The 72,089-nt window shown below is 34.4% G+C and overlaps 1 long non-coding RNA gene across 1 annotated transcript; it reads left to right on the top strand.

The window, feature by feature from the left end:
• The first annotated feature begins 22,350 nt into the window (after nt 1-22,350).
• LOC116420537 lies at nt 22,351-60,165 on the top strand. The gene is made up of 3 exons (XR_004230886.1): nt 22,351-22,500; nt 56,256-56,469; nt 59,889-60,165. It is a non-coding gene; the product is annotated as an uncharacterized LOC116420537 (long non-coding RNA).
• The last annotated feature ends 11,924 nt before the right edge of the window (nt 60,166-72,089 follow it).

The raw sequence follows: 72,089 nt of genomic DNA, 5'->3' as shown, positions 1-72,089 counted from the left end.
GGTCGCCACCAACCTGGTTTAGCCCATCTGCTGAGGCAATTTATCAGAGCATGACCTCTGGATATTCTATAGTTTCTTGGAGTTACAGGTGAAAAGTGGGTGGCAGAAGGACACCAAAGGTAAATAAGCAGTCCTAGAAAGCGCTCGACAAGCCCTCACACCAGAGGTGCTAGTCCTTCCTGAAGAGTTGGGGTGGGTAGGGTACATCTGCTAAATAAATGTACTACTGATAGTCACTTGCCATCATAGAAAAGTTCAGAAATTTCTGAGACATTTGCCTTTTTGGAAAAGAAAAAAGGAATAATACCCTCAATTGCTATCTTAATCACTTTTTAAAAAATATACAGTATGAAGAGATGTTGCTCTTCTTCTCTCAATGTGTTCTCTACTCTTCTTTTCTGTACACTCTCCTTGTAGTTCACTCAGATTCCAAAGCATGGATATTTCTTTGCCTCCGGAGATTATTGCAAAAGCTCTGAACTGAAGAAATCTATGCAGGTTTGGGTTATTCTTTCCCCTTCTAGAGGAGGGAATACATGAGAATTATATTAACTATTCTGCTTTTGACAGAGAACTCCAGCAAATACATTTGTGAATAGCAAATGCATAACTAATCAAAATCCCTCATGACTATGATATTACTTTTCTGTGCCAGGTTTGTAATTAATTTCTTCTTTTGGTCTAGATGGTCTGTAGTACGTTCTCAGGAGAATATAATTTTTGTTTGTTGCTCTTTTGATCTTTACTAGGTGCCATAGTGGATAGAATGCTGGATCTAGAGTCAGAAAGACTCATCTTCCTAAGTTCAAAGCTGGACTTAGACACTTAATAGCTGTGTGACCCTGGAAAAGTCACTTAACTCTATTTGCCTACTCTATCTGTAAAATGAGCTGGAGAAGGAAATGGAAAATGATGTTAGTATCTTTGCCAAGAAAACCCCAAATAGGGTCATGCAAAGTCAAATACAACTGAACAACAGAGTTGTTCAAGTCTCTGTATATTTACCTACCCCTATCAAAGAGGCAGTTTGTTAACAATAGTAGTTGGCTAGTCTAGATTATCTGGAAGCTTTCAAAGAAGATGTGAACTAATGCTGGAAAATGATGCATCAAACCTGTGTGAGGTCAGTTATTTGAGATGATACAATATAGAAGTAGATACTAAATCAAGGTCAAAGACAATAGGTGAGATCCCTCTTACAAGGTTGACTTCTAGAGATAAGGCTTGCTATCAAATGCTTTCTCTTAATAAGGTATTCCTGGATTTTCTGCTTAGATCTGTTATTTCTACTGGTTAGAGGGCCTGTGAAGTTGAATGTTCCAGGCAGCCCTAGGAGATTTCTCTTTTAAAAGAGGTAAAGAGAGCTGGGGCTACTCTGCATTTCCCTTCCACCCTTGCAGCTGGTCATTTCTCTCTCTTTCCCTCTCATTATCTATCTCTATTACTCTTATTATCTAGTGCTGTCTCTATTGTCTATCATTATCATCTACCTCTATGTATACTTTTATACCAAACCACCTCTACACATATACACAACAGTGCTCTTGCACATATATGCAAACATATGTGTATGTATTTTTTTGGGGAAAATCTAGTCTAGTGCAAATCCTATAAATTGTCTTTGTAAAATTGGTCTTGCATAAAATATTACTTAAATGCATACCTTTATTAATTAATTTTTTTTCTGGAGCAATTGGGGTTAAGTGATTTGCCCAGGGTCATACAGCTAGGAAGTGTTAGGTGTCTGAGGCCAGATTTAAACTCAGTTCCTCCTGACTTCAGGGCTGATGCTCTATCCATTGCATCACCTAGCTGCCCCATTGCCTAACTTTATTAATAGAAATTTAAAACACTATAATTCATCAACGAGTTACAGTTATTGATAGGTATTTTATTTCTACTATACATCTAGCTATATTGAAAATCTTTGGGGAAAAAAATCCATCTCCAAGTAGAAAAGGAGCAATGAGGAAAGTTCCTTTTTTTTTTTTTTAAGGGGACTAACTGATGCCCTTCTGTGATGCCCTTTTTTTCTTTTTTTGCAAGAAAGCCTATGGCAACTGACTTTTGGGATCATTGGTTGCATTCCTTTTCACTGAGTTCACTGAGACAAAAACAGAAATAAATAGAATAAGAAACACAGAGACATTTTCTGGAGCCTGAGAGCAAGATTGTAGTACATAATGCCAAAAATTGAAAATTGATATTTTTGATATTTAGATATCTGTGTACATCTGGATATTTGTGAACATCTGGATTTTAGATGGTGGAATCTTTGAGCTTTCATCCAGATGTTTGGCATCATGTAGACATAGCCTTATTCCCCCACTTTTTGAAGGTTCAAAAGAGAGATGAATTGTAGTGGCCAGGCCTTGAATCCTGAAGGAGTTAAATAACCAAATACCATGTAAAAAAGTAATTTTTGTATTTCCTCTAAAAATAGAGGGGGCAGAAAAGCACACTGCAGATGGAGAAGAGAGGGATCTGTTGGCTACAGCTTCAAGGAGCAGTTTATTCACTTTTCAAGATGGCTTTACAAGTCAATCTGCACAAAAATGTCAGTTTTTCCATTCCAAGTCGTGCTGGGAAGAGGGCACATTTTCACCTTTCACTAAGAAGAAAGGAGGTGGAGAGCTTCTGACTGGGCTCTGAAGGTAGTGAGGATTTGTTCATATTCAAAGACAAATTACATTAGATGAAAACTACCTTTTATTTTTCAATCTCTTCATTTTGGTGTGCTTTTGAAAAGAGAGAAAAAGATTCTGGAGGGAGTACTCCAAAAAGATTTAGAGAACTAACTAGTTGGTATTCTCAAACCTCCTGATTCTGTGTTATTTTTTATTCCTGTTTCTTGGTCTACAGAGAAATTGAAGACAGAAAGGAAGAGGCTAATATTTTAGTCTCCTAGGCCATTTTTTCACAAGCTTCTGGGTAAAAAAAATATACTTTTCCTTCTTTGAAATCTGTAGGACAAAATAAAGAAGTTAATTTGTTAAAAAGTAGCTACAAAACATTTTTCCTGTGTATTGCCACTTGAGGAGTGGGTCAATGTCTGTCCCTTTGATTTAGGACCCCTAAGAGTAATTCTGATGCTCAAAGCCTATCCTTTTTTTTTTTTTTTTTAATAACTTTCTATTGACAGAACCCATGTGTGGGCAATTCTTTTTTACAACATTATCCCTTGCACTCACTTCTATTCCGACTTTTCCCCTCCCTCCCTTCACCCCTTCCCCCAGATGGCAAGCAGTCCTATACAAGTTAAATAGGTTACAGTATATCCTAGACACAATATATGTGTGTGCAGAACCGAACAGTTCTCTTGTTGCACAGATTGGATTCAGAAGGTAAAAATTACCTGGGAAGGGAAACAAAAATGCAAACAGTTTACATTCATTTCCCAGTGTTCTTTCTTTGGGTGTAGCTGCTTCTGTCCATCCTTGATCAATTGATTGGGTTAGATCTCTTTGTCGAAGAAATCCACTTCCATCAGAATACATCCTCATACAGTAACGTTCAAACCCTATCCTTTAAAGAAATTTCAACCCAGTTAGACCCACTTACCTGATGACCATTTTTCTTTTCTGGAAGGGTTTATTATATTAGAGATAACTTAAAAATTACAAGTGTCTGCTAGGCAGTCATGAGGCTGATTGATGACTTTACCAGAAGTCTATTTCATAGACTACAAAATACTCAGGTTTTTTTTTTTTCTTACTCAATTTCATCATGGCAGAAAAGGGGACTCTTGCTTTAAGCCATAAATAGCAGTTGAATCCTCAGTCTCCTCATGAGGCTTAGAGAAGATAATGACAACTTCTGTCCTCTCCTTAGCAAGATCCAGAAGAAATTGATCTGCTCCTATAAGATATGATAACTGAAAATATCTAGATATACTAATTGCTAGAAGATCTTTCTCTCTCGGGGTTCCATTGAAGAAATTGGCTTTCTAGATGGTAAACCACAGAGGGATGGATGTTTGGGTTCTTTAACAAAAAAAGAAAAACACTCAATCCTCCCACCCCCATTTCAACTGTTTGGATTTCAAGATAAAAGAAGTAAAACCATTTAAAGAAGGGAAAGAATGAGGAAGGGATTGGTTGGCAAAAGTTTAAAGAAGTCAATTATTCAGTTACCATGTGAGCTCTGTAATGGAGTCTGCCCTCATTTAGATGAAGCAAAGGGGGAAGAGAATAAAGAGGATTGGCAAACATCAGTTAGTAGTTGTTGTTTAATGTCACTTCAAGTTTTGGATGAGGATCTAAAAAAAAAGTCTCAATTTTCACATGGATGAAGAGGAGGGAGAGAGATAATATCTTTTCACAAAAACACTGTAAAAGATGCCCTCTATGGAAGACCAGAAAGGAAGAAATTAGCATTGGAAGAGTTGACATAAGCAACAAATTTTCACACTATGCTTGCCAGAAAACCTTTTATCTGAGGGAAAGAAAACAGTTCTATATTTTTACTTTAAGCTCCACTAATTTTTTTGGTCTATGAGTAGATGCCATAGTTTTTTTGTTTTGTTTTGTTTTGTTTTGTTTTATCTAGAGGACAGCATAGCCCTCAAACAGCATTAGACAAAAGATATAAATGAGTTTTGGAAGAGGAAAAATATTGCACTATAATATTATTTTAACAGCAAATTACTGGTTTAGAAGTAGGAACCTCAGAAATCATCTTATCCAACCCATTCATTATAAAGATTCATCTTTATAATGAGTTCACTCAGGCATAGGGGCATAAAAGTGACGACTAAAGTACAGTAATTAGTGGAGCTGGAATTTGAACCTATGTTTTTTGACTCTAATTCCAATACCCTTCCACAGGACTACACTGTCTCTAACAATCTAAGCAAGATGTATTTGTAAAGGAGACAATAATTTGCCTTTTTATGATGAAAAGGGAATCTTGGTATTTTAAGCTAGAAGAGGCCTTAGAAAAACCTTCTAGTCTAACCATCTCCTTTACATATGAGGAAAATAAAACCTAGAAATGGGAAGAGCCCTGTCCAAAGTCATACAGTTAACAAATGGACTCAAAATCAAATATCCTGTCTCAAAGTACAATACTCTTTCTCTACAATCTTCATGCTGCTCACTTCAAATAATATACTTAAATTTTTTTTATTGATATCTTTTGTTCATACATCAATATATTTCCCAATGTTATCTCCCTCTATTTTCAGAGAGCCAGCCAACCCTTAGGAGAATAAAAAAATCTTCAGTAAAACCAACCAATATTTCAAAAAAGTATGACAATACGTGAAGTGTTATACAGACACACCTCTACAAAGGTACAAGAGAAGATTCCTTTCTGTATCTTATTTTAGAAACCAATCTAGAATATCACAATTTTGTAGCACTGTTTCAATTGTTTTATTCTTACTGAATTTTCCATTTACATTTTAATAGTCATTGTATATATAGTTTTCCTGGTTCTTCTTACTTCACTTTGAATCTATATACGTAAGTCTTCTGTGTTTCTTTTTACTTCCCATGCTTTCCATATGTTCATCAAATATATCACTTCTTACAGCACAGAAAATTATATTACATTTATGTATCACAGTCTATTTAGCCATTCCCCAATTGATGGCTATCTACTTTGTTTCCAGTTCTTTGTTACTACAAAGTAGTTACTGACATAAATATTTCAGTACATATGGGGTCTTTCTGTTTGAAAGTGAAAGTCTTGAAATGGAATCTCTGGGTCAAAGTATATGGACATTTTATTCATTTTTGTTTTGGATGTAATAGCTGGAACAATTTATAACTTTTCCACCTGTAGTGCATTAGTGTGCCTATCTTTCATATTCATCCAGGAACATTTTTTGAAATATTTTTCTATTCTACATTGTGGTACATATTGAGACAACTGAAAGAAAAGAAAGCAAAATTATATTTGATTGATACAATTGTGCTTCGTATTTAAGTCAGCTTAAATACTGAATCAAGTGATAGGAGCTTATTTGTCATCTACTATGGCCCATTTGACTGTGACATTTGAACATGATTTTCTTTACTTCAAATAACTGTGATTTCATCAATATGGGCATTCTCTCCATTGATAGGGATTACAATTCTTTCTATGATGCCTTAGCAGATGTTTTTCATGAATGAATAATAAACCTTATTGGTAAGTTTCAATTAAATATAAGGAATTGCTTTTCAACAATTAGAATAATTAACAAATAGCTAAAAATAATACATAAGCAAGTAAAACACAATTTCTCAAGTGCTTACTCTATGCCAAGCATTGTACTAAGTAGTGGGGATAGAAATACAAGAAAGTAAGAGAATCCTAGTCATCCTGAAACATAAATTCTAATGGGAGAACTACATGGGGATTCAAGAGAAGAGATATGCACATGGTAGCACATTCTGGAAATATTTGAGAAGTAAATGCCCCAATTCGGGTAAGGTAGAGTGAAAGCTCACCTATCAAGTCCAGGGTGATCATAAGGTCAACCCAAGATTCTGGAGGAGGGAGATGGAAAGGTTAAGGATGAGTTGTTACACTTAACAAAAACCCCATTATTTGGCAACTAATTTTTGATAAGGAGCTCTTTATTTTTAAGCTTAACATACTTTTTATGTTTAAAACATATATTTTTTAAACATTTTTAACATGTATTGCTAACATTTAAAAAACATATTTAACATATATTGTATTACTTGCCATATAGGGGAGGAGGTGAGAAAAGGAGGAAAAGTTTGGGACACAAGGTTTTGCAAGGGTCAAGGGTGCAAATTATCCATGCACATGTTTTGAAAGTGAAAAGCTTCAATAAAAAATAAAATAAAAAGTAAGTCAATTTCTTATATATGGACTACTCACTCTGTTTCTGTTTGCTTTTGACACCACTGACTTACAACATTCTTGACAGATGATTATCCAGACATTGATACTTCTAGTGACAGAGAACTCTTTACTTTGCAAGCCAGCTCATTCCACATTTAATTATTCTACTTAATTAATTCTAATGGAAAGTAATTTCTTGTGATTCCTTTTGTACAATTATTCCTTTTAACCAATTACTTATTATTCCTTTTGTGCAATCATTTTTAAGCAATTTCTTATTATTTCTTTTATGCAATTATTCCTTTTAAGCAATTCTTTATTATTCTGTTTGTGACATTCTAGAGAAATGAAAGAGGATCAATGTATATGATTCCCTCCAGAGTAGCACAAAATACATTTATTCCATATAAAATCTTTCAAATAGTTGAAGCAAAGTATCCTGTCTTTTCTCCTGTTTAAACATTTCTCACATGAAACAATTTCTAGATCCATTTGGTTACCCTCCTCTGGACCAATTTCCAATTGTTGATGCCCTTGCAAATATTAGTGGACTGATGTCTTAGGAAGTCCCAAGGGACTTAAGGTCTAGGAAACCAAGAGAAAAATCAAAGGTAATACAAGTGTAAAATTTTTTTAAAAGTAGGAATTTGCACTTGAGCAAATTGATCAAAGTTAGAGATTCTTAGAGGTGAAGGTGATAATGTGTATTCTAGGTGAGGAAGGTGATCTGTGCAAAGGCAAAGAGGTGGGAAATGGCATTTCATATATAGGATATAGTTGATAGGCCAGTTTAATTGAAATGTAAGATATTTAGATGACGGTGTTCAGGGGCATGCCCTGTGCAATAAGCATGAAAACAATCCTGAAACTAAATAGTGAAGTATTTTACATGCCAAAATGAGAAATTTGCATTTTATTTTAGGAGTGATCATGAGCCACTGGAATAACTTGAACAAAGAAATAACATGATTGGATATGGGTTTTTTGGAACAAGATGGTTAAGTGGAGAATAGACTGAAAGGGCAGAGTGGAGTTGAGGCAGAGATATCAATTAGGAAATTATTAAAATAGTCCATGAAAGAGATGACAAGGGCATGAACTAAAGTTATGAATATGTGTTAGAAAAAAGTGATAGATAAGAGACAGAAGAATCATTTTGTGGAGACTTTGGAAATTGACTGGGTATAGGGTTGAGGGAGAGGAAAGAGTTGAGAATGACTTTGAATCTGTGATGTTAGTTTCTAGAAGAATACAGGTGTCCTACAATAGTAGTGTTCAAATAGAGAAGTTAGGAAGAGGAAACTATTTGGACAGAAAAATGATGAACTTTTTCAAATATGGTGAATTTGAGATGCCTATGAGACATCCAATTGAAAATATCCAATTGGTAGTTGGCAATATGGAACTGGTGTTCAAGAGAGAGAACAGAACTCTCTCATTGTCTTTCTTCATCTCTCCCTGTCTCTCTGTATGCCTCTGTCTCTGTTTCTGTCTTTCTGTCTCTCTGTCTCTCTGTCTCTCTGTCTCTCTCTCTCTCTCTCTCTCTGTGTCTGTGTATGTGTGTGTATGGAAATCTTTTATATAGAGATGATAAATGAAGCCATGTGATCCAATGACCTCAGAAAGAGAGAGGGAGAAAAAGAGAGTATAGAAAGAAAAAAACAGAAGAGGCAATATTTCAATCATGGCAAATGAGAAGGTAGCACTATTTTGCTGAGACTTAAACCTAAAGAGATCACCAAAAAAAGGGTATACATTATAATGCCGGAGAAACTGAGTCAAGATAGAGATTAGAGAGTATTTAATAATTGATTTAAAACGGAGAGACCACATAGGTCCATGGTTTGGTCCCAGGGCTAATGAGACTATCGTCTCCAAGAATCCAGCAAACAATGTGAGTTCTCAATGACCTATATACACATGGCTCAGACTCAGGGTGTAGATTGAGGCAGGGGCATAGTCCAGGTGCTGAGAGTGGGAACAGGACTCTGATAGGGTGGGGTGAGCCACCAGAGATGGAAGGGAAGCATCTTGATAAGACAGTATCTGATATTCTGATAACTTGGGATGGGGAGAGGCATTCTAAAACATAAGATAATTATATAACATAACATAATTCTAAAACTTAAGATCTTTTATCCTTATCAAATATTCTAATAAAGAGGGAGGGGAGGTTTTGCAGGACTCAGCTTTGAGCTAATAATTATAAACGGAAACAGGGCAATTAGAGAAACTGAGGCAGGACTGGATCAGGATAATTAGGGAAACTGAGTTGAGACAATAAAAGAGAACTGTAGCATAACATTCCACACACTCTTCTGAATATTCAAATCATTGAATTACCTTTCTCTAGAAGGTCTTAGCACCATAATTTTGATCAACCCGATGTAAAACAAATAAACCAAACTAAAACTAGAAAAATTTATGGCAAGGACAAGTCTCTCCCTGATAACACCAGAGTTATTAGCATAAAAACAGCATTCCTCATTTAGGGAGACACACAGGCCTCCCTGATGCAGAAATAGCAGGTCCTCTGCAGTTTAGGAGCATTTCAGCCGGAGAATCCAGTTTGAGTTGGACAGTTCACTGTGAGTTAGGTATGTGGCCATTTGTGCATTAACTCAGCCTCTGCTTATACAGGGAGTAGCAATGCTCAAGACAGTCCTGCTGCCCATCCTAAGAGGGGCACCCCACGTCTGTCAGGGACTCCAAAAGAGGGAAAAATTGGGGCCTGGAGTAATTCCACCTTTCCCCTCTCGATAGAACAGGAGCTGCCACTGGGAAACAGATTTCTAAGCAAATTATGCAATTAGACCAAGGCAGGCAACCCCGAACTATTAGAGGCCTGATATCAAAATGCTAAAATACTAATTAAGGGACTGGGGTAACAGGAGTGGAGAAATAGATCAGAGAGACTGACAGTCCCAGGACAAGTATCTGATTTCTGGTTGTTTCTAAAAAATATTCCCCAAAACTGAGTCTGCCAGGGCAATTCCAGCAGAATAAGAGATTTCAAAGTTAAAACATAACTAGCAAATCATAGTGCAATAAATTTTAAGTAAGGAGTAAAAATGAAAAGGACAGTTGAAATAATTTCCAATTCAATCTGAACTAATGAAATAGGGGGCAGGGCAGAAGTGCCTAAGAAAAATACATCAGTTTTTTTCCCAATTTCCTGACCAGTTTCAACCAATTTCCTTCCTCCCCACCTTTTTTTTTAATCAAATGATGATTCCACATATAAATCCCAAGAGTGAATCAAAATTCCTATACATAACAGACTAATACAGTAAGTTTCCTAAAAATCCCTCAAACATACAGCAATAGTTAAACAGTTTTAACAAATCTTAAACACAGTAATAGATGACCCAATCAAGGTTCCCAAATTCCCCATATCAGTCCATCAGAGGTAAGGGACGAAAACTGCTTCAGGCTGGGCACTGGCAGGAGAGTCTCAGTCCATGCAGAGGATACATGTGGTGTGGCCTGGCATGCTGACAATCAAAGCTGATCTAGATCCTAGAAGCAAGTCAATACCAGTAATTTGACCAAAATCTAGGACAAAAAAGCACAAATCTTGAAATAAAGGTTAGAGCAGACTGATACAAAATGTAAAGAGGCCAGTATGAATTGGCCAGCAGCTTCCCAATAGATAAAATTGCAGTTAGGCTTTTATCCTTTCATTAGTTAGAAACATTAAAAAAAACCCCTGAATATCCAGATAAAATATCCAGTAACAGATAGATGATCAGACTAGATACTTATTTGCCCAAGTATTTAGGATATAATCATTACATATAACCAAGTTGGAAACAGCGAGGTATAACATATAACCAGATTGGAAATAGCAAGATATGACATAATTAAATTGCATTAACAGTTTCTATTGACCATTACTCTGATCATAGAAATTAGTTACAGGAGGAAAAATGCAGGGACACAACCATAACACAAGCAGTTAAAATGCAACTTTCAGCAAAATAGGATAAAATAGCTTTAATTCATTTTTATTCCAGTTAATTGTCCCACTAACTGTGTAGCTTTAAAACTCCCAAATAGTATTAATTATAAGCCCAAGGAATTTTACTTCTAATAACAAATTCTATTAATCAAGTCTCAGATAAATCCTGAACAGATATTTACCATAACCTTATATTTATAATAGTAAGAATTTGTCTCAGTAAGTTCAACTCTCATATCTAAGTAGATGTTTCCATAAGTGAACATTATACATACAAATCAGTTTGCTTTTAAAAATACCTAATACATAGACAAATATTCCAAAATACATACTGTCCAGAACAGAAACATTTTCAAAAGGACAAAAAACTATTATTTTCAGAGGCTCTTCAAATGACCTCAGGATGACCAAATACAATCAATTAAAACTTAGAATATCCTATACATAATATCCTAATATCACATAAAAGAATCCAAGAGATTCTTAAAAATATTAAACTTTTAGAAATACCACAACCTCATATTGATAACAGTAATAACTTTGTTTCAGTAAGTTCACAAGTTATCTTTCATATTTAACAGAAACAATTTCAAAAGGACAAGGAAAAACTATTACTTTCAGAAGCTCTTTAAATGATGGGCATAACCTCAGGATACAATCAATCAAACTTATACAGAATACTTAATTCTACAGAAAAGAATCTGAAAGATTCTTAAAAATATCCTTTAAATTTTTAGAAATAGTCCTAGCAAATTATAGATCAATCAATTAACTTAAAATTGGGTCTATCTCTTGAAATCTTTTGCCAAAGCCAAGCCTCTACAGAAAGAGGCTGGAGCACACTTAGTGGGGGAAGAATTCCATGTGGCCGCCTTTCCCCTCCCACTCCACCTTCAAAGAGGCAGAGGGGAGGGAAGGAGAACTAACCTTCACCCCAGGCTAACTAGGTGCTCCATAGCTGAAGTAGCAGAGAGCAGTGCGGGGCAGGGGGAGGAAGGGGGAGAGTTTAATCTTCACCTTTGAAGACAAAAGATCCCTACTCCACCCAACCTTTCTTCTAGTAGGCTCTGAAAACCTGCTTCAAGGAAAAACAATCTACCTTTTGGTTCCTTTTACTCACAAATTAATACAACAGGTTAAAAAATTTAAAATCACAAGCAAATTTTAACCAATTCCCAAATTTCTTAATTTAGTAGAGCTCTGAACCAAACAAGTCACAAACAAGTGACAGACAAATAAGTCATATAGAACACATGGACATGACTGCGTAGAAAAAAAACATATAACACACAGACCAGGGGCTATATGGAAATCTTAGAATAGCCCTGAGGGAAGTTGTCAGTTCCAGAGTCTTCCCTCCCAGAATCCAAATGGAGCATTTTTTTGTTTGTTTGTTTGTTTTAAGACAGATGGTGTCTTAAAAAAAAAAAAAAAAAAAAAAGACACCCAGATTTATAGTCTGGAATGCCCAGAATTGTGTCAACTGGCACACAGAACCAGATGTGTCTTAGACTCCAGGTAGTGCCCCCTGCGTCCAGAGGACCCTACTCCCAGAATTTATTCCTGTCAGCATTTCATTATTTTGGGAATCTAGATGCTAGCACAAACAGACAGAACACAACAGGTCTTAAGACATCCAGACTTACTCTCCAGTAGCTGAAATGGAGTGTCCATTGTTGGGCACAATTATGACTGGAAACTGCCCTTTCCTGGAGGCTCTAGAAAAAAGCCCAGATTCCTAGCCACCCTGAGACCCAAGGTGGAGACCCAAAAGTCTCTTATCTCTGATCCTGCTCATTTTCTAACATCTTGGTGGGAAGCCTCCAAAATGTAATGCTGGAGAAACTGAGGCAAGATAGAGATTAGAGAGTATTTAATAATTTATTAAATGGGTGAGATTTACTGGGACCAAATGGATCCATGGTTTGGTCCCAGGCCTGAATGAGATTATTGTCTCCAAGAATCCAGCCAACAATTTGAGTTCTCAATGACATGTATACACATGGCTCAGACTCAGGAGATAGATTTGAGGCAGGGATGGAGTCCAGGTGTTGAGAGCGGGAATGGGACTCTGACAGGGCAGGGTGAGCCTCTGGAGATGGGGAGAGGCATCTTGATATTCTAAAACATAAGATTTTTTTTATCCTTATCAAATATTCTGATAAAGAGGGAGGGGAGGTTTTGCAGGATTCAGCTTTGAGCTGATAATTATAAAATGAAGCAGAACACTTAGAGAAATTGAGGCAGGACTGGATCAGGATAATTAGGGAAACTGAGTCAGGACAATAAAAGAGAACTGTGGCGTAACACATATAATAGCTTCATGTTGTTTGATTTGAGCATTTCAGCTCAATTAGAATCAAGACAGTAGTATATATGAATAGTTTTACAAATGGGCATAAAGATTCTGTTTACAAACAACATTTTTATTGTTTGCATCAAGTCCTGAGATGATGTAGAATCTCCTGAAAGATAAGTAATTACTCAAATGAATTTGACTTATCCATATACACAGGAAATCCTTAATTTTGGGAAGACATGGATTCTAAAAGAAGGCTGTACAAGGGCAGTTTGCATTTTACATTATTGGAGGGAACTTCCAAATTTATGATATTATGGATTCAGTTGAGTATTTAAGATCTAAATGAATAAATTACCAAGGACTTAACCTATATGGGAAAGAAGTGCAGGATGCTTCACAATACAGGGTAATGCCAATATTATATTTCAGTTTTAGGGAAAACAACAAAGCAACAACAACAACAACAACAGTCCTGTGTTAGAAAGCTTGGGTTTAAGTTTCTGCCTCTTTACTAGCTGTAGAAAAATCAGTTTCTCAGACACTTTCCTCCTGTGAAAAATGAGGATAATAATTATTTTATCTCTTTATGACTTAGACTCCCAATTTACTCCCATCATAGAAACCTTTCTCATAACAACAGAAAAAATAGTTGTGCAAAACCAACCAACATAGCAATTCTACCTGGCAGCTGCAACATTCTATATTCCCATCCCCAATCTTTTTGCTGAGAAGAGGGAAGTGTGTTTTTATCAGTTGCTTTCTAGAATCAAGACTAGTCAATGCAGGAATAATAATTCTTGAAGTACTCATCCTGTGGGGCTGTTTTGAGGAAAGCACTTTGTTAATTCTAGAGTGTTAAAGAAATGAACTTTTTTTTTTGTTGTTTTGTTTTGTTTTGTTTTGCTCCTTGGACTCAATTTTGGGCTTGGAGCCCCCAGGGCAGCATACCAAAGGACTGAGCTGAGAAGAGAAAAAGCAAGACTTTTATCTTAAACACTGTCCACCAGTAGTTGAGGTCCAGAATTAGGCACAGCATTCACCAGCACATATTTGGAAGAAGTTGATTTGCTATACAAACTGACTTGGCCTTTTTGACCATCATAGTTATTAGCTCTATACTAATCAAACAGATTAAGCAGTGACCTGACTCAATTATTAAAATGGCCTCAAATGCCAAATCACCAGCACCGTGGTCCATTTATTTTTATCCTATTCCCATCCAGAGAACAGCAAAGGACCTGAACCCAAAGGAAAAACAATAAACATTTTAAAAGACCTGAACCAGAGGACTAATTTCTTTTTAATTTTCAGTATTGCCTATTACAAAGAGTTTTGGAAAAGTTATTTTCCTGATAGCATTTGAAAATGCAGGGGAAAAAAGAAATGTTTGCAGTTTCATAATTTAGAAAACATAGCACAAAGGCAATATTTCTGCTGCCTCTCCGCAATAGGAGAAACATGGACAAATTATGGACTTTAGAGAGAAGTGACCAATAGGTTCAAATGTATGATGCATTTTTGCTAATGATATAGGAAGAGGAGTCTATAAGGACTAGGAAAAGGGAGTTCTAGTCCCAGTTATGATACTCAGTTTTCTGTGAACCTCTGTTTCCTAATCTGTGAAATGGGAGAAGCAATCCCCTTCTTCCCTAGTTCACAAGGATGTTGTGATGTTCAGTTCTGAAAGTGCCTTCAAATCTGCAAGGTGTTTTGCAAATGCAAGGGATCATTCATTTCCCAACTGTTCTGCAATAGGAGCTACAAAAGCAACCTCAACAGAGCTTGTTTAGGAAGGGAAAAAAATTGTGGGCTAACTCCAACTGGCAGGATTTCTTCACAATTTGGAAGGGCTTTTTGTAAGAGCCTGGAAAACAGGCCTGTTTTGATTTCACTTAGAATGAAAAGAAAGCTGTTGGCAGAAGTCTTAAGAAAGTGATTATTTAGGTTCCCCAAAGGCTTTTGTAGTGGGAGTAGACAACTTTTCTACTCTCATTTAGGAGGAAGGAATATTAGCTTAATCCTCCAGGAGTTGATTTGGTACCTTTGGTGAGGTTTGCAAAGTCTGTGAAAAGAAACTCACCAACTTTTGGGCCCCCACTGAGTCTGAAAAGGAAATAAGCAGGAGGTGATTGGCTGTCATGCCTGAAGGAGTCCTTTATCCAGACTTGTAGGAAGAGTTAGAGAAAGAAGGAACCACTTTGAAAAATTTTTCTTCTTTAGAAGTTGAAAGAAAATCCAGAGGAGGTGTCAAGGTAGAGACCATTGGACTGACTAGTCCATTTTCTCATCAAAGGTTTTAGGAAGCCAGACCTGACACCCATCACAATTCAGCTAAGCAGAAAAGAAACAATGGTTGTTTTAGCTTTTGACAGCACTTTCTGATAATCTCTTGAAAAACAAAACAAAACAGGGGAAAAAGTCTCTGTCTTTTCCTTTACACCCCCCAGTTCACATCCCCAAACCACCCACACACCCTTCCTGCTGGAGGAAGGTACAAAGGTAATATATTCATGTTTCTTTTATGCTTTTTTTTTTTTTTAAACAAAGGGCAACTTTTCAGCTGCTGGTTAAAATGAGTGAGGGAGAGAAAAAGAAAGCTACTGGCGTTTAATCCTAAAGGAGCTGACTTATTATCCTAATGAGCTTTTCAAGAGAGCTTAGAAAGAAGCCGTCTCCCACCCCTTCCCCCTTTTCCTTGGAGGAGAGGAAGAAAGAAGGGCAACACTAAAGACTGACATTTTAAAAAGCTAATTATGGCACATCTTAAAAGGCTTTTGGGATGAGGGAAAAGAGCAGCATTCTAGGCTCATTCAGCAAGAAGCTGTTGGCTAAAGCTTGAAGGAGTCTATTATTCAGGGTTCCATAAGCCTTCACGAGAGGGGACTCTTCAAAGGAAGATATTTCTGTGTGCTCTCAAGGAGAGGAACAAGATGGGAACTTCAGGGAGATAAGGCTGAAAGCAGTGGATTAGCTAGTTCTCAGAAATTTTGGCAAGGTGGCAGACATATGGAGACACTTCTGCCCTTACCCAGATTGGCAAGAAGAGAAAATCATCATCTAAAAAGCTTTTTGACCACTGGCATTACAATTGTTGATTCTACTTTAAAATCTGGGATCCTAGTGCAAAAGATGTTATCAGAAAGAAATCCCTTGTTAATTATTAAATAAACAATATAATATAGCTGAGTCAGAATAACAGTTCTATTATTGACTATGTGTGTGATCTTGGGAACAGTATTTTACCCCATTTGGACCTCAGTTTTCTCATTTGTAAAATGCATGTTTTGGACTGGATTGGATGGCCTTTAAGGGCCATTTCAGCTCTAAATCTATAAATTTGTGATATCCTTATGTTATGGTGGAGAAGATCAGGAAATCCCTGATCAATTAATTTCATCTCCTTCCTTCCTTCTAGGAGTCCTCAAACTATGGCCCGCAGGCCAGATGCAGCAGCTGAAGATGATTATCCCCCTCACCCAGGGCTATGAAGTTTCTTTATTTAAAGGCCCACAAAACAAAGTTTTTGTTTTTACTATAGTCTGGTCCTCTAACAGTCTGAGGGACAGTGAATTGGCCCCCTATTTTAAAAAGTTTAAGGACCCCTGGTTAGTCAAACTGAAGAAATTACAGAAAGTAACAGAGACAGTGAAGTTTCAATATCTTAAAGGGAGTATAGAGAAAGCTTTGTACTTTGCTACCCTTTTATTAGATATTAAGTGTTCAAACTTATTTGAAATTTGATGGAATTAGTAGGCCAAAGAGTCTTTCATGGCTCTTTAAAAAGTAGTATATACTCTTGAGAGAGCCAGGAGAGCTCAAGTCAACGAGCATTTATTAAGTGCCTCCTATATTTGAGGAATTGTGCTGGAAAAAGTTAAAAGATAGTCAGTTAAGAAAGAGGAAGAATCCAATCCTTGAGGAATATTTCAGAATGGGTGGGAGTAAGAGTTCTTTCTTTTCTCTCTCTTTTACAGACACCCCCCCCACACACCCCCACAAACAATTGGCCAAGACATCTTGCAATTCACCCAGTAGAAGATATCACATAAGGGAATAGTATCAACCAGTAAAGGCATGAAAGCAAAGGAGTTTTGTGAGGCTAATGAGAATTAAGCTTGGCCATCTCCAGGAATTGAGCTTCTAAGAGAAAAAGACCAGGAACCCTAGCTGAGAGACTTGTTCATCAGATGCTCTGCTCAAAGTAACCAGCATTTTGAAGACAATAAGAAATGAAAGGACATTGGGGTTCTTCAGTGCCAAACTTGTGAGTTGCTTAGACCACATATATTGTCCCTCATTTTTCTATTACTAAGCATATTCCCATTCTTCCCACAGATGCTGTATGTAGAGGAAGAGGGTGCTCCTAAACTACAGATAGACTTGTATTACATTGGATAGAGCATTGGACCTGGACTTGGGAACACTTGAGTTCAACTTCCTAGCTATGTGACTCTGGGAAAGTTACTTACCTTGTCTGCCTCAGTTTCCTCAAGTATAAAATGGGGGAAATGAGAGGACCTACCTCACTAGATTGTTATGAGGATAAAATGAAATAATATTAAATAAAGCATTTGGCACAGTGTTTGGCACATAGGAAATATGAGTTTAATAATTTTGTGTTTATATTGTTCTTATGGTACTATCTCATTTTGAGCTAATAACCTTCTTGTTGTCTTTTATTCTTGAAGAGGACTAAAATGATATCACTATTGATATGTTGAGTTGAGTTACAGTTTGTCCCACTGTGACTGATTATCACAATATGATCTCAGAATGTTCTGCCACAGAGAGGACTTAAATAATCCACATGAACATTTGGGGTGGCTTCTCTAATTTTGGGCTTTTTTTTAAAGGGCTAATTCAATTTTTGCTTACAGAGCATAGTGCTTCCTCTGATGAGGGCATGTCACCCTGGGCAGTCCTGTGCAAGTGCTTCCCATGTCATACAATAGATTCTGAAGTTCTTTAAAGATTCCTTGTATTGCTTTTTCTGATCACCTTGTGAGAATTTGCCTTGTGTGAGTTCTCCATAACATAATGTTTTTGGCAAGCATACATTTAGCATTTGGACAATGTGGCCAGCCCTATGGAGTTGTGCTCTCTGCAGTAAGTAGAGTTTGAATGCCTGGCAGTTTAGCTGAACACTCAGTGTCTAGTAGCTTATCTTGCCAGATGATTTTTAGAATCTTTCTGAGACGATTCAAATGGAAGTGATTTGGTTTCCTGGCATGACACCGATATACTGTCCAGGTTTCACATTTTAAAAATTAAATTAGGATCAGGATCAGGAATTACTGTTTAAAATTTGGAAATAGAAGGGATCTTAGTTTAATACACTTATTTTTACAGAAGAGGCAATAGAGATCCAGAGAGTCAAAATGACTTATCTAAGTTTTACAGTTATATAGTGGCATAATTGGGCTTTCAGGTAGTAGATTTGGTGTTCTTTCCCCTGTACTACACTGCCTGACTAATGACTATTGTTTGTGGGGATAGTGACATGGAGAAGTATTTGAACTTATATGTGGATAGAGGGCTGCTCTTGCATTCAGGAAAGTCCAGTTTTAAATTCTTTCTATGACAGATGTTAACTGTCCATGAATGTCATAGCTTCTCTGTCGTCCCTGGATCATAGATTCATAAATTTAGAACTGAAAAAGACTTCAGAAATCATCTAGTCTAATGTTTATATATAAGGAAACTGAGTTTAAATGGTAAGAACAAAATTATACCCATGTCTTGTAAGATTGTTAAAAATTAGTGAACAATTTATATAGGTGGTAGAAGTTTTCATGCTGGGAGATCTCTATACTTATGAAATCATAAATTTAGCAGTCATTCACTTATGTCCCTTCTCCAAAAGATAGATTTGTATATCTTTGGACTTACTAATGATTGTGTTCCTGAAAACAGATTAAGTTTTCTTATTTTCCTCCAATATAAATCTAAGGAGAGAAATTTGTGTGAGGATGAAAGAAGGTACCTCATTATTTTCCATCAAGGATAACCTTTACAGGGGATCCACACATAAGATAGATCATGTTGAGGACTGTTGGGAGAAAGGCAGTAGTCCCTAGAAGAACTCATCCTCTCAAGGTATAATTAGTTTGTGTTTATTTTCCTATTCTGAACAATCTCCTAGTAATATTCATTAGGAGGTTTTGATAGGCAGACATTTTTGTTATGTTGCTAAAATCAATAAAGACCTTTAAACTATCTCTAGGAAGCAAGGTAAGCATGGGAATTTTCTCATACCCAGCTTTGGTATGTTTTGGATGCTGCTTGTCCTTGTTATCCCAATTAACTAGTCTAACCATGGTTTCCTTTGTCTTTGAGGGTTATCTTTCTCTGAAACTCTGAAATGTGTCTCTGTGCTCTCATCTCTTCTGTTGGAAGCATCCTGCAAGGAAGAAATATGGACTAATGCCTGAGACTGTCACTAATCAATTCCCTGTGCTGCCCCAACTAGGAGAACCATCTATCTGTCTCTGTGGGCTTCAATTTCTTTTACTTATAATATTAGAGTGACAAATTTGATGATCTCTAAGCAACTTCCAGTCTTCATAGTCTATATATTCTAGAACAGGGTTTCTTACATTTCTTTTTCACTTGTGACCACTTTTCATTTGAGAAATTTTTATGAAACCTCGAGCACATAAGTACATAAAAGAATTATACAAACCAAACATTTACTAATAATAAATCATAATTTTTCTTCCCCACATTCAGTTATGTGTCCCTCATATGGGGTTGTGAAGCCATTAAAAAAAACTTCATTCTGGACCAAATATTTTAGGTACTGGGTGGTTCTACTGTTACTAGCCACTATTCTACCTGGATTCCTGATGTCCATGAGAAGGCAGTTGTCCAACTTCTTTCTGATTCTGTTACCCCTAAAAGAAGTATATAATCACTTCTTTAAATTTTTAAAAAGGGATTTTACTAATTATAGCTACAAGGAAACCACCAGTAGGTATGGATCATGTTGTGATGGGAGTCTTAGCCTCCATTTCCCATGCCTTGGCCCTAGGAGGACATTGAGAATTTGGGAAAGACAGAGTATCTCCAAAAGGAATACTCTATCCAAGATACTTCAAGGCCAATCTCCTTATTTATAGATAAGGAAATTGAGGGTCAAAAAAAGATATTGATTTAGGGTTACATAGGTGGCAGATCTAGGAGTCAAATCCAAACTAAGCCTTTTTTTGCTTACAACACACTGATTCCCACTGTCTTTGGCACTCTCTCTCTCTCTCTCTCTCTGTCTTATCATCCTTCCTTCCTTCCTTCCTTCCTTCCTTCCTTCCTTCCTTCCTTTTCTTTCTTTCTTTCTTTCTTTCTTTCTTTCTTTCTTTCTTTCTTTCTTTCTTTCTTTCTTTCTTTCTCTCTCCTTTTCTTTCTTTCTTCTTTTTTATCAACTCCATAAGTAAAAAAATATGGGAAAATAGGGCTATATAATAGTTAATAAAAATATATAGAATTTGGAACTAAATGAAAGCTTTGAGATCATGTGGTTTAGCCTCTCAGATTTACACAGGAAGAAGCTGAGATCCAGATCCTTTATTTATTTATTTAGATTTTTTTTTAACTAAGTAAAAGAGGAGATTCTTTGCATCAAATGCTACCCACCCTTAATCATTGAATGGGTGTGACCTCAGTCAATTGAGATCTCTTAAGTTAACTTAAAAAGGCCAAGGTCTCCCATTTCATTCAGGTCCATCTCTATATCTTGTCACTGGATTCAGATGGCTCTGGAAGGGAAAGTTAGACAGGTGACCTTGTACAGTCTTCCCTCACTTAAATACAATTTATTTACATATCATGGCATCACTTCCCTGATGTCATGGTTCTCTTCTAGAATGAAGGACAAACCATAACTTGATCAAAGTCAAACAACTGGAATCAGGGCTCTTTCTTCTGAGACCTTTCCACTTTAGCCAGCTGCTTTCTGTGATCATTATCATCAGCAAGAAACATTTATGACCAGTTCCTGCTCTGTTGAGAATTTTGTACTAGGTACTGGACTATTAGAAAGCTATAGAACAGTATTTCTCAGATACAACTAGGGCGAGTTACATTCTCTTGAAAAGACTATTCTGCCCTGTCAGGATTTCTTTAGCACCCTGGTGACTCAGGGATTGGTGAAGGAACTATGAAGGGGCATTTGGGGCAGATGGGAGAAGCAGAATGCAGGGGTAAGGAGGGGGAAAGGGAGAAGCTAAATTTTAAAAATGTTTTATTTTAAGAAGTAAAGACTTTTAGTCTTTATTGGATTTGAGGACCATTAAAAATGGTCAGAGTCTTCCATAAGCTGTAAGCTGAAATATTGATATATTAGGAATCATTCTTGCTTTGTTGGAGTTTATAATTTAATTGAAAGAATGTATGTGTGTGTGCATGTGCGTGTCTGTGTATGTGTGTGTGTGTATGTTTACTAAACTAAACCAAACCAAAGTAGCTTATGCTAAAGGCCAAATGAGTAATAATATAAGAGTTCAAATGAGGTAGTAAGCACTGAGGCCTAGGACAGCTGGAAAAGTTTTGTCAGCTTCGGGAGGTTATATGGTAGAAGTATTAAATGAAGGAGGGTTAGGACATAGATAAGAGCAGAGGAAGAAGAAGGAAGTACTGCTTGGGAGTATTCTATAAGCAAAATTGTGAAGTAGACATTGTTAGATTGCTTACAGGAAATAATGAATGAATAGATCTACTTGTCTGGATTCTTTTAGAATAATAGAGAAGATATGGTTGGAAATTTAGTTATGAGCCACGCAATAGACAGTTTCAAATGCTTAAGAACTCTAGACTTTATCTTTTAGGTAGACCTCCTAACTTCTGAGGCAACCTCAAGGCTATCATATTACTTTTATTTGTAACACCCTTCAGTGAAAGCATTAATACAATGCATGTTCAGTGTTGATGGACATCAGAGTCTATGGCTTTGCTTTCTTTTTCCTCCCCTTATTCACTTAGTTTTGAATGGTAAAATCCCCAAGCCAAGAAAGACAGTTTATTTTAATAGAGACAGACAGTCTTTAACTTACTATATGGATGAATTGTTTTCCTAAAGTTATTTGTAAATCAGTTTGAAACTCAGATCATATTTTTCCCACAGAAACAAAGTTAAACATGGTGGTTAGATTCCCATACCAACCCACAAAAGCCTATTTAATCCATAATGTAGCTGAATTTGAGTTCTGTAGTAGGAATTCTATAGACTATAACCACCATATCTAATGGTGTTTCCATGGAAAAATTAATTCTATGTTCCAACTTAGATCTTTAGGCAGTAGGGGCAGGGCCTCCCTCTCCCTTCCCCCCTTTCTCCTTCTCCCCATCTCTTACATTGGCCAAAACAGACTGAGTAGAATTCCAGAGGATTTAGGGAATGGTACCTAGGTATGGGTGAAGAATCTCTGGGTGGAAAGGATGAATGGTAAGTATGGATCTTGGAAACAGGGTTTAGGTTTGGTGAAGAGCTGTTCAGTGGCAGATAACTGGGAAGAATTTGGGTCTCCAGTAATGGTGGCAACTATGGGATTAGTGCAGTGGCAGGGAAGAAAGGAATGAAGGGAGACAGGCAGTGAAAACTGTTAGTCATGCTTCTCCAGAAGTGGTTTCTTCTTTATGGAAACTGTTCTAAAAAAGGGAAGAGGGAATATTCATAAATATTGTTGACAATTTGGAATTGTCTATAATTCTTTTTTGGCATAAGAGGAAGGATTCCTCTTTGTCCTGGATAAATCAGACTAGGTCTATCCCATCTTTCCTCCCAATGCATTCTCCCAATTATTTGGAGACCGGATTTTACTACTTTCTTATGTTGAGAGCTATATTTTTTTAATCAAGCCTCAGCTCACTCTCTGTGATAATCTGGATCCTGAATTTGTAGAAGTAGACAGATGAAGATATTACTTATCAACTCAACAAATCTCCTTGACTGTCCACAGACTACCTGCCAGTGATTGGAAATGAATCATAGTCTGGTAGGGGTCTTATGGTGCTCACCTCTATTATTACAATATCTTTAATTTCCTTGACATTATTTAGAGTCATCTGATTGCCTCCTCTTGAGGTCCCATTCCATCAGCTTGCCATCCTTCCTTGATTTAGTTCCATTTCTCACTTTCACATGGGCCATTCATATGGTTCTTATTTTCTAGGACCTCAGAAGACCCTAGCTATGGCCATTTTGGTTAAAGAGAAGAGGGAGGAAATAAAGAAGCATTTATTAAGCTCGGAGTGCATCAGGCACTGAGGCATGTTCTGGAGATAAAAATATAAGTGAAAAAGTCCCTGTTTTTGAAGAGCTTACATTGTAACAAGGGTAAATGCCACTCAAATAAAAACTGAAATATTGAATGAAGATACCCAGGGTTAGGGACACAATTTTGAAGTCCAAAAGCTACAAAGTCAGGAAGGGCATGAAAGTGAATTTAGATATCTCTTTAAAATAAGGGGAGGAACTCACCACTGGAGGAAGGTGAGCAGTTTAGTAGCTGCCATAGAGAATGAATTGGAGTGAGGATAGTCTTTCAGGGATATCAGCCACACTCCTTGAATAGTCTAGGTGAGAGGTGATGAAAGCCTTCATTAGGGTTCAGGACCTGTGAGTGGAAAGAAGGGGAAAGAGATGAGAGAAATTATGAAAGCAGAAATGACATATTTTGGCAACAGATTGGCTGTGTTTGGATGAGGAATCAAAGATGATTTTGATGTTGCATGCCTAGGTGACTTGGAGGATAGTGGTATCTCAATCATAATAGGGAAAATTTGAAGTGAGAATGATTTGGTAATAAAGCTAATGAGTTTAGTATTAGATATATTGAGTTTGACATGTCTATAAAATACCTAATTTAAGATGTCTATTAGTCAATTGGTGATATGATACTGGAAGACAGCAAAGAGATTAGGTCTGGATAAATAGATTTAAGAATCATCTGAAGAGAGATGGATTTCATTCTGAATCTCACAATTAAGTACTTAGGAAATGCTTATAATAGATTGGTTCACTGATGGTATCTTGAGAGCCAAAAGATTGCCATCACCCTTGGATTATCAAATTATCAAATAGATGGAATTCATAGTCTTGTGACCTCAACTCCCTTTTCTATGAATCTTTTCTTCCCTGGTGATGTCCACCCTATAAATTCTTATTTTTCTGTTCCCTCTCTTTCCATAAATTTCCTTTTTAACGCCTACTTTTGAAAAAAGATCATCTGATGAGATTAAGGAAAATAGGAGCAAGACTCAAGATGGTAGATCTAGATCCAGAAGGAACCTTAAAGGTCACTTAATCCAATATGCCTGTTTTTGTAAATGATGAAATTGAGGTTGAGAGTTTGAAGAGCTTGTAAAAGGACATACAATGAATGGAAGAGACCAAATTCAAACCCAGGTCATATGACTCAAAATCCAGCCTTTTTCCTTAACATCCCTCTGACTTAAGTCTTATTTTTCAGATATCCAGGAGTATGTAATTGATTGTATATTGACATACAATTTGGTATGTGATGACCAAAATGCAGAGCCTTAGCCTGAATTTCAAAAGGCAAGAGTTATCTCTAAGAAATTTTTTTTTCTGGGAAAGGAAATTATCAACAATTTAAAATAAAAGTGAATTGTAAAAGAATATTGTATAATATACTATTATTATTATTTAATACTTATAATATGCCTTTGGCATAGGCAACACTGCTTGGAGATTCTGCCAAAGCAAAGAAAAAATAACTGCCTTGAAGAGCTCAAGGTAATGGAATCATTATTTTATGTAAGAATAACATTTTAGAACAAAGAAGAGTCATATTGGATTTATTACCAACTGAGATGCATTTAGGTTCCAGAATTGAGAGGTAGTAGGGGCTACTAGTAAACCTTAATTAGCAGGGTGTTCAATTCCTGAAGGAGGAGAGAAAATCCTATCATCAAGAGCAGAAAAAAGACATAGGGAAAGGGATCCTCTTTCCCCACTTCATTCCACTGATTTAAATGAAATTGATATGTATCAAACTAACATATCAAGTGATATCTGGTGAATTTTGTGTGTTAGTCCTCCAGTTAAAATAAAAGCAAAGAAGAAGATTATATACTGTATTAAAATTCAGACGCCCATTCTTCTTCCTTTAACTTAATTATACAATGTCTCTTTTATACCTCTCTAATACCAACTACTTTTCAATGTCCTCTGAAATTACTATGTCCTTTTATCTTTACCTTGATTTCACTCCGAAGTGATTTAGTGAGCAAATACAAATAAGGAACTAGTTTGTATTCAGTGATATATTGTATATTTGAAGTAAAATCTTTTATGATTAGCCATTATTATCTGTGAAGTAATCTTTTTCTATATTCCTTGTTTTTCAAGATTATTTAAGATGAATTGCTTTAACATTTTCAAATATTTTTTACAGATTTTCTATATCTGGCCATTCTCATCTGAGCCATCAGCCCAGTGATTTTTACAAGGACATGAGCAAATAATTTTTTTCTAGAAGAGAAAAAAGCACTATATATAAGAGTTAGTCAGAGGCAAATTTTAATGTAGTGGAAAGATGAATTGAGAGGATGGATGGAAACAATGAAATATTAAAAAGAAGAAGTCAGATTTTGCTATTGGAGAATAAGGATGTCATTGAAAGCTCTAACTTAAAGGATATTTTGAACTAAGGGGAAGTATGACCCAATATCATGAGGTCTTCCTCATGTTAAACTGATAGTTTTTTTTTTAATTACAACATTGACATGAAACAAATAGAAAAGAAGGATAGGAGTTTAATTGTTGCCAGTTCGTAGGTTATAAAAGCTCTTGTGGAATTTTATCTTCATATTTGGGGTCTTACAGCAAACCTCAAGGAAGCAGCATGGTACTTGAGAAGTAATGCTTGATTTGGACTTAAAACCATGGTTCTGGCCCTCCCACATAAGTCTCAAATAGTTCATCTATAAAAGAAAGTCAGGTTACAAGTCTTTTTTCAGCTCTAAATTTCATCATCCTGTGATTCTTGACTCTTTTAAAAAAATGTCTATTTTTCATTCTGAATTTAACAAACAACATCCCCAAAGAATATTTCTATACAAAAAATAGAATGGAAATGGATTATGTATAAAATAATAAATCTCTATTTATCCAAATCCTTTTAGACAAAAGATTTTTAAAAATTAACGTTACTTTCAAAATAGACTTTCCTTTAGAATTTCCTTCTGTTTTTTTTATGCACTTTATACAAAAATTCTCCAATGACCTTTTTCTCTCCTTTCCTCTCCCCTCCCCTCCCTTCTCACCTCTCTTGTCCCTTCTTCTCCACTCTTTTCCCCTCTTTTCCTCCCCTCTCTCCTCTCATCTTTTCTTCTTTGGTCTCCTTTTTTCTTTTGCTCTCTTCTCTTCTCCTCTCATCTCTTTTGCTTTTCTCTTCCCTCCTCTTGTATATTATCCTGTCCCATCCTCTCCTTTACTCTTCTGTTCTCTTTTCTGCTCTGCTATCTTCTTCTCTGTCTCCTTTCTCCTCCCTTCTCTTCCTCTCTCCTTCTTTTTTCTTCCTTTTCCTTCCTTTCCCTTCCTTTTCTTTTTGTTTCTTTGACAATCTCAATACTAACAACTACTTATTTCTCAAATAAGAAGGGAAATCACTGTAAAAAATAAGCACAGACATGCAAACAATCCACACCACTTGCTATGTACAAATATGGATGTCTAATTTTGCCCTTTGAATCCCTTTGTAAGGACGTGTTGAGTAGCATGCTTCCTCATTGGTTTCTGGAGTTGTAAATTGGTCATTATATTGATCAACAAAGTTCTTTGCAACAATGTTGTCACCAAAACAATGTTTTTTCCACTGGTTCTGATGACACTTCCTTTCCTTTTTCAATGAGTTCAGGACTTAGTTTACAGTATTTTCTCCTGCCCCTAAGACACTTCAACATACATATTAATATTCCCTCAAACACCCTATCCTCCCAGTTCCTGAATTCACTTATTTCCCATGACCTACTTCTCACCCCTACCTAAGTTAAACATACAAAAATGTTCATATGCTTGATCTTTTACAAATTCCTTATTTACGCACTATCCCAAATACCACAAGTTTCTTCCAAACCTTTTCATCCCTATCCAAATTTTCTACGGCTTCTCTCTCTTCCTCCCCTTGCCAAAAATTTAAAGAACAAAAACAAAAAAAACCCCAAAATCTTGGCTGATATTTTACTGAAAAAATTGAGGCCATTCGCTAAGAGCCCTTCTTTATCTTATATCACCTAAATGGTTTCTGCCATGATCTCTTTTTTCATCTTAGTTTACGAGATGAAGTGATATTTTTCCTTCTAAGGCTAATCTCTCCACATGTATAGGTGATCTGATTTCATCCTATCTTCTCAGAAATTTTCCTCCTTTATCAATCCCACTCTCTCACCTATCTTCAGTCTTTTTCTGTCAACTGTTACTTTTCTACTATCTACAAACATATCCATATTTCTCTTATCCACAAACACCTTCACTTAATCCATCTATCTTTTCTATTATCCCACATGTCTCCTGTCTTTTATAGCTAAAGTTCTTGAGAAGGCCATTTATAATAGGTACCTCTGCTTCCTCTCTTCTTAACTCTCTGTGGTCTGGTTTCCGAATTCATCATTTGACCCAAACTACTTTTCCCAAAGTTACCAATTATCTCTTAAATGTCAAATTCAATAGTCTTTTCTCAGTTTTCATCATAATCTCTCCATGGCCTTTGATACTGTTGATCACCTTTTTCTCCATGATTCTCTCTTCTTTCTGTGTTATTTTAACCTTTCATTCATTTTGGGTTGTTCTCTTCTCTATCACAAATTATATAACCAAAGTCTCAAGGTTTATATCATTTCTACTCTAGCATTTCTCTCCATCAAGGAGAATCAGGTACAGGACAGAAGTTCCTTTTGCTAGTTTCTCTAATTTCAAAAATTATAATTACCATTAAGATAAGAAAGATAGTTCTAACAAATATCTAGATCATTGAAGTGTCTGTGTTGGGCTTATGATTTGTTTCTTGAATTCATTATTTATTTCTTCTTTCTGACCAGGTAGTATCTCATAAGATCTGATGACATTATAGCTTTTGTTTTTGCCTCCTTTGATCTTTGTTTACATGGGCTCCATATTGCTTTCTATATTGCCCTCCCTCCCATTTTTCATTCCTGAATTTCATCAAATGAGTACCTTTTAAAAATATTTTTTATTGATTTTTTTACCTCATCTACATTTTTCATTGTATCTCCCTTTTTTCTTTTTGAAAAAAAAAAAGTTCACTATAACAATTCTTTAAAAAAAAAAAAAAAAGGAAAAATAGTTGGCTCAAACTAATCAACATATTGAAAAAATATATTATCATATATATTGTTCCATACCTATAATGTCCTATCTCCGCAAAGAGAGGCACTGCTTTATTTTATCTCTTCTTTGGGACAATATTTTGTTATAATTTCATAACATTTAATTTTAAATGCTTTTTTGTCTTTTTTTCCTATTTACAAAGTAGTAGTAATTATATAAATTATTTTCTCGTTCTGATTACTTCACTTTGCTTCAGTTCATGCAATGTTTTCATGCTTTTCCGCATTCATCACATTCATTATTTCTTACAGCAGAATTACATCCAGAGACCATATTTTATTTAGCAATTCTACAATTGATCTTAATTACTTTGTTTTTGGTTCTTTTTTCATTACAAAAGTGCTAATATAGGTGTATATGATACCCTTCCTTTTGTCATTGACCTTGTTAGCATATATCTTTATCAATGGGATTTTTGGGTCAAATAATATGGAAATTTTAGTCAATTTTTTTTTTGTGCAAAATTCCAAATTGCTTTCCAAAATGGTTGAATTCATTCATAGTCCTGCTAATTGTATATAAATGTGACTCTCTTTTCACAGTCTAACTTTTATTGTTCCTATCTTTTATCATTGTTGCCAATTTGCTGAGTAGAAAGTAAGACTTAAGATTTGTTTTAATATGTATTTCTCTTATTGTTATTTGGAACTTTTATGAAATTATTAATTGTTTGCAATTCTTTTGAGAACTGTTCATATCCTTATCTATTGAAAAATGGATATTGTTTTCATACTTGAGGCTTTCCCATCCCATTTTGGAACTGTATTGTTTTGTTTCATTGAGACCTAGAGTTACAATCAAGGCATAGTTTCCATTTCAGGATTCGGTAATACCTCTGTAGTCATATTTTCCTTTTTGTATTGAGAACTCTAGTTCAAATTGTGTATTGTCATCTGCAGCCATGAATTTTTGTTTTAATTGATTCCTTTTTTGGATTTTGTTTCCTGTGAAATGCCTCTGTTACTCCTCTTTTTTCTACCTTGTAGGTACTGTCTATGGCATCTAGTTTGTTTTTCTCTTTCCTCCTTTTTTTGTTTAAGGACCTTGTGGACTTGATTACAGGCAAGAACATTCTCACCAACTCTTGTTTACTCTACTCCATCTCTGGCCAAGAAGCTTTTGTCTCCCAAATATCCTATTAATACTTTTCTTGGAATGTAGGAGAAAGGGGAGAGAAAAACAAATCTGCTTCTCAGACATCAGCTTCTTAAATCACTTCCTAAACCTGTCTTTCTCTTCTTGCCTGACTTTCCATCAGCAGCAGTGATGGAATCACCACCTAACCCCTGAAGGTGTTCAATTTCTTACTTAAGACTTAGTAATCCTTAGAAATGCTTTCTAGATCGCTTCTGGCAGTATCATTTGATCTTATATGAGTCACCAGAAATGCTAAGCATTCATCAGGTTTTATAAGTTTGGGGTGGTTCTTTGCTATAACCTGGATACATGCCCCAGGAAGTCTGAAAGCTTTCCTATTGTTTTCAGAGCATCCAATTGCTTCCTTAGTATAAATCAGAGGGAAGCCACAGTTATTAAAGACTATGAAGGACTTGGGTAGGTTCTCAGGGATGATATGATGCCTACTTTCAAGTACCTGTAGGGATGTTATAAGGAAAGAAGATAAGCTATGATTTACTTGACCCTCAGTAAATAGAAGTCAACAAGGATGCAGATTTAAACTTATTGGAAACTTGCAACCAGAATCTACATTGCCAAGGGGTTTCTTGTTCAGGTATGGGTTGGACTAGATCAGAAGTGTCAAACTCAGCTACAAAACTTTGCAGCTTCATCAGAACCAAATAAAAATGTAATTGGAAGTGTTTAACAAAATAAATAAAAATATGTAAAATCTTAATTTGTGGCTTTCTAATACAGTATCCATCTGGATCCTTTTCTATTTGAGTTTAATATCATTGGAAGAGGTATTAAGTCCCTTCCTGCTCCAAATTTAATGAGGAAAATGATTTGTATATACTTTTACTGGCTTTCCAGTTCTCACAATGCTATTTCATAGAGAAAGTAAAAAGGTATGGTAGAGACAGCACTAATTCTGGGATTGAAGGCCTGAGTTATCCACTTCCTTGCTGTATGACCCTGAACAAATCACTTAACATCTCTTACATCTTAATTTCCTCACATATAAAAAGAGAGATAATTATACTTTAATACCCACTTTATAGAGTCATTAAGATCAAATAAAAAAAAGTCTGTGAGTTTTACAACTACAAAATGCAGTACAAATTCAAGCTACTATCATTAATATTATAATTATTATTATTGAACATAGCCAAGTAAAGGCTGTAAAACTTTGTAAAATATTTTGGCAAAGATACAATAGGAATCACTGAGATGCCTTGAATCTCAGTCGTAATGTAGAAAATTATATTTGATCAATAATAAACTATAACTGAGGCCAAAGTCAACATATTTTGTGCCACATAAATTTTGAGTTGATGCTTTTCTTCATTATATAACTTTAATTTGTTTTTTTTTACATTATCCTCTTAATTTAAATTATCAAATATTATATCTGTATAACCTATCCAGCTTTGTCTTTTCTTTTCCTCTCTCTTTGGTATTCCTAAGATTTTAACTTGCTTGCTGATTGTTAGTCCTCAGCTCTTTGACCTTAAACAAATTATACAAGTCTTGATTAGTGAGAATTATGAATATCTTGGAGTGATCCTATTGCTTGAATTTGTACTGCATATTTCTATGGGGCTGGAACTAATGACCATTTTCTTTATAATTCTAATTTCAAACAGTGCAAATTTAAATACATCTAATTATTTCAGGGAGTTTATTATTCACATCAATCAGGGCTTAACTATTTTTCCCTGTGCACCTTAGGTTTTTCACCTGTCAAAGGAGGCAGATCTAGAGATCTAGATTCCCTTTGATCCATCTCATCCCACAAGATTATTATAGTAATTAATGAAAAATAGTGAATGGAGTTGTGGCCTAGAAATGGGAGTGGATGGGAGGGAGAGAACATTTGATTGGGAATTAAGAGATATGATTTATATTTTTATTGTGTCACTAACTTTCTGAGTGTTTCTGAGTACATTGCAACCTCTCTGGCAATGAGATGGTTAGATAAGATTTTCTATTAAATCTGCATTTTTTAAGTTATTGAATTTTATATGATTACAGTTATCCCCAATATCTTTTCTTTTTTCTTTCCAGAGTCCTCCCACATAGCAAATAATATTTTTATGACAAAAAAAAAAATAAAAGAAGTGCGGGTAGAGGGGGAAGCGCAATTGATCACTACAGTGAAGGAGTATAACCATGTGTAATACTTGTGGACCTCTTACTTACATGAAGGGATGAGTTTGGGGTTTCTTCTCATAGGTTTTCATTTGAGTTCTGCTTGATCTTTATTATTTTCTTGTATTATTTTTTGATTTTTAATATTTGGTTGTTCTTTCCATATACGTTATAGTTGTTATGGTGGATATTGTTATATTGGCTCTGCTTATTTTACTCTGAATCAGTCCATATAGATATTTATGTATTCCTCACATTCATCATTTTTTTGCTAATTTGTATTTTTCTTATTATTAGTGATCTGGATTCTTTCATTGACTGTGAATAATTTGTGGTTCTTCTTTTAAGAACTGTTCTTATATATATATATATGTACATATATATATTTCCATGCAATATACATCCTTTTCAGAGAAATTTCATATCAAGATATTTTTCCCACTTCCCTTCTCATCATAGGTGCATTAATTTTACTTGTGAAGAAGTTTTTAAGTTTCATGACTTTAGACACTTACTAAGTAGGTGGGGTAAATTATTTAACATCTCTCCATCTTATTTTTTTAAATCTCTAAAATGAGAACAATATTAACTACTAACAGAGTTGTAATGAGGATAAAATGAAATATTTATAAAACACTTTGCAAATCTTAAAGCACTGCTAAAATGCTATTATTATATACATGTGGGTATATATGCATATATATGTATACACACACACACACACACACACATACACACATATATTTACATTCATTACCTGAGCTTTGGGCATTGCCATATAGACACTGGATTCTGTTTAAAAAAAAAAAAACTCACAAGTTTGGTAATGTTGGGAGAAAAGCTTCCAGGAAGTTTAGAGAAGAATAAAAAAAGAACACTTACAAGAAGGATGTGATCAGACTGAAATGGGTCTCAGTGATAAATCTCACTAGTAGGTACCCTTCCTCTGTGGGTCTTTGCCCTGAGACTCTTCTTGGCTATTGTTGTAAGACAGAGCAGTGATATATGCTGGAGACACTTCTGAATCCTTTCCTGACCCATCCTAACACACCAAACTCCTTATAATTTCCTTTTCTATTTTGGGTGAAGCAGGGAGAGAGGTTAACAATTCTCTGTTAACTGCCCAAACTATCCAATTTCTGTTCTCCTCTACTGGAAGAAGACAGAATAATGGGGGAAAGTTCATTTTATTTCCTCTGAAGGAAACTCAATTTGCGCAGTTCCCTTATTGTTTTGCTTTTTCCATCAGAGGTGTCAAACCTCTGGACCATAAGCTCCAGGAAGCCTATAACACCTGAGTACAGTCTCAACCAGATTGAAATGGAGTTCTTATTTGGTTCTAATATGTTGATGGATTAATAAAATAAAGAAATATATAAACATATGTGGTTTTCTAAGAAGTCATTGTCTTATTTCTGTTTGAGTTTGACACCATTGATCTAGGTGACTACAAGATTATAAACTGTATTTGAGATACTGGCTTGGATTTGTAGAGGGTTCCTTATTCTAATGAAATCATAGGTCCAATGCTTGTTTCCTATTGTTACTTCTGATGAATTTATTCCCCACTTTATATTAATTACAAGAAGGAAACCCATGAAAATCCATCAATGGAATGATATTTAGGAAAGGGAGCTTCTTTTGTCCTTTAAAAGATAGAAGGAATATCTTCTCAGAAGAAGCTGAGAATATTTTTTTGGCTTCTCTGAGAGAGAAAGTGACCCAACTGATCATTTTGGACTCTAGACCAAAATGTATTACCAATGAGAAAATAAATCTCACTGATTCAAAGAAGGGACTAGAAAATGGCCCCACAATAGTTGAAAGTTCTTAAAAATGAAAGGATTTATAGCATCCAGCCCTCACCAAACCTTGCTTATAGGACCAGATAAATGAGTAGGCAGTTAGAAAGCATAGTGGATAGAATGTTGAATCTGTAATCAGAAAGATTTGAGTTCAAATACTGCTTTGGCACTTATTACTAAAAATAGCTAGCATTTATATGGTATTTATTATGTGCCAGGCACCATGTTAACCACTTTACAAAAGTCACCTTATTAGATCCTGACAACAACTCTGGGAGTTATTGCTATTCCTAAGAATTAATTATTTTAGGTGCTATTATTATTCCCATTTAACAGTTGAGAAAACTGGGGTAAATAGAGATTAAATGATTTTCTCAGGTCACATAGCTATTAAATGTATGAGGATGCTTTTGAATTTAAATATTCCTAATTCCAGGACTGGAGTTCTATGTATTGTATCACTATGTATTGTATGCTGTTCTCCCTGCTCCCTCCCATCCATCTTATTATTGTATGACCTTAAGTAAGTAATCGATCTCAGTTTATATGTAAAATGGAGAAAATAATAGTGGTCACCTCCTAAAATTGTTTTGAAGATAAAATGAAGTACTTTTTGTAAAGGGCTATGAAAACATTAGGGTATCATAAAAATGGAAGTCATTATTATTCAAAGAATATTGCAGATTTCTGTACTAAGATGACAGAGTGAGGAAGGAACCCTCTGAAGTACTTCCAAATTCCTCCCTAAACAACTAGAAAACCACTTCAGAATTTATCTAGAAACAGGGAAGCAACTAATCGATCTGAAAGGAAAAGTTTTGTCTCACTGCATGGGAGTGAGGTCCAAAAGCAGCAGCAGCAGTAGCAGCAGCAGCAGCAGCAGCAAGCTTCATAGCAGGAGGATTTCAGCAAGGTTCTGAATCTGGGGCATTCCACCAATGAAGTCCACTCTCGTAGAAGCCAGAAGCCCCCTAGGCAAATGAAGCAGTCTGTACAGCACAGCAAGCTTGCTTGTCAATGACCTTGCCCTTAGCACACCAGGCTATCCTTGACCCCATTGCTGACCAGTAGTGAAATTCTATCCTGAGGGCTAACCAAAAGCTAAACTCTATCCCTGGAGCCCATCAACAGGGAGGCCCTATCTTTATAGCAACCCATCAGCGGGACCCCCACTTTTGGAGCACACCAGCAGCTAAATCCCACACCCAGGGAAGACCAAAAGGGAGGGTCAACAGGGAGGCCCCAATGCTTAGTACAAGGCAAAAGATAAACCTATATCTAGGTTTATCTAGAGAAAGTAAGCAGCTAAACCTTGAAGTTCAATGAAAGTTAGAAGAAAGACCATAATCTCAGATCAAGCAAAATAAAAAATAGATCAAATTAAAAGAGATAAGGGAAGAAAATACATCCTACTTAAAGGCACCATAAATAATGAAGTAATATCAATACAAAACATATATATATAGCATCTAGATTCCTAGAGAAATTAAGTGAGTTGCAAGAAGAAATAAAAAGCAAAACTATACTAGAAGGAGATCTCAACCTTCCTCTATCAAGAACTAGATAAATGTAATCACAAAACAAACAAGAAGTTAAGGAGGTGAACAAAATTTTAGAAAAGTTAGGTATGATAGACTTTTGGAGAAATAGAAAGAAATATACTTTTTTCTCAGTGGTCAATGACATATAAACAAAAATTGACTACATACCAAGGCACAAAAACTTCACAATCAAATGCAGAAAGGCAGAAATATTAAATGCATACTTTTCAGATCATGATGAAATAAAAATTACATGTAATAAAGGGCCATGGATAAATAGACCAAAATTTAATTGAAAACTAATAATCCAATCATAATGAATGGGTCAAACAATAAATCATAGAAACAATTGATAATTTCATCCAAGAGAATGACAATAATGAGACAATATACCGAAATTTGTGGGGTGCAGCCAAAGAAGCTCTTAGGAGAAATTTCTTATCTTTAGACGCTTATATAAATAAAATAAAGATCAATGAGTTAGGCATGCAACTAAAAAAGTTAGGAAAAGAACAAATTAAAAAGCATCAATTAAATACCAATTTAGAAATTCTGAAAATCAAAGGAGAGATTAATAAAATTGAAAGTAAGAAAAATATTGAATTAATAAACAAAACTAAAGAGTTGAGTTTATTAAAAAAAACAAAATTAACCTTTGGTTAATTAATTTGATTACAAAAAGAAAGAAGAAAACCAAATTACCGTTATCAAAAATGAAAAGAGTGAACTTCCCACCAAAGAAAGAGGAAATTAAAGCAATAATCAGGAGCTATTTTGCCACTTGTATGCCAATAAATCTTATAATCTAGGTGAAATGGATGAAACCTTAGAAAAATATGGATTGCCCAGATTAAAAAATGAGGAAATAAATTACTTAAATAGTCCCATTTTAGAAAAAGAAATTAAATAAGACATTATAATGAACTTCCTAAGAAAAAATTTCCAGGACCAATGGAATTAAAAGTGAATTCTAACAAATATTTAAAGAACCATTAATTCAAATATTATATAAACTATTTGGAAAAATAGGGGCAGAATGAGCCCTACCAAATTCCTTTTATTACACAGATGTGGTATTGAGATCTAAGCCAGGAAGGGCCAAAATAGAGAACTAAAATTATAGACTAATTTCCCTCATGAATATTGATGCAAACATCTTAAATAAAATATTAGGAAAGAGATTACAACAATTTGTTACCAGGATAACACACAATGACCAAGTGGGATTTATACCAGAAATGCAGGACTGGTTCAATATCAAGAAAACTATCACCATAATATATAATATCAATATATATAATATATTATATATATATATAATATATTATATATATAATAATAATATCAATAGCCAAACTAACAGAAATCATATGATTATTTTAATAGATGCAGAAAAAGCATTTGACAAAATACATTACCCATTCCTATTTAATTGGTTAATTTAATTAAAAAACCAAATTACTAGTATCAGAAATGAAAGGGATGAATTTGCCACCAATGAAGAGGAAACCTATATACTTTTTAGGAGTTATTTGCTGCTAAGTGAAATAAGCAGAATCAGGAGATCATTATTCATGGCAACAACAAGATTATACAATGATCAATTCTGATGGATGTGACTCCAACAATGGGATGATTGAGGCCATTTCCAATGAACTTGTGATGAAGAGAGCCATCTACATCTAGAGAGAGGACTGTAGGAAGTGAGTATGTATCTCAGCATAGCATTTTCATTCTTTTTGTTATCATTTACTTGCATTTTGTTTTCTTTTTCATTTTTTCCCTTTTTCATCTGATTTTTCTTGTGCAGCAAGATTACTGTATAAAAATGTATGCATATATTGGCTTTAACATATATTTTAACATGGTTAACATATTTTGGATTACTTGCCATCTGGAGAGGGGCTGAGGGAAAAGAAAGGAAAAATTTGAAACACAAGGTTTTGTAAGGATCAATGTTGAAAAATTATCCATGCTTATGTTTTGAAAATAAAAAGAAAACTTTAATAAAAATTAGTTATTTGCCTAATTATATGCCGATATATTTGACAATCTAAAGGAAATGGATAAATATCTGTACAAATATAAGTTATTGAGATGAACAGAAGATAAAATAAAATATCTACATAATTCAATCATAGAAAAAGAAATTGAACAAGCTATCAATGAGATCCTTTAAAAAAATCGTAAAAACCAAATGGACTTACAAATGCTTTCTGGGAAATATGTAAAATATTGATCCCAATATTGTATAAACTATTTAGAAAAATAGGTGAAGAAGGAGTCTTATGACATAAATATGATCCTGATACTCAAAACAGAAAGACTCAAAATAGAGAAAGAAAATTATAGACCAATTTTCTTAATGAATATTGATGCAAAATTTTAAATAAAATATTAGCAAAGAGATTATAGCAAAATATTACAACTATAATACATTATTATCAGGTAGGATTTATACCAGGAATAGGCTACTTCACTACTAGGGAAACTACTAGCATAATTGACCACATCAGTAACCAAACCAACAGAAATCATATGATTATTTAAATAGAAGAAGCCCTTGACAAAGTACAGCACCCATTTCCATCAAAAACACTAGAGAGCATGGGAATAAATGGAGCTTAACTTAAAATGTTAAGTAATATTTATTTAAAATCATCAGTAAGCAGTATCTGTAATGCAGATAAACTAGCTTTCCCATTCAGAGACAAAGCAGTTGCCCATTATCAACTCTACTAGCAATATTGTGCTAGAAATGTTAGACTCTATATTATCCCGATCGTCCTAGCAGTAGCCTTCTTAACACTTATTGAACGCAAAGTGTTAGGCTACATACAATTCCGAAAAGGACCAAACATTGTAGGTCCCTATGGCCTCCTACAACCATTTGCTGACGCAGTAAAACTATTTACAAAAGAACCCCTTCGTCCACTAACTTCTTCCATCTCAATATTTATTATTGCCCCCATTCTAGACCTCTCCATCGCCCTAACAATTTGAACCCCACTACCTATACCCAATACCCTATTAGACCTAAACCTCGGACTTATCTTCGTCCTATCCCTATTTGGCCTATCAGTTTACTCAATCCTATGATCAGGATGAGCCTCTAATTCAAAATATGCCTTAATTGGAGCTCTACGTGCAGTTGCTCAAACCATCTCATACAAAGTCTCCTTAGCTATTATTCTCTTATCGATCATGCTAATCAATGGATCTTTTACACTAAAAACACTATCAACCACCCAAGAAAACTTCTGACTAATCGTTACAACATGACCCCTTGCCATAATATGGTATATCTCTACACTAGCAGAAACAAACTGAGCACCCTTTGATCTAACCAAAGAAGAATCCGAACTAGTATCCGGCTTTAATGTAGAATACGCTGCTGGCCCTTTCGCTATATTCTTCCTAGCAGAATACTCAAACATCATTGCTATAAATGCCATCACAACTATTCTATTCCTAGGGCCCTCTCTTACACCAAGCTTATCCCATGTAAACACACTATCATTTATACTAAAAACACTCCTCACCATAGCTTTTCTATGAGTACGAGCATCGTACCCACGATTCCGCTACAATCAACTAATACACCTTCTATGAAAAAATTTCTTACCTATAACTCTGGCAATATGCTTATGATTTATCTCCCTACCAATCGCTCTATCCTGCATTCCTCCACAAATATAGAAATATGTCTGACAAAAGAATTATCTTGATAGGTTTAAAATAGGGGTGCAAACCCCCTTATTTCTAGGACAACAGGACTTGAACCTATACCAAAGAACTCAAAACCCTTTGTGCTCCCATTACACCACATCCTAGTAAGGTCAGTTAAATAAGCTATCGGGCCCATACCCCAAAAATGTTGGTTCACACCCTTACCATACTAATATCTCCCTATGTACTCATCATTTTAACCCTAAGCCTCTTTATCGGGACCTGCCTAACCCTTTTCAGCAACTACTGATTCACAGCCTGAATAGGATTAGAAATTAACACACTAGCTATCATCCCCATGATAACCGCCCCAAACAACCCACAAGCCACCGAGGCAGCCACAAAATACTTTCTCACACAAGCCACCACCTCTATGGTAATAATATTCGCTATCATTATTATCAATACTAATAAGAGAAGAAAAAATTGAAGGAATTAGAATAGACAATAAGAAAACAAAACTATTCCTCTTTGCAGATGATATAATGTTATATTTAGGAAATCCCAGAGAATCAATTAAAAAAAACTACTTGAAATTATTAATAACTTTAGCAAAGTTGGAGGATACAAAATAAACCCACATAAATCATCAGCATTCCTAAATATTAGCAACAAAATCCAGCAGCAATTTGTAAAAAGAGAAATTTTGTTTGAAATAACTGTAGACAATGGAAAATACTTGAAAGTCTACTTGCTAACACAAATGCAGGAACTTTATTAACATAATTATAAAACATATTTCACTCAAGTCAAATTTAAACAATTGGAAAAATATTAATTGCTCATTAACCAATATTATAATGATATTTCTCTCTAAATTGATCTATTTATTCAGTGCCATTCCAATCAAACTATCAAAAATTATTTTATAGAAGTAAAAAACAATAACTTAATTTGTCTGGAAGAACAAAAGCTCATGTATATCAAGCGAACCAGTGGAAAAAGAGATATTAAAGAAGGTGATGTAGATGTACCATATCTCAAACTATATTATAAAGTAATAATATCAAATATAACCTGGTATTGACTAAGAAACAGACTGATGGATTAGTGAAATAGATTGGGTACAAATTACATTATACTAAATGACCATCATAATTAGTATATGATAAACTCAAAGATCAAAGGTTTTGGTGCAAAAACTTATTTGACAAGAACTGCTGGGAAGACTGGAAAACAATCTAGTAGCAATTAGGCATAAACTAACATCTTACTCTGTTCACCAAAAAAGGCAAAAAAATGAGTATATAATTTATACATTAAGGGTAATATTATTAGATGAAATTAAATATCAAATTAAGAGAGCATGGAATACTTTATCTTTCATATCTATGTATAAGGAAAGAATTTAATATCAAAGATAATATAGAGAACATTATAAAATATGAAATAGATAATTTTGATAATCAAGAAATGAAAAATGTGTTTTGCACAAAGAAAATAATGTAAGGAAAGTAGAAAACTGGAACAAATTTTCTGTAACAAGTATCTGACAAAGGTCTCATTTACCAAATTTATAGAGAACTGAGTCAAGTTTATAAAAATAAAAATCATTTCTCAATTGACAAATGATCAAAAGATATGAAGTAAGTTAAGTATACAAGATGCAATAGTCAATGATTTTATCTATTATTTGATAAACCCCAGAAACTTGAGCTTCTGGGATAAGAACTCAGTATTTTACAAAAATTGATGGGAAAACTAACAAATAGTGTAACAGAAACTAGGAATATACCAACATCTTACATCCTATGCTAATGGATTCATGATTTATATATAAATGGTGATACTACAAGAAAATTAGGAGAGCAAGGGATGGTCTTCCTGTCAGATCTTTGAAGAAAAGAGGAATTTAAAATGGATAATTTTGATTACATTAAATCAAAAACCAATTCAACTGGAATTAGAAAGGAAGTAGAAAGATGAGAAACAATTTTTACAGCCCATGTTTCTGATAAAGGCTTCATTTCTAAAATATATAGAGAACAGAGTCAAATTTATAAAAGTACAAGTCATTCATCAATTGATAAATAGTCAAAGGACATAAATAGGCAATTTTCAGATGAAGAAATTAAAGTAGTCACATAAACTCCAAATCATTATTGATGAGAGATGAAAATTATCACAACTCTGGAGTACCATTTCATCTCTATTCAATTGCTCAAGATAACAGGAAAAGATAATGATAAATATTAGGGGGAGATGTGGGGAAACTGTGACATTAATGCTTTGTTGGTAGAGTTATGAACTGATCCAATCATTTTGGAGAGCAATTTGGAACTATGCCCAAAGGGCTATAAAATTGTTCATACCCATTGATCTAGCAGTACTACTACTAGATCTGTATTCCAAAAAAGATTATAATGAGGGAAAAGTACTTAATGTGCAAAAATGTTTGTCATAACTTTTTGTAGTGGCAAGGAGTGGATGACTTTCAATTGGTGAATGACTTAAGTTATCATATATGAATGTGATAGAATATTATTGTTCTATAAGAAATGATGATTTCAGAAAATCCTGGAAAAACTTTCATGAATTGTTGCTGAGTGAAATGAGCAGAACCAGAACATTGTATACAAAGATAGAAAAATTACATGTTGAACAACTATGATAGACTTATTGCTTCTCACAATATGGTGATCCAAGATAATTCCAATAAACTTGGGAAGGAAAATGCTATCTGTATCCAGAGACTGAGTGTGAATTGAAGAGTAATATTTTCACTTTTTTTTTTTTTTTGGTTTGTTTGCTTTTTTCTTTCTTGTGTTTTTTTTCCATTTTGGTCTGTTTTTTTTTTTTTTTTTTTGGACAGCATGTCAAATATGGAAATATGTTTAAAAGGCCTGTACATGTATAACCTATATCAGATGGCTTGCTCTTTTGGGGAAGAGGAATGTAAGGAAGGGAGGGAGAAAAAGTTTGGATCACATCTTACAGAAATAAATGTTGAAAACTATCTTTTCTTTACATGTATTTGGAAAAATAGAATACCATTTAGAAAAAAAAATTCTTTCCCTCCAAATTTTGAGTTCCAAATTCTCTCCTTCTTCTCCCCCCCTCCAATTGAGAAGGCAAGCAATTTGACAAAGATTATGTGTGTATTGTCATTGAAAGCACATTTTCATGTAACTCATTCTGTGAAAGAAAATACAAACCAAAAACCCTCCCCAAGAAAAATAAAGTAAAAAGTATCTGTGAGCTATGTTCAGGCTCTACCAGTTCTTTCTCTGGAGATGGATAGCACTTTTCAATCATAAATCCTACAGATTGTCTTGGATCTTTGCATTGCTGAGAATAGCTAAATTATTCATGGACAATCATCATACAATATTGCTGTTACTTTGTACAATGTTCTCCAGGTTCTTCTTATTTCAGTTTACATCAATTCATATAAATGTTTCCATGTTTTTCTAAGAATATCCAGCTCATCATTTCTTAAAGAACAATAGTATTTCTCACAAACATGTTTGTTTGTTCAACTGTTTGTTCAGCCTTTCCCCAATTGATGGACATCTCAATTTCCACTTCTTTGCTGTTACTAAAAAAGCTGCTATAAGTATTTTTTGTACACATAGGTCCTTTTTCTTTTCTTCTACTTCTTTTTTTATCTCTTTGGGACACAGAACTAGTAGTGATATTGCTTGGCCAAAGGGCATGCATGGTTTTACAACTTTTTGGGCATAGTTCGTATTGCTCTCCAGAATGTTTGAATCAGTATACAACTTCACCAATAGTACAGTGTTGTTTTAATTTTCCCACTTCTTCTCCAACATTTATCATTTTCTTTTTCTGTATTATTAGTTAATCCAATGGGTATGAAGTAGTAGTAGTTCAATTGTTTTAATCTTCACCAATAGTGATTTAGAGTTAAATATATATTTAATATTAATCTATCTTTCTGGCAATGTTGAATGATGGAATCATGGAATACTACAATCTCTGAAGAACAGAAGTTCAAGATCATCCCTAGAGCTATAAAAAGCCTCATGATGGCTACAAATAGTCTGTAATACATAACAAGCACAGAATTCCCAGGCAGAGGGCAGTGGTTATCAAAATTTTTGGTCTCAGTACCCTTTTATAATCTTAAAACTTATTGAGGATCCCAAATAAATATTTTATATTTGCTACATAATACAATATTGTTATATCTATGGATATTTATTGCATTGAAATTAAAATATAAAAATATTTATTGATTGATCTATTAATTAAAATAAAATTGATAAGCCTATTATACAGTAACATAAATAAAACATTTTTTATTAAAAAAGCTCCATTTTCCAAAATGAAAGAAATTAGTGTTTTACATATTTTTGCAAATCTCTTTAATGTCTGGATTAATAGAAGACAGCTAGTTTTTCATATCTGTTTCTGTATTTAATTTGTTGTGATATGTTGTTTTGGTTGCAGTACATGAGGAAAATACTGCTTCACAAAGATGCAAATTTGGGAAAAAAAGGAGTATTTTTATAGGCAGATAACTTCTTTGTATCATGATAATATCCCTAAAAGGGTCTCAGAGACACCCTGAAATCCTCAGACTACATTTAAGAATTACTGGTTTAACATATGCCATCACTGAAATATGTGACTGAGGAAAAATTGGGGTTAGTCATATAGTGAGAATGAAGAATATTTGATTGTAAGTTGGCATGTTTCTGTGATATCCATGCAATACAAAGAGAAAATGAGAATGGCTACCAGGAAATTGAGTAGTGCTCCTATATTGAATTCATGGGAGGGCATTGATGAGAGTGAAACTGGACTGACAGGAAAGAATAGGGTATACTTTGTAGTACTGGAGAAAGTACTAAATTGGTGAGATCACAGATGCATTACAATATTATTTTATCATAATAAAGGAAAATTCCAGAGAGCAGTAAAAAGGAGGGAGGACGCCATTTTGTGGTAATACAGAGGCAGGTGAATCAAGGTCAGGCTACAAAGAACAAAAGAAGTAGATGAGGCAGAATAACATTTCTATGGGTGGGTCACCTTTCAGGTATTGCTAGCTGGTGAACCACATCTTGGCAGTGCAGTGATGTGAGACCAACCACAGCAGCCATGACGTGTTTTGCTGAAGCCAGGTGGAGCCTTGGCTAGGGAAAAAAATGAAAATGAAGTCTATTTTTCCACTACAGTGGGCCAGGAAAAACCATGTCATTGCCTTTAGCATCAGTCTAAAGATGGTACTTCTTCTAACAGTAGTGAGTCTGCTTGAACATGGGGATGCTCAGTAAGGGAGGCTGGTTGCCAGGGTTAGTCCTGTGGAGAGGAGTATATCAAAGCAATGTGAAGTCAAGCTTTCCTACCAGCTTGTCCTGGCATTTTTAATTAGTACAATTTAATACTGTTTTGGGGCAGGAATATTTTCTGTAATTAGTTCTTTCCCATTCACACAGATTGACTTTGTACACTGATCATAAGGCCAGGGAGGAATAGGGAGGACAAATAATATTAAATGGGCAGGAGGGAAGACAGTATTGGGGTATCCAAGGACTATGTGTGGTCCAGGGGATACTCCTATGAATGTTCAGCTAATACTAAGGTACACATTTGGGAAGTGAGAGAGATGAGATGTGTGTTGGGGGAGGGGCACATGAAGGGAGAGAAAATAGTGGGGCAAACCAATCTTTGTCAACATCACTTAGAGCTTGACTATTTAGTTAAATAGATAAGTAGGGGCCATCTTATGGATAGGTAGTGTAGGTAAGCCACTCTGCCTCCCAATCTTTCTTTCTCCTTCCCACCCCTGGCCTTTTCTGATATAAGAAATTCCTTAAACAGGGTATGGAGCCATTCACTTTGTACTAAATGATGGAAATCTCAACATAATATTCCTTATGAGACAGAAATTGTTACTTAAATTCACCTGTACATGAATGATACAAGATGCTTTCCTGAGAAGAGATTTTAGTGTATTCATGGGGCAAAGGGTAGAACAGGAGAGAGAGTAGAAAAGCAGAAATAAATTGGGTACTTTAAGGGGAAGAGAAGAAAAAAATAAAGAGTATGGGGGGCATGCTTTTTTAAAATGACAAACATATATATCTATATCTATATCTATATCTATATCTATATCTATATCTATATATCTCAAGTCAAGTGACTTGCCCAAGGTCACACAGCTAGGCAGTAAGTGTCTGAGGCCAAATTTGAATTCAGGTCCTCTGGAGTTCAGGGCTGGTGTTCTATCCACTGCCCCAATTTCACTTATATTTCAATTTTGTCTCTCACCAATATGTTGGACATAGAGACAAGAAGACTTGAATCTGAATCCACTTTCAGATGCTACTATCTCTGTGATCCTGGATAAGTCACTTAACTTCTGTCTGCCTCAGTTCTGTAAAACTGGGATAATAGCACAAGGTAGTTGTGAGGATCAATGAGATAATATTCGAAAAATATGTTGCAATCCTTAAAATATTATATATTTATTAGTATTATATTGAATGCTATAAAGTGCTATATAAAATTTGTTAATATTGTTATTGTTACTTGTTACTTTCACATTATTCAATGGGAGCTTATCTCCTAATAGTAATATACATTATTGAAATACTTCCTAATTTTTCTAATCTATTAGATTATAAATTTGAATTGTTTTTTTATTATAAATTTGAAGAGGACTGTATCTTAAATCAACTTTGTATCCCCCTAAACATTCAACAACAGGCCTTGCACGGAGAATCAGACATTTAGACTTAGAAGGGATTATCTAACCCTATTTTACACATGAGGAAATAGAGATTCAAAAAGCAATATGTGATATTTTAAAAGTTAGGAAGTTGACACAATCAATACTTGAATTCATTTCCTCTGTCTTCAAGTCTCAGACTCTTTTCCCTATCCAGATTTTCAATAAATGTTTATAAATTGAAGCATAAAGGAATACCCCAAAACTAATTTTAAAAAATCCTATCTCTGAGGTACTCACTCACACATATGATATCCAGGAGACAATGGTACACCCTCCATTAATAAGAATTGAGTGAGCACAAAATGGATTGTCCAGGAGTCAATTTTATTGAAGGCTTTTTTTTAAAACATCCCAGTCCTCACCTGGTCATTGTTTTTGGTTTTGATGGCTCAAAATGAGTGTAAATTATAATTGATTCTGTTCTGACCAGAAACCCTGAGAGTCTTCTCCTCCCAGATTGATTTTTTTTTTTTGAGGAGGCAAACTAGGTCAGCTTTTGCCTTATTTCTAACCTAACCTTAAATCATTGGATGAGTGTAGTCTCAAGCAAACTTAGATCTGGGAAAGACCTTAGCTTAAAAAAAGCCCACATCTCCCCCCTACAACTCGAGTCATCTCCAGTCATCCTGATGTATATCTTGCCACTGAACCCAGATGACACTGGAGGAGAGAATGAAGCTGGTGCTCACTTTGTACAATCCTGATTCACTTAAAACCAATTCACTTGCAAGTCAAGATATCACCTTCCTGATGTTATTGGTCTTCAAGAATGAAGGCCAAACAACACCTGGATAAGATAACTAGAAAGGAAATTTGGATTATTGAAGATAAGAGGATAGACAGTATAAGACCAATAGGATATATCCAGAAACTGAGCTGCTCAATGTGTTTCTTAAGTAGCATTTACTAAGTACCTACCTTATGTCAGGCACCTTGTTCAAAGCTCTGGGTATATAAAGAAAGGACAAAAAAAGCATCCTCCTGAAAAACAAAAACATACATATAGTCCCTGCTTTCAAGGAATTTACCATCTAATGGGAAAGATGAAATGAAAACAACTATATATGAACAAGACATATATTGTACAGGATAAACTACAAATAATCTCAGAGGGAAGGGACTGATATTAGGAAGATTGAGAAATTCTTATAAAGGTTGGACTTTAGCACCAAAATGAGTGTTGTCTAGGGAGCCTGCTTATACATGGATCTGTGAACTTCTTTGTCTGTCTTCCTACTCCCTGCACTCCCTTTCTTACCCTCCTCTGTCCTAGTTTCTACAAGCACTAATGGGTTGGAAACTTCAGAGTATCATTTGGACATCTTCTTTAGTCAATCATTCCTTTGTATTGTAATGACAATAACATTTAGCTTGAATGTATATAATTTTTTATGATTTATAAAATGCTTTTTTTATATGAGATCAGGAATGCAATTATTATCTCAGTTTTACAGATAGGAAAACAGACTCAGAGAAAAATAATATATCCTGAAATGAAAGATATTTGCTAGGCCTGGTAGAATACTTCTATAATCCTTGCTACTAGAAAGTCTGATGCTGGTGGATTTCTTGAGCTTATGAGTTCTGTGATGTAAAGATAACTGGGTGTCTGCCCTAAATCCAGTATTAATATGATCAAGGTGGGATTGGGTGGGGTTGGTGGGCATGTACCATCCTGATTAAGGAAAAGCAAACCAGCCCAGAGTGGAAATAGAACAGGTCAAGCTTCTGTGCTGGGGTTGGGACCATAAACCTCTGCTTTTTCAGTTTGAGAGATGGGGAAACATCAAAAGAAAGCAAGAAAGCTAAAAGAAAAGGAAAAAATGGAGGAAGAAAAAAGAAGAGAAGGGAAGAAGAAGGAAAGAAGGTTGGAAGGAAAGATAGAAGAAAGGGAGGGAGAAAGGAAAAGAGAAAGGAAAGAAGGAAACAAGAAAAAAGGCCAAAAGTGAGAAAGGAAAGAGAGAAGGAAGAAAGCAGGAAATCCAAAAATGAAAAATCAGAGAGAAAAGAAAGAAAAAGAAAAAGAGAAGGAAGAAAGAAGGAAAGAACAGGAGAAAAGGAAGAAAGAAGAGAAAGGAAAAAAAAGAAAGATAAAAGGAAGGGAAAAAGAAGATGAAAGAAGAAAAATGGAAAAAAAGAAGGAAGAGAAAATTCAAATATAATATCTCAGTACCCCTACTAGCTTGTAATGTCTTGAGAATAGGTATGTATCCCCAGCGCTTAGACAAAGTCTTGTCCATAATAAATGTTTCAGTGATTCTTGAATTGAACTCTGTTTTCTCTCCAGGATGTGAACAATAGGGCATTCTCTATATTGAGTACAAACAACTAGCTTTGTGGGTGTAGCAAACACACAGGAGGCTCTCTTAGGAAGGATGCCAGCACAAAAGCATGAAGGAAAACTACTAATCCCCACCCTTAGGTGAAACAACTCATGAACCATTAGAAAAAAGTCCAGAAGCTTCTTTAAAGTCTTTCTTCCCACTATTTCTTACTCATTTTTTGAGTCTTGTCTTACGTGACCCCCATTTTTCTTGGCAAAGTTACTGGAATGGTTTGTCATTTACTTTTCCAGATGAGGAAACTGAAGCAGAGTTACAAAAGATTATTACCAGCAATTCTGTTCCAAATATTAATCTCAGATTTAATATAACATGATGAATCACCTTCATTAAGGGAAAGCCATTAGACTGGATAATTAATAGTTATACTTGAAAATTTCTTACTATTACAAAATAATAAAAATATACATTAAGATAATATAGCACTTTTAAGTAAAAATGCTTTTACATATATTATCTTCTTTGATGCAATAATCTTAACTATAACATCCTACAAAATCATGCCTTCCTTTTATGTCACTTTTTTTTCATAGTAGTACTCCTCTATAATTCTTCTTCATCTCACCTTTCTCCTAGTGTCCATTACCTATATAGTCAAGCCACATAACTTTATATTTAGTCACACTTATGTTGCTGCTCTTGTCACATCACAGCTTCCCTTTTCTCCTTTTCCCTAGGTCAGCATGATCTTAACTCTGCCCAGTTTCCATTTGCTTCCATTCATCCATTTCTGAACTTAATCTCTCTTTTGTAGCCTTCCCATCTCCTTCTCAGAGCTTCTGACAAACCCCTTTTCTGATTAACTCCTAAGTCACTCCAATCTTAAGAAAGCTCCCTTTGGATTCCATTTGATTGCCTGGCCAAATAACCACAACTACATTTTGCTCTGCTTGTCATAAATCTAAAGTTAGAAAATAAATATCTCACCATTCCTTTGCAATCCATCCAAAATTTCTTACTGACAGTTTCTGAAAACCCTTCTGAATTAATTTTTTTTTCATTTCACCATTGAAACATCCATTTCTCCCTATTCTGATTTTATTGACTCTTTTTTCAACGTCCTGCTGCACACACAGCACTGGCTACAGCTTCCTGAGATGGTCATCCTTAATCTCAATATCTGGGAAAGGGGAGATGCATGATATGGTCCACATGCTACTGTCATGGCAATAACAAAAAACAGCAGTATCATAGACAAAAGAGGCAAAAGACACAGAAGAAGAAAAGTTAGTGAAAGGATACAGAGACAGGAATGGCCAACTTTTCCACACCAAATAAAGATGAGACTGTTAAAGATGAACTATTTTTAGCCTCAGACTCTTGTCTAACATGTCACATCACCATTATTTCCTCTGCCAGCAAATGTGGTCAGCAGTTATGGTGGCATTTGCCATCCTTGAGACAGAATACTTATACACAACTGAATGTTTAGATGGAGTTGGCAAACTATAGTTGACTTACTTGTGTTTGTGAGAATTCTAGGTCTGCAAATGAGAAAGGCATATTGTATTATGTCTGCCATGGGAAAGGATTGCACCTTTTGGAAGTAAATTTTTTTTTTCCCCTGAGGGAACAAGGGCTGTAAATGAACTACAATGCCTAAGTCTCTGCCAGCATTGCAACACTTCCTCTGGGAGGAGAGATGGCATTTTTTCTTATATTCAAACAAGTTCTTACTTTGGTACACTTACATATTAATGCACCAAGCCCATGAAAAAGTTAAAGAAACATTATAGTAAAGGCAGACATGATTAAAAGTTATAAATTCAAGCATAGTACAGAGAAATTCTAAAGGTTTTTACGTGTATAGGACTTAGATGTACAGTTAGATGGTACAGTGGATAGAGTGCTGGGCCTGGGGTTAGGAAAACTCGTCTTTGTGAGTTCAAATCTGACCTCAGATACTTCTTAGCTATGTGGTGCTGGGTGAGTCACTTAATCCTGTTTGCCTCAATTTCCTCATCCATAAAATGAGTTGGAAAAGGAAATGGAAAGCACTTCAGTATTTTTGCTAAGGTAAGGTAATCCCAATTGGGTTCACAAAAGTCAAATGACTGAAAAATGATTGAACAACAAGAAAGCTAATAAGAAGAGTTATCCTGTGAAGGCATGAAAAGTGTTAAAAGTAAATATAGTATGAGGTATGTATATATATATATGTATATATATTTATACACATACATATAGTATACATATATATGATATTTACATGTATATATATATATACACACATACAAATAAATGTCTTGTATAAAGATAAATATGTGTGTGTGTCTGTGTGTGTGTATGTGTGTGTATGTTCAAACATAAAGGTAGCCATCCTATACATTAGAATGGAGTTTTTGTTCTGACCCTTTCTCATGGGTCAGATTCTTGTTAAAGTACATGCTGGATAAACAACTTTATGTTGTTGTGGGTGCTGTGCTGTGGGGAGCTGTGGTAGAGTCATAACAACTGAGCCAGAAAGAATCACTGCCTCTTCAATTGAGGAGAGATGACTTCTTGTGTCTTTCAAAAGGACTTCTTTGTTGGAACATGACAAATACCAGCTCCCCCTTAGATTTCCAGTAAGGCACTAAAGAAATTTCATTTTTTTTTCTATTGCTATTGTTAGAGAGGCTATGTGATGGCAATGAGAATATATGTCTGTCTAGGAAAACCTACTCCTCTCTCCACCCCCATCTTTTTTTTCTCTGATTGCTATCTCTCCTCTCCCTATCTCTATCTCTATCTCTCTTTCTCTCTCTGTTTCTTTCCATTTCTGTTTTTCTTTCTGCCTCTCTGTCTCTATCTGCCTATCTCTCTCTATCTCTATGTCTTTCTATCTCTCTGTTTCTGTCTCTGTCTCTATGTCTCTGTCCATCTGTCTGTTTCCCTCCATCCCTCCTTCTCTCCCTCTCTTTAGTACTATTTTTTATTGTAATACATTTTATTTATTTATTTTTATTCCAAATTCTTTTTCTCCTCCAGTCCATCCTCCACCTACTAAGAAGGCAAGAAATATTATGCATAAAATCATGTAAATATCTATATTGTCTCTTCTGAGCAAAAAAATAAAGGAAAAAATGTTTAAATATGTGCTCTGAGTTCATCAATTTTTCATCTAGAATCTAGAGGTGAATAGTATTTTACATTATATAAGTCCTTTGGAGTCATAGTGGATCATTGTACTGATTGGAGTTACTTCTTTCACAGTTGATTATCTTTACAATATTGCTGTTACTGCACAGATTGTTCTTCTGGTTCTCTCACTTCATTTTGCATCATTTGATATATTTTCCCACGTTTCTCTGTAAACATCCTTTTTATCTTTTCTTATAGCATAATATAGCATTAATATACCATAACTTGTTCAGTCATTCTGAAGTGATGGACATTCTCTCATTTTTCAGTTCTTTGCCATCACAAAAAAGCAACTATAAATATTTTCCTTTTTTCTTTAATCTCTTTAAATAATCCATATTCCTTTAGGAATATAGATCTAATGGTAATATTTGCTGGGTCAAAGGGTTTATATAGTTTTATGAACCTTTTGCATAGTTTCAAATTATTCTCCAGAATGGTTGGATTCATTTACAGCTCCATCTACAGATTTAGTGCCCCTATTTTCCCATATCCCCTCCACTATTTGTCACTTAACTTTTCTTTCATGTTAACTAATTCAATGGAGGTATTTTTTTTTAATATGACTATTGATAGTTTTCATTTTCTTTAACAAAAACTGTTTGTTTATATATTTTGACCATATATCAAATGAAGAATGATTCCTATTTTTATAAAACTGGATGACTTCTCCATATATTTGAGACAGGAAATTTTTATAAGAACAACTTTCTGCAAATTTTTGTCTCCATTGCTTACTTGTTTTCTAACTTTGACTGCTTTTGTTTTATTTGTACAAAACTTTAAATTTATACCAAATTGAAATTATGCATTTTACCTCCTCTGACTCTTTCTGTCTTTTGTTTGGTAATGAATTTTTTTTCTATCATAGATTTGATAAGTAATTTCTTCCTTGTTTCCATAATTTGTTATGGTATCCCCTTTAAGTCTAAATCAACTACTCATTTTGAACTTGTCTTGGTAAAATGGTTTGAGATGTTGATCTACCCCTAGTTTCTGCCAGAGTACTTTCCAGTTGTTTTCCACTAATTTTTGTCAAATAGTTAATTCTTGCTCCAATCCTGGGATCTTTGGATTTTCATATATAATATTTGCTTCTATATATTATGTACCTGGGTGCAACTGATCAACTATTTTATTTCTTATTCAAATTATTTTTATCTAAATTTTTACCCAAATTATTGATTTCTTGTTTTGATGGTTTCCACTTTAGATTAGAGTTTGAGAGCTGGTACTACTACCCTCTTCTCTTCACATTTGTTTTTATTTTTCAGTGATTCCCTTAATATCCTTGATCATTTGTTCCTCCAGGTAATTTTTTTTTCTGGAAGAAAATTTCATAGAAGAAATAAATCTTTGGTGTTTTGGTTTATATGGTATAGGATAAGCAAAATAATTTAAATAGAATTATTATTATTATGATTGGCTTACTCATGAATTATTAGTATTTCTCCAATTATTTAGATCATTATTTGCATGAAGAGTGTTTTATAATTTTTTACAGATAGTTCCTGTATTTGTCTTGGCAAGTAGATCCCAGGTATTTTATACTGTCTTCAGTTATTTTAACTAGAATTCCTTTATCTATCTCTTCTTGCTAGGTTTTGTTAAAAAATGCTTGTGATTTGTGTGGGCATATTTTATTTCTTTCAATTTTACTTAAGTTGTGAGTTACTTTGATTACTTTTTAAAATTAACTCTCCAGGTCAGTATCATATCATCTGCAGAAAGGAATAGTTTGGTTTCCTCATTGCCAGGCCACCTCTTCTGCATTTTACTTTTTCTCTGAGTTTTAGTGACTGGACAGTGATCCTGACTGCTTATTTCTATTCTTTTTGAAAGGAAAGAGGCATGATACTGAAAAAATTGGCACAAGTTGACAATTCAGACTTTTCCCCGAAAGGGTAGGGCCTCTCATATCAGAGATATGTTAATTCTGTCTTATAGCCTTATGTTTGTATTTTTCCATTCTGAATGCTAATTGAATGAATTTTTAAGGATCATGTTAAGAGGTAAAAACAGATTATGATCTAATGGATGGGGGTTACAATCCAAGTGAGTTATGAATTATTGTTGAAATATTTGTATATTTACATAGGAACCCAAAAAGCACTAGGGAGTGTGTATAGAAATTAGGAGGCTTGTATGACAGGTGCTATACATACATGTGCATCTTAAGTGAGCTATTAGCTGAAACTTGGGGGTGTCTATGCAAATTTGTTTATGCCCAGTTGACTGAATGCAGTCAGTTTAGAGTGCCACCTTGTGGATCACACAAACAAAAAAGCTAAAGGAATCCAAAAGGTTTATAAATGATTTTTATGGATTAGAACAATGAGGCAAATTTAATAAGATGAAATTTAATAGGGATAAATATAAAATCTTATACTGGAGTTCAAAATATCAACTTTAAAAGTACAAAATTGTAATTATATGAAAGCCATCTGGGAGTAACAGTGGATTAAAAGCTCAAGATAAATCAAGAGTGATGTGGAGGCTTTAAAAGCTGGTACAATCTATCATTATTAGAGGCATAGTGTTTGGAACTTATCAATAGGATGGTGCCAGCATAGTGAGTTTTTAATTATAGTAACTTTCAAAGGCATCTACTTAGTTATTAAGATGTTGCGATATGTGTCAGTAGACATAGGCATGCTGATAAAATCGTGCCTTTTTGAAAAATTGGTATATACTTGTTGGATTGGACCAGGGAAGTGACTGTACTCATCCTTGGCCAGATATCAACTACTTTTTTTGTATTCAACTCTAGGCTACCCATTTTAGGATAGAAATTAACAAACTAGAGAATATCCAGAAGAGCATAAACAAAATAATGAAGGTACCAGAGATCATGTCTTGTTGGTGTATTTCTTCTTTAAAATAAGAGTTCTCTCTGAGAGAAAGCAGGTTTCTCAGAGAGGTTTTCTAGAGGCAGCCTTAGTCTCAGTTGAAATAAATAATTACTCCAAAATCGCAGCCAGCTGGTAAAAGTTCAGATCTTTTATTGTGTCCTTCAATATAGCCCCGTTAGCTTAGAGGCCTATCTCTCCACTTGGTTCTAAGAGCTCTGCCCAAATGTCTCCAAATCCAAAGGTTTGTCCTTCCGACTCCAGCCAGCACCAAGGTAGAAGATACAATGAATCTCTCTTGCCTCAAAGATAGGGCTTGTGGGCTTCCTCGGAGAGTGCTCCTCTCCAACCCCTGGGAATATTCCCAAATAACTCTCTCCAGCTCTAAGAGCTTCCTGTATATATATGATCTCCCAAAGGTTAATTCCTCCTTCTGGAGAGAGAGGGATTCTGGGTTATCTCCCAGAGTGCTCTCTGGCCCTAAGAACTTCAAGGGAGGTGTGAATTCAGATATCTCATACTAATTCCTGAAATCTCCCAAATGTGTGAACTCCATTGAGTACTTAGATACTTATGAGCTCTCTAAAGGTGTGAACACAAGCATTGTTTCTATCAATTGTACTTAGTACCTTGTTTCAAGTTCTGGCCCAAAATATCTCCTTCTAAGATCAAATCAATCATATTGAACCATGCCAAATTAGATAATTATTGTTTCTATCAATTCCAATGGCATAACAGTTTGTAAAGATTCCAACAATATCTCATATAATTGAAATACCTAGGCATATTTACTCTGGAAAAAAAGAAAGTTTGAGGAGGCGCATGGCAGATGTCTTCAAAAATTCAAAGGATTTTGATATAGCAAAGGAATTAGATGAATTTTATTCTCAGAAAGCAGAATTAGAAGCAATGTATAAAAATTTCAGAGAAGACAGCTTCAGCTTAGTTTAAGGGGAAATTTCATATAATTAAAGCAGTCCAGAAGTGGAATGGGCCTCCCTGGAAGACAATGTGTCCCCTCTTGCATGAGATCAAGCAAGGGGTAGATGCTTCATCATTCTCTCCACTCCTAAATATATTAAAAATCTTTAAAAACTATCCATGCTCCATTGGGACAAGGTCAAGAGAATGACGAGAGGGCTTTTTATGAGAAGACATGGTCAAGAGTCAGGATGGGTAGGCATAGATTGGTGTGAAATCTGCTTTCCTGAAGGGAATACTCAGAAGGATGAAATCACAGATATATTGACATAACTGGGATCACAAAGAGAGAAAACTCACCTATCATACTTCTTTAAAGTCTTTGAAATGGTAAATATCTGACCAAAGAATAAAATCTTTGTTCAGAGACAAGTCATGTGATTTTTACCAAGTAGTTTTGTTATACATCTTTTGAACTTAAGAAAAATGTATATTTTTCTATTTATGAATATAAATTGGGGGGATCATATCATTTTGAATAAATTCAATTGTTTCCTCAGAAATTTCAATTTCTATTAATAGTTTGTGATTGCATAGTGATGCTTTTAATTGTTTTTAATTAACAAGAATTTTTCTCTCTCTTCTACTCCCATTCTCTCTGATTAAAAAAAAACCTACTATATTAAATGTAATTCACACATTAGCCATATACAAAATATGTCTCATTCTGAATCTAGAATCCACCACTTCTCTCAACCAAGAGTTAGATGGCAGCATCTTTGAAGTTGGTCATGATTGTTGGGATAAGAGAAAGAAAGGTTAAATGAAAGCTTAAAAATATTTGTGATTCATGGGCTCTCTTATCTTAAATAAAATGAAATTTGTTCTTTGTGCACTATAACTAAAGTTTTATTAAAAAATAATAGTTGCCTTTATTGACAATATGCTTTCTGATAGGTTTAGATATTTGTGTAATAAAGCTTATGCAATGCTGGCATAACTAAGCAATTTAGATTAATTCTTTCTTCTTGCATCGTTCATAGGTATGGTTCAATTAGAGTTGGAAAGGCATTGAGAGAAAACTGAGAGAGAACTGAGATTATTTTCCCAAGGTCACATTGATAAGTGATGTGAATAAACTTAAAAGATTAATTTTAGATCTTGCTTAAGAACTTAGGTCATCTAAGAGTTTATAATGGCAATAAATAATTGAACAGGCTAATTATATTATCATTATTAAATTAAGGGTAATTACTTCCATTTACTTATTACTTTGTGATTTAGAAAGTAAGCTACTCCTCTCTGTCCTTGTCAAGTAGATAGCTCAAGTATCATTATTTTCAATTTACAGATAAATAAAAGAAGTAGTATTCTCTAAATGGAAAAGGCAGCATCAGCGTCAGGAATACCAGGGTTCAAATCCTGTCTCTGACCCATACTTTTTCTGTGACTCAGACCAAGTTATTAAACTCAGTTCCCCAGGCAAGTATCTAAGGCTGTAGGTTAATATGCAATTGCTGATTAAAATTTTCTTTTTCATCTAGAGTTCCTTAAACCAATGGAATTCCAGATTTTTTCATCAACTGATACCTCTTCTCAAGAAAAGAAAACAAAAGCAAAACACGGAACAACATGACTGAAGAAATTGAGCTTCAAAGAAGTTAATGTGTTCCCAGTTATATATGTGATATTGCTGGAGTAGGGGCTTTTCTGTCTCCAAATATAGTGATGCCTTTTCTATGCTTAACCCTGTCCAAGGTACTAATGAGTTTTCTAGAAATCTTCACTTGGTATCTTCCCTCAAGGAACTCACAGTGTTATAGAGTATAACAAACATTTCTACACATGAAATAATTAGAAAACAATTATTTATTAATTTTTAATTGATAAGATTTCCATCATATTAATAGATCCTGAAAAATTTCAGAGATATTTCTAATCTCATTACTCAGGGTTTTTTTTTTTTTTTTAAACCTATCTCCAAAAGTGTAGTTATATCGCCTTTTGCCAACTTCACAAATCCAACCTGATTTCCAAAATTACCAATTCCTGGAAAAGGTAAATTTAAATCTCTTCCTTATAGTATTTCTTCTATTAATGCTTTTGTTTCCAAAAAAGTATCTATGCCTATGTTAACTCCCTCTTCATTTAGTGATGGGAATAGAAAGGAAATAATTAGGTTAATAATCTTTTTTTCTTTTTAAATTATTATTCTTCATTGGGGTGTTCATTTCCTGGATCCCTATTTTCCTGTCTCCTCTTGGAATTTATTTCCCGTTCAACTGGTACTCTACTTACTGGAATTTAGTTTCCTTCTGTGGCATTTAAAAATGTTCAAGAAAAATAATTTCTGGGTAAATTAAGTATTTGATTAATAATGCTAGCATTTTAACAAAAGAATGATCATTTGGCACTTAGACTAAAGATCTTAGAAAATGTTTAAAGAAGTTTGTATTTAAGAACTAATATAAATTTAACAAAGGAGCACAAAAATGAACAGCAATGGTTATAGAAAATAAGTGCCATGAATAAGATGAAAAGGAAGAGATCATTGTTATCTAAAATATAGCTAGAGTATTGGATGAAGACTCTGGAAGACGAGTTCAAATCTGAATTCAGATATTTATTAGCCATGTGATTCTGGGCAAGTCACTTAATATTTCAATATCTCAGTTATCTCATCTGTAAAATGGAGATAATAAGTATACCCACTTCCCAGGGCTGTTATGAGATTCAAATTAAATGGTATCCACAAAGCACTTTGCAAAGCTTAAAGTGCTATATAAATGTTAACTATTGACTTATTATTAAGAATAATGAGAAGGCCAATTTAATTGAACATGATAAATGTAGGGTGCTGGCCCAAGTAGAAAAATCCTGAAGAGAAAAAAGATTATATTTAAATGCTGAAAATGTATCAATGAAGGAGAATTTTAAGTTTCTAGAGATGGAAAATATTTTGTTGGAGAAAGACTCCTATATGAGTGAAATTTAGAGCATAGAAATGGAGAGACTAGATTTAGAACCAAGACAGGTTAATACTTTTCCTGAGATTGGATGAAAAAATAAGAGAGTATATGGTGATATAGATGTGTTTAGGGGGAGGTGAAGGTACATCTCACAGAAGAGGGCCTTGATCTCACTGAGAGAGGATGGGAAGACAAGAGATGATATGAGAAGACATGAAAAAGGGGAAAGAATTAAAGGCTGGAGGACAGAGATATTTTACTAAAGAAAGTTCTGGAGTATTGAGAGATTACTACTAGAATTGTGAAATAGTGTTTGGTACTACATTAAATTTATGTGAACAATGTCCTTATCTGAAGATTAGAAAGGGATGTTAAGAGCCCTCAAGAATAATATTCCTGGTTTCCCAATACATCAAAGAATCACACGGGAGATGCATTAAATTATCCTGGTCACCTACAAACTGAATGAAGGTTTTGGCAGGATTAGAAAAGGTGCTCCAATTTCCTTTCCTTCCTTTTTCATTTACTTGGGGAGACAATAAAGTTTTATTCCTAAATCTACTCCCACTTTTTTTTTTAACCAACCTTCTCCATCAGTCTAGTAATTAACTATCAAGGTTAAATTTGTTGAAGATCTTCATTGGTAAGTGCTAGATATTTATTCTAAGCGTAAACAACCAACCCAATAAATGTCCAACTTTAGTGGATGTTTTTCCAAAAAGATCTGCTCTATCCCAGATAGATTCTTCCTGCCCATTGCCATGTATTGCAGACAATATCTGTCCATCCCCAATGAATTGTTTCAGCCAAAAAGCAAAGACAAATGAAGGTTTATTTTACTTTAGCCTTCCTTCACTGAGACTTAGGGTAAGTTCAAAGAAGAATTCAAGACTAAAGTAAACAGTGCCAGGCCTAGTTGGCATCTTGCTTTAGCCTGGAGAAAGAGTCCTCCCACACTAAGTACTCTACTAGCCCCAGAAACAGCACATTCAACAGAAAGTCCTTTATTAACTGCTATGTTGTCTAAAAGCTTCCTCTAAAATAATAATGCATTGTTTTTCAATAAAATATTTAATGAGGTTCACTCAATGGCAAAGCACAAGAGAAACAAACAAGGTACAAATGAACCCTTTATTGTATCTTTTTTATTTTTGTTAATTTCTAGTCCCACTATTAAAAAATGTTTTGGCACTAATTCCTTTCCCTCCTCTCCATTTGCTTCGCTTCTTTCTATTTTCACAGTAAAGTTGGCACTTCCTTTTCAATAGTATATTTATCAAATATCTATTGCAGAAACAAGAAGGGACTTTGATCAAAACCAAGAGGGAAAGAAAGGATATAAAAGAAATTGAAGCATTTAAAAACTCCTCAGTCTTTAAGAGGAATTGTAAGAGAAAATGTCAAAGCCAAAAGGCAGGGCCCACAAAAATAAAAGAAACATTTGATGTGATGAGCCACAGAATAAACGGATTTCTCAGCTAATGTTTCTTTTGCAGAAAAATGCCAGGTTGGTTTGTGAATAGGTTTTGTTATAGTCATCTTAATTAGATGGCGCCTATGCCATTTATAAATAAAATTGTTATGATGAAAACCAAATGCATAAAGGAAATTAAATAAATAGAGGCATCTACCATACTCCTAGGAGCCATATTAATGTAGGAAACTTCACCTAATAGTTGAATGCATTCAGGCCAGATCTTCATGACCATGGCCAAATAAGACTAGGACCAAAACATTGAGCCTATTCAATTCCTCAGGGCCTATCTTGCTGGCTTTCGTTAAGCTGAATCAATATTTCTGGTTGCCCACCACAAGGGCAAGGTGTGACCAATTGCTCAGACCGAAAATTTTGGTCCCGTTCAATCTGGTCATGCTTATTTAGGCATGACATGTGTCTGATATGTTTCAAATGGAGGTCAAGGTCTCAGCTCAAACTTATATCTGCACACCTACTCCAAATGTGCTGGGGGAAGTTGGGCCATCCCACAGATTATTAAATTTGGAAAGAACAGCCAATAGCTTGCAAGCGAATTCTTCTCAAGAAGAAATTTAATCTCATGCAAAAAATTCCACTAAGTTTAAAGTATGAGAAAGTGGATTTGTAATTTATTGATTTGATTTTTTGTCAAGCAGCCATCATCTAGGCCTCTAGGCACATTAACAAAATATAGTAAAAACAACATCATGTCCTTTCATATCTTTTGCCAGGGTTCTGAAGTCTCATAATCAACCTAAAGCCAGAATATCAAGCATCAGGATCTAACAAACTCAAACCACAGTGAAACATGGCCTTCTACTACTGGTCCAGAAAGTAGTTATTGAGGTAATTAAAGAGAGGTGAACATGCTACTGACATCTTAATGGGAAAACATTAAGGTGATGATTTCTTGTGTTTTTGCTGCCTCCTGACATTGGTGAAGTACATGATATTTTAAATATAACAAATGTAGTAATAAGCTGAGAAAAAGTGTTATAACTTTGGTAAAATCTGAAATGCTTTTTTGAGCATGTTGGTAATACCATTTAAAAACTTATTAACATTTTATTCTTTGTTTGAAAGTCTTTTTAAGATATTCAAGGAAAGAGAGATTTTGATTCTATATAAAAAAGAGTTTAGCATATGCAGGTTATTAAATTTGAAATTTTGTCCAAGGAGTGAATAAGTACTAATTGAACATTAATAAAGCAGAGGATAAGATAATAATTGAGTTAATAAGCTTATGGTCTAGGCACCTGGATTTCTTGTCAAGTGCAATCCAGGATCTTATCTGTTGAAGTTGCTTTGGGACTAAGAGACTTCCACAAAAAGGGTGAACTAGCTAGTAATGCTAAAAGGCACAGTCCTTTATTACAAAAACTTTTAACTTATCTATGTGAAGACATGAGGACATTATTTGAGGCACCTTAAGGTCATGAAGAAATCAGAATAAAGAAAAAGACTCAAGATAGATTACATTTATATCTAAATCATCAGAGAGGAAGAATGCAACTTGAATTCTATCACAACCAAAACACATTATTAAGCAAAAGATGTGATGATGTTCAGGCAAAAGAAGAAGGCTTTAGTGATAACCTTGCCAGGAGCTTTTCTCAGGATAAGGTGAATCCAGGCTAAACCAAGGTATGACTCCTCAGTTTCCTAAGGCAGTGCCTGGATTCCTTTTTCATTCCAGGTCATCTGTATTAAGCAAGCTAATACCATCCCTCATTTATTTATTTATTTATCCATCTATCTATTTATTTGTTTGTTTGTTTATTTATTCATTCATTCATTTATTCGCTCACTCACTCATTTATGTATTTGTTTATTTACTTATTTGTTTATTTATTCATTCATTCATTTATTCGTGCATTCATTTATTCATTCATTTATTATTTAGTTATTTGTCCATTCACTTTATTTATTTTTGAGATTTTCAATAGTATTTTATTTTTCAAATACTTGTAAAGATAATTTTCACCATTTGTTTTTGTAAGACTTAGTGTTTCAAATCCTCCCCCCGTCTTTTTTAGCTCTCCCCCCCACAAGACAGCAAGTAAACTGCTATAGATTAAATATGTGCAATTCTTTTAAACATTTCCATATTTGTCATTTGGTGCAAGAAAAATCAAAATGAAAGGGAAAATAAAATCATGAAAAAACAAGCAAGCAAGCAACCAAACAAAAAATGAAAATACTATACTCTGATCCATATTCAGTCTCCATTCTCTCTGGATGTGGATGGCATTTTCCATTCCAAGTCCATTGGAATTATCTTGAATATGACCCTTTCTGTAATGAGAGGTGGATTCTTATTCGAGTACGTCTGACCAGTTTTCTATTTCTGATGTCACAGGCACAGCCTGGTTGGATGTGGATGATTCCAGCATGGAAGTCGCCAGCAAGAGCAGGAACATTGGGCTAGAGGAGGAAGGTGGGAGGAGGATCTGTCTAGAACAAAAGTGGCTTGTTATAAACCTTGTGGACCTGAAAGGGGAACTTTATTTCCTCCCCTTCAAATAAGCAGAGGATCATTTGAACTACCACAATACCTCTTGTTTATGCCTAGGGAGATCCAACCATCCCTTTTGTTCTCTTCTTTCAGAATAGAACAAGCAAGTGAGTTTGAATTAGGGTGTAGTGAAGAGGGGAGTTTATGAGAACTGGGGAGGAAGAAAGCCTTTTCAAAATGCAAGATCAGTATTCTACTACCTCTTTGAAATAAATTCCTCCAATCTGCATCATCCTGTGCAAATTGCACCCTGCACTGACTCTTGTTTTTCTTTTCTTTTTTTTTAAATTAAAGCTTTTTACTTTTCTGAACATATGTGTGGATAATTCTTTAACATTAGCCCTTGTAAAACCCTGTATTCCAATCCCCCCTTCCCATACACCCTCCCCTATATGGCAAGTAGTCCAATATATGTTCAACATGATAGAAATTTAAGTTAAATCCAATATATGCATACATATTTATACAATTATTGTGCCACACAAGAAAAAAAGAGAGGCAAAATAAAATTCAAGCAAACAACAACAAAAAGAGTGAAAATGCTATGTTGTGAATCACCCTCAGTTCCCACAGTCCTCTCTCTGGGTATAGATGGCTCTCTTCATCACTGAACAATTGGAACTGGTTTGAATTATCTCATTGTTGAAGAGAGCCATGCCCATCAGAATTGATTGACGCAGAGTCTTATTGTTGCTGTGTATAATGATCTCCTGGTTCTGCTCATTTCACTCAACATCAGTTCATGTAAGTCTCTCCAGGCCCCTTTGAAATCATCCTGTTGATCATTTCTTACAGAACAATAATATTCTATAACATTCATATACCATAACTTATTCAGCCATTCTTCAACTGATGGACATCCACTCAGTTTCCAGTTTCCTGTCACTACAAAAAGTACTGCCACAAACATTTTTGCACATGTGGGTCCCTTTCCCTCCTTTCAGATCTTTTGGGATACAAACTCAGTGGAAACATTGCTGAGTCAAAGGGTATGCACAGTTTGATAACTTTTTTGCTGACTTGTTTTTCCTCTTGAATCCATCTCACATTACCATCTTCAGCTACTTTAGCATTCATGTTAATGACCCATTAAACCTTATGCAGTCACAATTTTTTGACTCTTTAATTTTGCAGACATATTTTTCTAGGACAGTGTTTCTCAAACTTTTTTTTCTCAGAATTCCTTTATACTTTTAAAAGTTATTGAAGATCCTAAAGACTTTTTGTTTATTTGAGTTATATCTGTTGATAGTTATTATATTAGAGGAGTGCATGAACTGTTCCAAGAGGACTAGCACCCTCTAATATGAGGGCTTTCAGAGCCCTTTTCAGGGCTGCTCATTTACCTTTGGTGTTCACCTTCACCTAATTCTCACTTGTGGCTCCAAGAAACTGTAACATGTGGAATAGCCACAGCTCAGTAAAATCATCTTAAAATAGACAATAACATCTATCTAAAACCATCAGCAAGCAACATAAGTAATGGGAATAAATTGTAAACATTCCCCATAAGATCAGGAGTGAAACAAGTTTCTCCATTATCCCCATTATTATTCAATATTGTATTAGAAATGTTAGCTTTAGCAATAAGAAAAGAAAAAGAAATCAAAGGAATTAGAGTAGGTAATGAGGAAATCAAATTATCACTCTTTGTAGATGATATGGTATACTTAAAGAATCCTATAAAATCAACTGAAAACTACTAGAAAACTAAAAAAAACCCTAGAAAACTAAAAACTACTAGAAACAATGAACAACTTTAGTAAAGTTGCAGGATACAAAATAAATCCATATAAATCATCAGCATTTCTATATGGTACTAACAAAATCCAGTAGCAAGAGATACAAAGATAAATTCTATTTAAAATAACTGTAGATGATATAAAATATTTGGAAGTCTACCTACCAAGACAAAGTCAGCAACTATATGAACAAAATTAAAAAAACACTTTCCATACAAATAAAGTTAGATCTAAACAACTGGAAGAATTTCAAGTGCTCATGGGTAGGCTGAGCTAATACAATAAAAATGACAATTCTATATAAACTAATATACTTATTCAGTGCTGTACCAGTCAAACTGCCAAGAAATTACTTTACAAAGCTAGAAAAAATAATAACAAAGTTCATTTGGAAGAACAAAAGGTCAAGAATTTCAAGGGAATTAATGAAAAAAAGGCAAAGGAAGGTGGCCTAGCTGTACCAGATCTAAAATTATATTATAAAGCCATGGTCATCAAAACCATTTGGTACTGGCTAAGAAATAGAGTGGCTGATCAATGAAATAGAATAGGTTCACAAGACACAATAGTCAATGACTAAAGTAATCTAGTGTTTGAGAAACCCAAAGATCTCAGCTTCTGGGATATGAACTCACTATTTGCCAAAAATTGCTGGGGAAATTGAAAAATAGTAAAGCAGAAAATAGCATTGACCGACACCTAGCACCATATTCCAAGATAAGGTCAAAATGGGTTCATAATTTTGACATAAAGGGTGATTACCCTGATTTGCAGAGAGAGAGAGAGAGAGAGAGAGAGAGAGAGAGTGGATTTTTCAACCTAGCGGTCGGTAAAATTGATTTCTATTCCTGGCCACATTGTGTAACTATTTTCTGCTGAGGTAAGGGGTTAACTGACTTGTCCACAATCACATAGTTAGTAATTGTGAAGTATCTGAGTCTAGATTTGAACTCAGGTCCTCCTAACTCCAGAGCTAGTGCTCTATCCACTGTACTATCTAGCTGCCCCATAATGTATTATTAAAGGGATGATTCATGAATATTTAGAAATTAAGAATAGATCATGCCAAAATAATAGCTTTCCTTTTTTGATTCAGTTGCTGCACTAGACATATAAGGCCTAGGTTTTAGTAAGCCATTGGACAAAATCTCTCACTATATGCTTAAGAACAAAATGGAGAAATTGACCTATGTGACTATGTGGTTAAAACTGTCTCAATTACTGGACTTAAGACATCTTTAACTTTATTATGTCTGACATTTTAAAAAATCAATGACATGGATAAAATAATAGATGTCAGATTTATTAAAATGTCCAATAATAGTAAATTGAGAGTAACCCTTGAATTGCAGGGTCTGGAGCCTGAAGTTTTTAAACAAGTTAGAAATGTGTGTGTGTGTGTGTGTGTGTGTGTGTATGTATGTTTATGTGTGCATGTGTATATATATGTCTGTAAGCACACATGCATATATGTATGTATTAAATGTATAACACGAGTATATATATATATATATATATATATATGTGTGTGTGTGTGTGTGTGTGTGTGTGTTTGTGTGTGTGTATTGAGACATATGTATATGGCCCGGCCTAATGTGACTAATAGAGAAAAATTTTCTTTTATATGCCCCTTTTACCTAGGGTTCAAGAATGTAGAACATATTTTTTTTCCTTTTCCCTTGTTTATTGTGCATAAGGATCTGCTCCTAATCCCTTAAACAAATGTCATAAAGCTCCAGGATTTCACCTTTCTTAAAGTGTAGAGCCTCACTTCTATTATTTGTCAAGATGACTATGGAATATTTCTAGAATTAAGACTTTTACCTTACAAACTGGCTTAAGTTGAATTGGAAGAAAGCCAGTTGAAACATAATTGATATATCTACAACCATACTGAAACACTCTGTCAGCTCACTCATACAGTTGTTAGGCATTGTGAAGATAAAACATCTGAATGAGTGAGTGAATCTTTGATGCTGTTGAATGAATGTTTTGGTGTCATGTAAACACAGCTGACAAGTAACTCTCAGACATTGCAAGGGGATTAAGCATAGGTAGGTAGCAAAAGTTTCCAGTCTACAGAATTTTGTAAGTATGTAGACTTTCATTTTTTGGGTGATATTTGAGTTATTTTTCCTTATAGTTTGAGTAAAAGATCTCTTAAAGACATTTCAACTTTGATTTTTCAGATCTTTCTAAGTTACTGTTAAACTTAAAAATTTTAGAATATATTAAGGGCTAGGTACTGTAGATAAATGCACAATGGTCATCACCTATGGGAAAATTAGACTCTACTGCAACATTTACACAGATTAGTAAGAATGAGATAATTTAAGAAGGGAAAAACAATACCAACCAATCAACTGCATTAAGGAAGACTTCATAGAGCTGCTAGTATTTGAATTAAACCCTGAAGAAAACAAAAGCTTTTAAAAAGAGGAGGTAGGTAGGGAGTTCACTCCAGGGATGGTGGACAATCTGTACAAAGACATATTATTTTTATGTCAGGGTCTATGAATAGAAGAATAAATCAATATCATTTCATGGTAAATTTTTTTTTTATAATTGCTCTAATTTGCACAAAAATGGTGTTTGGGATAACTCATGATATGCATTCTGATAATGGGAAAATACAACAAGGATCTGTGATTTTAATAGTGCTGAGACCTTCCCATGAATTGTGTGTGACTTAAAAGTTTAAAAGACTCACAAGTGATTTTTGTGATTGTTGCTATAATCTACGACAGTGTTCATTATTAATCCATCAAAAGTTTGATGAAACAAACTTGGGATAAAAATGTGATCATTTTAATAATTATATCTGTAAATTTTCCATTTGGAGGTAATAATACTAAATTTTTTTCTCGATTTCTGAAAATGAATTCTGCCAATTGGACAACTTTATCAATGTCAGAATGGGAAATCAATGTCGGAATGGAGCCTTCACTTTAACAAAAAACACTAGTAGAGAGGATCTAGTGGTTTTTGAAAGTAAAATTCAGTTAAATGAAACTTTAAAACCCCATATTGCTATGATTTGAGCAGTGCCTCAAGGGAAGATGCCAGAATTGTTGTTGTTTTAAATTTGTCTGTCTTCTCTGAATAACACATCTCTTTTTAGAAAGCTAAAAACCTCAAGCACTTCACAGGAACACAAAGTTTTCACATATGACAATATTTCATTAATAAGAGAGAAAGAGAACACACACACAGGCAGAGAGAGACAGACAGACAGAGACACACAGAGACAGAGACAGAGAGACACAGAGACAGAGACAGAGACAGAGACAGAGAGACAGAGAGTGTGTGTGTGTGAGGGAGAGGGAGAATGAAAGAGAGAAACACCCTCTCATTCCAAAGTATTTCATAATGCTCTTTTACTTGAGATTAGAATGCAGACCAATTTGTAGGATTTCAAATATAAACTGGAAACATGTTTATTTTTCCCTACTTTGATGAAATTCGGCTGTTTGTACAGCACTTTGAAGTTTATTTATTATTATTAAATTGTATTAATTGTTTTTGAACTTTATGCTTTTGTCCAGGACTTTGAGGGTTTGTGGAAAGCATAACATAAGTGTAAATTTAAATAATTCAAAGAATTGGATCCAACAGTTATTTATAATTGGCAGCAGAATATGGCATCCAATTTATTACAAACTTACATGCTATGGGTTTAGAACTAATTTTAACTTCCCCTTGAAGTTGGAATTCAAAACCTCACTCATGGTTTGACATGGTATTATCCGAAGAGAATGTTTGCTTCATAATTTGAAACAAGAACCTGGATATTTTTGTGAGATCCAATATTATTTCCATATGAGGGAGTAGGATTGGAAAAAAAAAGGGTTTGAATAGAGACTTTGAATAAAGAAGAGTGTCCATTTCAAAATGCCCCAGGGATCTAGTCCTGGGGGACTTTATTTAAAAGTTTTATGATAAATGAGCATTATTTGTTTTCTATGTCCAACTGGGTCAGATAACTTTCCAAAGCTTAACCTGTCATCCTGGGTATGAATGGTAAAACATTTTAAAATAGGACCCTGCTTCTTCTTCTTTCCCTAAGATCTTGTGCCAAATAAGTATGTAATTCTCTAGAAGATAGGAAAAAGAATGGAAACTTGAATTCCATTTATCTCTGTTGCATATGACAGATTTTTCTCTGTGTTGTCACCTCTCACTTATCCTTGGGAAGGCCATGTGATATAGTCATGAAACTTGAATTCAAATCCTTGTTAATTCTTATTTTTAACTGTGAGATCTTGTCAAATTACATCCTTCTGGGACCTTAGTTTTTTCATTTATAAAATGAAGGTGGGTTGGACTAGATGATTTCTTGTGTACTTTCCAGTGTTATATTTATAACCCCTTGATTTTCTCTGTAGCCATATGCAAAGAATATTGTAAAAATATTGTGTTTAGATTTTAAATAATATTGAATTTAGATTTTAAAATGCCTGTGGTGCAGAACTTATTGGGAAATTACATACAACTCTATAACAAAATATACTTTAGTGAAATAATGTGTAGTAAGACATTACAAAGTTCATCCTTGCCAATAATGTATACTTCCCACCCACCTTCAGGATGTCTGTAGATCAGGAATATAGGAAAGGAAGGATCCTAGGAAAGTATTAAGGATGAAACTTTGGAGTCTGGTTAGCTGGAGCCATTTGCAGTGACCTTATGAAGAGATTCGATATGCTATCTTGAGAGGACAAGAAGAAGGACAAAATATGGAGTAGCAAAGTCAGATTTGGAGGATATAGAAATAAGAAAAAAATCAAGAGGATGAAAAAGAAAAAGTGGATGCTGAGCCAGGGGTTTTCTTTGCTTTATGTCTCTGACTTGATAAGCCTAGTACTCTGTCTCCTACTGGCATACTGGCATACCATGGGCCCCTGTTCCCTCTTTAAATTAAATTTTACAAAATAATATTAGGACAATTCTCTAGTCTGAACTCCTCTCTGAGGAAATTCTACCTGAATAAAGGAAGCCTTCTCAGGACTGAATTAGATTTTTAGAAAATAATATCTTCCACTTAATTCTTTTCTCTTTTAGCTATTGAAGTACCTTTTAGATGCTCCTTCAATATTTCCATTTTGGTGTGAAAGAAAATTCTTTATTCTGCATTTTAGGTACAAGTTTGCCAGAAATATTTTTCTGCTCAGTGAGTAAAAATGCAACTTTTTGCTTTTAGCAATTTCTCTAACACAAACCATTTTGAAGATTACTTATAGTCTTCATGAACAAAGAAAATTTCACAGTAAAAAATGATCCAGGCTCCAGAGTTGGGGGTAACAGTTTGGTTAACCATTTGTTTTTTTATCAAATATATCAATAGGCATTCAACTTTTGAGTGATCCTTGAAAAATCATTTAAACTCTCTTTGACCATACCCTTCAGGGATTCTCCTTTCCATCTGGTCAAGGGTGAACTTGAGAGATACTTCCATTAAGAGAAATAATAGATTTTTTTTCTTTCTATTAGTCTGATTTTTAGCCTAATCCAATCAAGGCATTGGAAAAGCATATGCTGCTCTTAAGTGGGTCTATCAAGTGCTCTTTTCCCAAGTCTAATCATTTCTTTAATTCTATTCCCAAGGAGATAAGAATTTCTCCCTCAACTTTCAAAATTTAAAGGACATGAAAGAAAGAGATTAGGGCTATGGAAAAAGAGAGAAAAGATTTAATGGATAATATTATTTTTAGGAGTTTCATTAAATATTAATAAACATTTTTTTCATTTAAGTAATGTTGAAAAGATTTTAGATAAGAAAATTGCCCTGATATTATTTTTGTAGTTTAAAGAGACAACAGGAAGCAAGGGATTAACTTGGGGAACAAGATCCCTAGTATCTGAGGTTTTCCTATGCCAGGGCCACAAGACACCCCCATATAGGGTATTGAGACTTTTCAACGTTCATTCTCTAAGCAAATTGTAAATATTGTTTTTTCTCTCCCTTGTTTATATAGCTTAACGAAGCAACCCACAATATACAAATAAGTGTTCTCACATCTTTCTGAGACTGGAGTGCTTGCTGCTCATTTTAATTCTTTCATTTTTCTCATTTCCGGTGTTTTAAGTAAATATTATTTTGCCAATATTTGTAAGTTTTATTCTAGTTTAGTCAAAGAATTCCATTGTAAAACGGTGGCTTATGAGCAGAAGTTTTAAAAGTATCACTAATCTATGGCTGGAATGAATCTAGAGAGCAATCAGTTCTATTCTCTCATTTTATACATAAAGAAATTGAGGTTCAAATGTTTTAAGTAATTTGCTGTGGGTCATATCAGTAAATTTCAGAGTAAATTTCAATTTTAACCCAAATCCACTAAGTGCAGAGCTAATTCTCTTTCCATGGCAATATCCTGTCATCCAAATGATAGACTTAATTTGATTCGAGGAATCTAAACATATCATTGATATGATATAAAAATAATTAATCATGTATTTTTATGGCTGTATGGTCTAGTCATTTTCAGTCATTTCTGATTCTTTGTGACCCCTTTGGAGTTTTCTTGGCAAACACTTGAAAGGTATAAATGGATTTTTCCTTAAAATGGTAAGAAGCATCTGCTTAAAAACTTCAGAAAGCATTATCTGTAATAGGATAAGCTAGAAGCCTTCCCAATAATATTAGGAGTGAAGCAAAGAAGTCCATTACCACTACTATTATTCAATATTGTACTAGAAATGTAAATAATAGCAATAAGAGAAGGAAAAGAAATCAAAGGAGTAAGAATGGGTAATGAAAAAATAAAACTCTTTTGCAGATAAGATGATATCATACTTGAAAAATCCTAAAGATTCAACTAAAAAAAGTTATTTAAAACGATTAATAATTTTATCTAAGCAGCAGAATATAAAATAAACCCATAAAAATTATCAGTATTGTCATATATTACCAACAAAGCCCTGTAAGAAGAGATAGTAAAAGATATTTCATTTAACATAATAAGGAAATATAAAATACCTGGGAGTATACTTGCCAAAACAATCCCAGAAACTAAATGAACATAATTATGAAACACTGATTATGCAAATACAGTCAGATTTAAATAATTGGAGAAATATTAATTGTTCATGGATGGGCTGAGCCAATACAACAAAATGACAACTCTACTTAAAATAATCTATTTATTCAGTGTCAATCCAATCAATCTACCAAAAAAAAATATTTCATTGAGCTAGAAAAAAGAATATTGAGATTTATTTGGAAGAAAAAATGGTAAAGAATATCAAAGGAATTAATAATAATAATATATATATATATATATGAGAGAAATCTAGCAGTACCAGAGCTTAAACTGTGTTACAAAGAGGTAATTATCAAATCTATCTCATACTAGTTAAAAAATAGAATAGTGAAATCAGTAGAATAGAGAAGGTATACAAAATAGCCATAACTTATTTTATTGCACTTTACAGATAATTACTTTTTTTTTTTTTCAAACTGAAGGTTTATGGCAACCCTGCATCAAGCAAATCTATCGGACGCATTCTTGCAATAGCATGTGCTCACATTGTGTCTCTACATAACATTTTGGTAATTTCCACAATATTTCAAACTTTTAAATCATTATTATATATATTATGATGATCTGTGATTAGTGATCTTTGGTGTTGCTAGTGTAATTATTTTTGGGACACTAATCCCAATTAGTTTTGGGATAAACTGCATCCATAAAAGACAGTGAAGTTAATTGACAAATGTTGTGTGTTCTATTTCAACAACCTAGCATGCCCCCATCTCTCTTCCTTTCCTAGGGCCTCCCTATTTCCTGAGTCACAACAATATTGAAAATGATCCAATTAATAAACTATCTGAGTAATAAGACCATTCATGTCAACTATGAAAAACTTAGGGTGGAAAATGCTTTTCGCCTTCAGAGGAAGAACTGATATAGGAAACTGTTATTATATGGTTCCACATATATATCTATATGAAATGTCAGCCTTCTCTAATATGGAGTTGGGGGAGAGGGAAAGGGATAAATAGGAACTCAGGATGTAACAATAATAAAGAAAAAAGAAAATGTCTCATTGCTTTTTTCTTTTTGATTAAAAATGGTATTATCTAACTTGATAATTTGTCTTATTCACTAGATTTAACTCTGAATGGTTTTTAACTGTTTTCAAAACTCAAATCCCCTATTAGAGTATGAAGAAGAGTTATAATGGATGACATTGGCAAGTTACCAGAGGAGCTATGTGAGTTCTGAGTTTTCATTCCCCAAGATTATGTGATGTTTCTGTTCTTTTCTAGCTTGAACATGCTACAGATTATTATTATTATTATTATTTACAAAACATATGTATGAGTAATTGTTCAACACTGACCCTTGCAAAAACCTTCTTTTCCAACTTTTCTCCTCCTTCCCCCCACTCCCTCCCCCAGATGGCAGGTAGCCCAATACATGTCAAATATGTTAAAGTATATGTTAAATACAATATATGTATACATATTTATACAGTTATCTTGCTGTACAAGAAAAATCAGATCTAGAAAGAAAGAAAAAAACTGAGAAGGAAAACAAAAATGCAAGTAAACAATAACAGAAAAAGTGGAGCCACACTATGTTATGGTCCATACTCATTTCCCATAGTTCTCTCTCTGTGTAGTTGACTCTCTTCATTACTGAACAACTGGAATTGGTTTGAATCTCTCATTG

The sequence above is a fragment of the Sarcophilus harrisii genome, chromosome 1 (assembly GCF_902635505.1).
Source record: "Sarcophilus harrisii chromosome 1, mSarHar1.11, whole genome shotgun sequence".
NCBI lineage: Eukaryota > Metazoa > Chordata > Mammalia > Dasyuromorphia > Dasyuridae > Sarcophilus > Sarcophilus harrisii.
The sequence above is the reverse complement of the archived record's forward strand: the minus strand, read 5'-3'. Positions and strand labels throughout refer to the sequence as shown.